Here is a 50,687-nt window from a genome sequence, read left to right on the forward strand (position 1 = left end):
CAGCATCGAGTTGTGCATGTACTACCCGATATATCCAGATGAACTAGATTGTTGGGCAGCACCACTGTGGAACAGCAGTTATTCATTCGGCATTATCAAACAGTTTTGATTTGGCAACATTCTTTTCAAAAAGGGAGGCGCAGTAGCTCACTGTTCTAATGGCAATGAATCACTGCAGGTCCAGATCCACATTAGGAAACAGATTCAGATTATGTAACTGTAAACAGCCCCATGCAGCCCTAATTACAGCAACTTCTTCCAGTTGGCCCATGTCAAGTCACCTCTGCAAAGCATTCTGGGTACCAGCCCCGCTCTCCACCAAAGTCTGATTGGCTGCTGAGAAACCTGCAGTCGGTGCATTTACACTCAAACACCTGCTGCCCAGCATGCGGCTCTGTGTAGCTCGCTCACAAGAGACGCATCATAGAACACGGGCAGTCATAATCATAAAGATATCGGCTCCTCAGTGAAGGAGTGCTTTTAATCTTTCGAAAGAGGAAAAGGAGGAACAGGGCTATGGAAGATGTATCCTCTCGAACAAGCCATCAGTGATATGGGCTGCTACAGCACCACAGTGCGCTCCCACCAGCAGGCGCCTGCCTGAAGGAAGACTCCCAGGGACCACAACACGCAACCTGCTGTCCTGCTCAGAAACCCAGAGGTCCAGTTTTTGACTCCGTCTTTATTGTTCCATTCTGGAGATTCAAAAGGTGTCACAGACTTCTCGAAGAAACGGTTTTGAGAAAGGCTTCAGAATCAGGAATTAAAGGAAAAAAAAAATCATTAAACCAAGAGGTGAAAACCTGAGAGCTGCTAGGCATGAAGTGGCGTTTTACAGGTGCCAGTCAGGCTGGTCCGTCGGTATCGTTCCCACACTCGCCACCTGACCGGGCCAGCTCACACTCGGCGTGAACAGAGGCGCGATTCTGTACATACACAAATATAAATAAACTACCTAATTTACTCCACAAAAACTTTTTTTTGGACAGACTAAAATGACTGAACTCCCTCTCCTCCCTCCCACCCCCAACAAGACCCCCCTATCCTTCTCCGCTCCACTCGGGACGAGGGGTACCCCGCCCTAACGTCACACCCCCTTCTCCAGGTAAAACTATTTGTTCTTGCACTACCTTAAAAATAGACAGAATAAGTACAGGGAAAAAAAAACAAACCAAAAGAGATCATTAAAGGCGGGAGGAAAAACAACAATCACTGGTAGCAGAAATCAGAAGTTTAAGGCTGCCGGGCGCGTCCCCGGCTCGGGGGGAGCTGTGGGGGTTACATGACCTCGTAGCCACTGCGGATGGACTTCATCAGCAGGCAGGCGAAGATGACGCCCAGGACCTGCAGGGAGAGAGAGAGACAGGGAGGGAAGAGTGGTTACTCCGTTTCCGGCACGCGAGCCGATGGGAACGCTGGGGTATTCCCGCCTGTCCAAGAGCCCTGCCAGAGGTGTGGCCACTGCCCGGCTCGAAGGGGGATGGGGACAAGCGTACGCCCCCCCACGCTCGGGAAGCTCAGGCTTGCGGTGGGGCTTGGAGGAAGACAGAACAACCGGGCAGACTGAAAATACGGCGGGAAGAGAAGGAGGAGAGGAAGAGAGACTTGGAAGAAAAACAGGGGGAGCAATACAGTAAAGTGCCATCAGCCAGGTGGAAACAGGAAGATGGCCAGAGAGACAGGAGGACACAGAGAACAGGTGGAGGAGAGGACCTGCAGAGCTCTCGCAGGGGGGGTGCCAACCCGTGAGAGGCTGTCAAGTTCCTCAACAAAACAGCACTCTTTTCCTCTTCCCCCAACCAAGGGACCATTCCCTCTTAAACGCTCCTTTCTTCTCTTTTAAAACATCAAGATCATAAGAGTATACAAACAAAACAAAACTTACAATAATCACAAAAATACACAATTCTCTCCATGTCTTTTAAATCTTTAAAACAATATCCAAAGAACACATGCAAAGACAACAGCTAGTCACGAGAACAACTAAACAATGTTTCTCTTCTAGAACCCCACCATTATAATTACTCATCTCAAGAGCAATCTATCCATCTAGCCCCCCGACTCCCCAACGGCCCAGCAACGCTATTGACCGCCGTCCGCTGGACAGCACTCCCCCGCTTGAACGCCGCCGCGCTCGGATCAGAGCGCAGACCTCGCGGCCGTGCGGCACAGCCGCCGCCCATCACGCCACCCGCGACACTTTCACAAGTTCAGCTTCCTGCGGCCCTCCCCCCGTCAAAGAGCTGGCCGACTACTCTGAAAAATAAAGCTGTCGAACGTTCGGCACTCCCTTAACCAAAGCACTGGAATAAAGCTCGCTCATATGCGTCGGTACCTGATCTGTATTTTAGAAGGGATGCCGAGGGGGTGTTGGAAAAGGGGTTTCCCCCAGGAGAAAAGACTGAGCACTCCTGCACATTAAAATGCCAGGGCCTGCAGTGGGCTGGGCAAAGCCACAGGGAGCTTTCCTCTTCATTTCGCTGGAAAGACCAGCACCCCAGGTAAGGCCAGCATTGACTGAGCACTCACTTATCACACAGCTGCACCGACGAGCTCTGCGTTATCTCACGGAGAGCTACTGATCTTCCCACGCGACCTGCCATCCGATGACACAAACCAGCCCAGCTTCTCCGGCACTGCACACGCAGAGACACGGCTCTTCCTGCTTCGCTGAAACTGGGATTCCAGCCGGACCATCGTTCCGCTGCTATGCCCGCCAATCGCTTCCCGCACTTCCGCCGCCAGGGGGTGTAAGCGCACCCACAGGTGACCCCTGCTGGGGTTCTGGGGGCTGCTCCCGGCCGGAGACCGATCTGCTGCGCCACGCTGTCACTCAGTCAAGAACAAATGATGGCGATGGACGCGAGCGACCACATTTTACTGCAAACCGCCACATCGTGAAGAGCAAACAGCAGAGTTTCTAATGGAAACTACATGGATGTTGGCGCTTCCTGCTTGAACAGATAGGGTGCGCTGGCGCCCTCCTGTCACCCGTCACTTTGCGCTCCCAGGACACAAATGAACAGGGCTCAATACCTCCTATCCTACCATATCTCCTTGCGTTACTTTCGAACAATCTGTAAATTGTATTGTAAATTGCAGTTGTATAATTTATTGTATCCTAATCTTAATCTAATCTCTATAAATTTCCCATTGGCCCTTATCCATCATGGCCTCCTAATAATCCCCATCTATGAACTGGCTTCATTACTCTGCTCTCCTCCCCACTATGGCTGCCGTCACATCGTCCAGGTGGGGGCTGCACACTGGTGGCGGTGGAGGGGAGTCCCCATTACCTGTAAAGCGCTTTGAGTGGAGTGTCCAGGAAAGCGCTATATAAGTGTAAGCAATTATTATTATTATAAACGTCTGTCCTTCTAGTCTTCTATCCCTCTTAACGAGCTCACGGATGAAGCATTTAATTGCTGGCAACACCACTGTATGCCATACTGTTCGTGCATCGATACACAGACAGGAAGAGAAGATTGGGGTCAGAGCGCAGGGTCAGTCATTGGAGCAGTTGGGGTTAAGGGCCTTGCTCAGGAGCCCAACAGAATAGGATTCCTCTACCGGCCGCGGGATATGAACCGGCAACCTTCCAGCCACAGGCGTAGATCCTTAGCCACAGAGTCACCACACCGTTAACTACTAACAGAGGGGCTGGACGAGCCAGATGACCTCCTCATAGTTAAACTATGTTCTGAAAAGTGCAGCAGTATGGTCTCCCCTGTACTGACTGCACAAGGGTTATTTTCTTTAAGGCGATTATGATACTCATGTTTCATCGGAGCAAGATAACTGGACGCTTCGCTTTTCATACATGCTCAGCCACATGAAACAAGGCGCCTGGCCCATGCTGGTCGCAAGCTGAGACACAGAGGTGGGCGGAGTGCGGTCCTACCTCAAAGAACGCGATGCCAAGAGCCACCCCAACCACGATCAGCAAATTCTTCTTGACCCACTTTTCAATGATGTTCACACAGCCCTAAAACAGAAACACACAAGATTCAACATGGGCAGGTGTGAGAGAGCAGCTAGGTAAGGCAAGATGGCCACCATGTCTGGACCACATTTCCCAGAAGCCCATGGGGAATGAGCTGCTGCTGCTGCTCAGTCACCTGACCAGCGCGAGAAGACCATTGGTCAGGCGAGTGTTTGAAAAGCTGGAAGCAAAGTTGCATTTGTGTCCGTTTCATTTGCTATCTGAAGGCCAGAAGGTAGATAGTGAATGTGAGCTCTTCACCAGGGGGGACCGTGGGACTGTGACCGTGGCCCTTGAAGAGCTTGCTGGCTTTTTGGAACCGAGGAATTTGTGAGTTTGTGGAAAGTCATGTGGTCTCAGACTAAAGGTTTGAAGAGTGGCATGCTTTTTCGAGGACAGTAAACATCTTAACTGCGTGGTATGATAGTTGGGAACTTGCAGTTCAGTCAGGAGCTCAAGAGTGGTTTTGTTTCAAGGCCTTGGCTTGTGGTGGCAGTTTTTCCCCTCCACTTGACGTAAAATGTGCAATTTTTAACCTTAAACTTTCCCACCTGTGTTGTCCTGGACCCATCTATATTTCACATCCTGTTAAGGCACTCCCAACGAGCTGTATTTACTACAGGCTATTCAGACTTCCTCCATGATCTCACTGGGGCTGACCATTTACCTTCTGGGGTTCCCCACGTTCATGCTGTTCCCTAATACACAGGAGCATGGGAGCCCTAGCGTGAACATCCCTGAGGAATGTTACCAGTTACCGCAGTGTCCCAGTATTCCCATGGTTCTGTGCGATAAAGCTCAAGCGCGTGAGGTGGCCATCCTCGACCCCCGTCTCCTGCTGGGAGCCGCGCGAGTGTGCAGCATGGTCAGCGAGTGAGGAGCCACTCCCTCACCGAGGGGGTCTGACCGGTAGAGGAGTCGGGGTACCGCAAGCGCAGGTAGGCACTCCCCCGTGCAGTACAGGGGTCACAGAGGCAACCGGGGATCAGTAACTGATTTCAAACTGGGACAAACAGAACATCGGAATGAAGAACTGGCCGCGTCACACTCACGTCCTTATAGATTCGGTCGGTGTTCAGGGCACCCTTCCCACAGCTCTTGGTCACGTTCTTGCAACAGGAGTCGGGCACGGAGCTGGCACCTGTGACACCGACCCAGTCAGTGGCATTCATAGCCCCACAGCACTTGAACTGCAGACAGACAGACAGACAGACAGGGCAGTGAGACACACAGACAGAAAGGCAGCAGGGAACATTCACAGCTTTGCTTGCAGGAGGTTTGGCTTATACTTGGGCGGCGATCTTCTGATCGCCATTTCTATCTCTGCTGCTCCCTCTCAACTGCCTCAGAATCCACTGTTTTACTTCCCACGACCCTCCATTCCCCCATTAGGAATACTAGTAGAGCCAGAGTACTTATGTGGAATGTTACATTAAAATTGTATAATGCACTAGTCAGGCCTCGTTTAGAACATTTCTGTCAGATCAGGGTGAGCGCCCCCTACTGGCCCCACTAACACCTCTTCCAGCAGCAGCCTTAGTTTTTCCCAGGAGGTCTCCCATCCAGGTCCTGACTTCAGTGGGTTGCCAGTTGTGAGTTGCAGAGTGATATGGCTGCTGGCCTTAAAAGAGATGTATTCACAAGCCTGCTTGTTTACAATGTAATAAGGACATTTAACGTCACTGGATGTCTTGTTGCCTCATTCTGAATCACAGAACATAGCGCTGGGCATACCTGGAAATCTCATCTATTTTGTGATGTAAACTGGAGTTTATAAATTACTGTGTAGATTTTACTTTCATTGTAGTTTGAGCTGCACTCAATGCCGATTCTCTTTAACCCTCAAAACTAAAACTAGCGCTGCAGTTGCCCTTTAAGGGACTGTCCTACACTTTATTCTTGATGAGAGAAGACTACCAGGGCACCTGAAACAACTGACTCAAAATTCCCCAAAGGCCCAAAATGTCCACCTAGCAGACTTAATCCGAATGAGCAGTGTAGCGTGAACCGCAGAGCACAAGGGCATGGTGGTGAGTTTATAACCCAGAACAGGAGGCATTCTTTACCCAAACAGTTTCAGGAGTTTCAAAGAAGCTACAGAGCCACGTGATTATAGCTAATACCCTGGTTTCTGTCAAGAAACAGCTGGGAGAGACTATTAGATCAGCTAACTCCTAACAAACGGGCTGGATGTGTCCATTGGCTTGCTCGTCTGTAAACGAACTGCAGCAGTGTGGTCTGTCGTGTACTGGGCACACGGCTCGCTTCTTTTTCTTTGAGGTGTTCTGTACGTGTATGTGTATTCAGAGTAAGGATATTAGACGCTCCTGCAGCGATACGAAACAAGGCCCATCGACCAGGGCCTGACGCAGGGCGCCGGGGCAGGTGGAGTTTCGACTTGCAGACAGACCTTAACTCTTCACGAGCCCGAGGTCAGGGCCGAGCGTCTGAAACGCGATCGCGCCCTTTCTTCAACTCGGATGAAACGGACGTTTCGCCCACAGACCTTGGGCCGATACAGCTCATGTTTGAGAAAAGACGGTCCACTGGCAGTAAGGCAGCAGAATCGTTTTCAGCCGTGTTCCATCACAGTCCGACGTCATGGCCAGCCTCTGCACTGGTCTCTCCCCAACGAGCACATCCTGCCTTTTCTTTTCTCTCTGAACACAGTGTTAAGCCCTCAGACTGCACCAGGAACACCCTCGCTTAACTGACTCACGTCTTCCTGGATCCCGTCCATGGCCTTCATCGCATCCTGAGAGATGTTGTACTTCTGGATCATATCCTGGAACCCATCAGTCAGGATGGTCTTGGCCTGCAGAAGACAAACGTGCCCAGTTAAGAGCAGCACTGTATCTGACCCACCTCTCTAAGGATCTCCTCTTCCACACTTCCCGTCAGCCATAGGTTTAAACATGGCAAGGTGAATGCAGAGTCCGTTCTACACCAACCATTATCACAAAGCCAGATCATCCACAGTGTTCAGTTCAGAGACACTGCTGAAACAATACTGGGACAACCCTTCAGTTCTCGACTGCAGCTTCTGCTGAACCGTGCAATTTGCTTTTCCTTTGCTTTCCAAAAGCAAAGGAAGCCTCAATATATATCTATATGCCATCTACCCAGGCCGCCCCAGTGATGACACTTTACACAGCGCTGTAGAGATGAGAGATGCACAGAGCAGGGGGCAGGACAGATGCACTAACTCACCTTGTCCTTGAAGACGTACCCAGCGATGGCTGCTGCAATCTCCACTATGATGATAAGGGTCAGCAGGACTGCAAACTGGTGGGGAGGAAGAGCGAGAGGAGCAAGCTGAGCAACCAATTTCCAGCCTCCCAAGAAACGGGCACTTTCTCTGAGGCCCTTACAGACACCAACCAGTGGTACAGGGGCTCAGCTCAGGCTGGACCTCTCCACAATAGACCGGACACGATGTTTTAAAATCTGGTTTGCATGATAAACATCCGAGCTTTGCAGGAAAGATTCAAACTGCAGTTTGGATGGGCCACATAGCCTCCCCTCAGCTGTAAACCACGTTGTTAAAAGGGCAGCAGTATGGTCTCTGTGTACTGACCACATACAGCTCCTTTCTTTTTCTTTAAGTTTGTTATGCTGATGCACATTTCCTGGACGCTCTTGCTTTTTGCATGAGCACAGCAATCTGAAATGAGGAAGTCCTACTGTAGGTCTCCAGCTCAACAAACTAACTTTTAAACCACAGCACTGTATATCATCAGATCTGGAAACTATATGTAGTCCGCACCACGTCCTGGGGTACCCCAGTGTCTGCCGGCTTCTATTCCACCTGAGCCCCGAGTTACATAGAGATAACTGAGCAATCTTCTTAAGATGCTTCTGAGGCTGCAAGTGCGCCATCTAAACCAAATCCTCCTTTACTTTAAAGTTATCAAATTTTATTACAGCGACGCCTGCATAAGCACCACAAAGAGGCGGTATATGACCCCAGTCTGCACAGCACCACCTGGAGATCTGCGTGGACCTCTGTGCACCAAGTCCAGCAAAACCTCCGGTGCTGCCAGTCACCCTTCTGCAGCATCAGGGGATGGGCGTTACCGTGGTGACCATGCAGTTGCTCTCTTTCCAGGCTCCGCAGCAGCCAAAGAACGCAATGAAGAAGATGACCACGCCCACGATGATGATGACAATGGGGGCGCCCAGGGCCGACGCGTCCTTGATGCGCAGGGTTTGGTGAAGCCCCACCTGGACCATGATGCCAATCACGATCAGGGCCAGACCACAGACCTGCAGGGAGAAAGGAGTTTAGCTTAGCCATTTCCAAGACACTTTTCTCCCCTATCCAAATGCGTCTGGATCACTCGGGAGACATGACAAACACAGCCCATAAAACCGTTGACATTAATCACGCCACACCTCCCAAACAAACCCTTGAAAATCCTGATCCAGTTAAGGATCACTGTTTTCAGAAGCGTTTCCTGGTTTAACAGCACAGGGCACTTCTTTAAGTTAAAGTGGCACTGCCCCTTAAGCACATCCACGCCTCCAGAAGACAATCCCCGTTCTGGTTACTGTACGTCTGTTAGCTTTCAGCGCCCTGGAAATGTTGTCCTACTACATCTTTTTTTTAAAAAAAAGTTTAACTTGCAAGCAGTGCGGTAGAGTAATGGTTTGAGTCTTGGGGATTTGTAACGGCAAGGTTGCGGGTTCAAATCCTAGGGGCACAGCTGTCATACCCACAGGGGAGACGCCTTGCTTGCATGGTGTGGGTAAACGCCCGGCTGCGACCGTGTGGAGGGCACGGCTACAGGCACCAGCCTCTGCTGCTGGGAGAGGCCAAGACCAGAGCCACTCTTTAGCACGAGATTCACACGCAGACCAAACAACCAGGCTGTAGCATTCAGAGTACTCTGGGGTGTTCAATGCATTGTAGAGGAGACTCCCTCTCCTGCAATAAGGCGTTCTTTAAAAAAAAAAAGTAGAATTGCATAACTGTTCCAGACAGTGCCAATTTTCCTATTTTGCTTTAAGCGTCTGTCTTTCCATTTTGCTGAATATTTGCCATTTTTTCCCCCCTGCTCATTGTTTGCGAAGGGTGTTCAAATAGTTCTCCGCCTCTCTCGCTCTCCAAGCATGCTGGCGTGCATTTGAGGCATTCACCTCAAACCCCAGGTCGGGGGGGGAATCAGTGATGGGCACGCTTCCCTTTGGCGCGAGGTCAGGGCGTAGTTCTGGTCAAATCGCACATCCCTTGTGGAAGACGACCGACATAAAAGCTGGAAAATTAGGTTGTTTCTAATTTTGTAGCCAAGGATTTTACCAGCAACAGGATCTGTAATCGCATTTAGGCCCGGCGTGAGTCACCGACGCCAGTCCAGACAAAAACAGCCGCCAAGGCCTGAAGAGAAACGAGACTCCCACTGCGGAGCAGCTTGATCCATGCCAGGTTTTACACTCCAGCGCTGCGTTTCAAGCTTGTCACCCTACTTCACATCAGAGAGACGTGTGGGGTTGAAGCAACATTAAAATCTGTCCCCCCCCACGAACAGTACAATAGCCTAAAAAACACACCCGCCCACTAACATGAAGTGTTCGGATTCCTAGGGGGCAGAAACACGATGGAAGAGCGTCGTATGGATTTTCCTGTGCAGTTAGCAGCCCCATTCTTCCAGCTTTACATCAAAGAGAAAATCATTTGTTTTCGAAACGGTCTCATTATTTACCAGGTGAATCAGCCTCTTCAAGTTCTACCCAGTGAGTGCTGAAAGAATTGAGCATCACTGTGCACCTGTTCCTCAGTTTGGAATAATTCTTCACCAGCTCCTGAGATGGTGCATGTCAAGAGGTTTTACCCAGTCAAACTTTGAAAAAACAAAGATTGGACATCTGAATTGTCATTTTGTGCAGCTAAGACAAATCAAACTGCTGCAAGTTGCAGATCTTCACATGCATCCATCTCTATATATATATATTAAGGAATTTAAATGTGCTATAACACCAGGTGTACGTTATACTCAGAGTTTACAACAACGCTCATTAATGTTCCTCGCTTTTCCTTCAAATAATCTCCCAGTTCTTTGTGAACAAAACTAAAAAAAAATAAGGAATGTTGAATCCCTGTTACAAAAATAGGTGCAGAAATGTAAAGTAGTAACACATGAACAAGGTGAACTATAGAAACTATAGAAAGTCAGATGTGCAATACACAAAAAAAAAAACAGATGCAGGAAAGGCAGCGAAGTTTCCAGCTCACGCCTTAAAATCAGGTGCAGACTACGCCTTCCCCAACCTCGGGACTGAAAGACCGAGCACAAACCATGCGGCTATTCTACACTCACTGTATGGACTGTTACAGTGCTGGTGTTCACAGTGCTGCACGTGCAGGGCGGGAAATAATTAGGTAGACTAAAACCAGGAACTCTTTCCACTTTCTGCAATATAGCAGGTCTCCGTCTTTCTCCAACTGCAAACAACCCCCATAGCAAAAAAAAAAACACAGAACAGAGGGAGGCCATGGTACATTTTGGAAGTAATCCACTGGGTCACACCAATGTCAATATTTGAGAGCAGGTAAGGTCTGCAGAACAGGTGAGCAGTAGCTGCACTGAGCAGATGGGAGATGTACGTTCTTTAAACCAAGCAGTCTCTCATCTACAGCGTTGGAGAAATTAAGAATCGTTGTGGACGACTCGACACGTTTTTCTTTGTTTTAGTCACACTTTCTTAGCAATTAATTTCTCATCTTGAGTTATTTTGGCTGCAGGCGCGTTTGGGATTATTGTGCAGTGCTCTGACAGGAGATTAGAGCACCAATACAGTTCTCCCCTCGAAATCTCTCTCGCCCGTCGTAAAATAAGACCGTGAACAATACAGTTTTCCCCCACATGAGAGGGATCAGCAAAACCACAAGCTGAATTCTCAAAGATCTCCCATACGTCTGCAGCCACAATACGGCTAGTCATCTGTCCAGCATTTATGTCACGTGTAAAAAAAAAGGTGCAATATTGACTATTTTTAATAAGCTTAATATTCAGCCTGCGGAAATTAAGAATCAAAAAGTGGGGTCAAATCTTTGCTTTCAGAATCACTGTCAGCGGTTCTTCAACAAGAGTGGAAAAGTTGCTCTGTCCCCTTCTAATGCTCGTGCCTCGAGGGCAAGAGAGCCACGTGAGTCGTCATGCTGCCAAGCTGGCGGGTGTATTGTTTTTATAATGGACTGCCGCCGAGATTTTTTCATCATCTCTCCTTGTGGTCTTGTGACTCAACGGCATCCTGAGGACTTTCCCTGCGGCGTCTCACATGATCGAGACGACCTCCTGCCCCTCCTGCCCCAATTCATCATCCCGTACGTCACACAGTCCCACACACAGGAGCCCCACTGCAACCGGAAGCTAGCGTGACGTCTCCGTGAAGCGACTGCCCCCCCAGTCCCAAAATATTGTCTGATCTCAGCGTGGAGAATGATAATTTAAGAGTATTGCGGGGGCCTGGAAATTTCACACTCTTTGTTTGGCAAATTCCATTATGCTTACCTGTAACTCAATTTTCAAGAACTTGTAATAAATACAGAGAATCACAAAATAGAAAACTTTACATGAATTATGCTGCAACTGTTGCCTTGTTGTGACCTTAACAAGATGCGTTCATATATACTGTTTTAGATGTATATATTACTTATATTAAGTATATATATATTACTTTTCAGGTGCATTACTTCACATCATTTTGAATCACTTCCAAAAAAGGACAAATACCATTTTTTTTCCTTTACATGACAACTATCCTAGGTTTTTGAGATTCAGTCCTATGCCCCGTTTTCCACTGATTTTCTGCTTCCTCCTTCCCCTCTCTCCACAAATCTCGGAGGTAACAGTTCTCTCTATTAACAGCCAAGGGAGCGGGTAGCCTGGCCCTGTCTGGAACCTCCATGCCCTGTTCCTGCTGCCTTCTGGGAAATACACGCCACACAGGGGCAATGAGGGCTATGTCTTAACAAGACTGCGGATATCTGATCTAGGGTGGTGAACTTAAATCTGTGTTTCTGGAGGCGAGTATTAATCTCCCTGTCTCCCTCATGACCCCCTGGGCTCTGTCATATGATGTGACATCACCCGTAAGCCTGGTCACAGGACGCATGTTTCATGACCTCTCACACACACTGCGCAGCGCTCGCCGACACCGTCTTGTAGAGATCCGGGGCTGAAGGGGGAAGGGCTGGTGTCGTACTCACACAAGCGACCTGCCCCCTTTTCTGGAACTGTTACATCACGCGGATTTCAGAGTCATCACACTCCCACCAGCGCTTCGTGGCCAACCTCCCTGCTAAACAGCAGCTTTCATTTAACAAGCTGAAAGTCTTTCCACAGAAATTAATCCCGTGACCCTGCAGCCAGCCTACAGGCCTAAAAGAACACTGCTCCTCACACTATGTGCCCTTGCACTCTGTTACTAACTTAACCAAAAGTTTATTTTGGACTTAAGGGGGCAATTGTTTCATAATTCTGCAAGACTTCAGTCGTAAGAGGAAAACTATGAGAGTTCAACCATGTGACCAAAGCTGAGAACAAAACGCTGGGTGGGGGGGGGGGGTCACTCCTCGTGTCACTCAGCCAAAGCACTTGAGCCGTGAGGTTTAACCTTTGACCTCAGACCCGATGTGAAGCTGAACTCAATGAGAGCAACATGCTGTTATTTACCCCCCGGAGGAGATCACCTGCAAATTTAAACGTCTCGCCAGCTATGTGGGCACAATGCTTCAGTCTTAAAAGTACTCACAACTGGCAGCCCCCTGAAGCTCAGCAGGTGTGAGCCTGGTCAGTACCTGGATGGGAGACTCCTGGGAAAAACTAAGGCTGCTGCTGGAAGAGGTGTTAAGTGGGGCCAGCAGGGGGCGCTCACCCTGCGGTCTATGTGGGTCCTAATGCTACAGTATAGCGACGGGGACACTGTACTGTAAACAGGCGCCGTCCATCGGATGAGATGTAAAACCGAGGTCCTGACTCTCTGTGGTCATTAAAAATCCCAGGGCATTTCTTGAAAAGAGTGTAACCCCGGCGTCCTGGCCAAATTTCCCATTGGCCCTTACCAATCATGGCCTCCTAATAATCCCCATCTATGAACTGGCTTCATCACTCTGCTCTCCTCCCCACTGAGAGCTGGTGTGTGGTGAGCGTTCTAGCGCACTATGGCTGCCGTCACATCATCTAGGTGGGGCTGCACACTGGGGGGTGGTGGAGGGGAGACCCCATTACCTGTAAAGCGCTTTGAGTGGAGTGTCCAGAAAAGAGCTGTATATGTGTAAGAAATTATTATTTTTAATTATTAAAAGTTGAGTCACAAAAACTGTGAAACAGATTCACAGGAGCCCCAAGAGCAGCCAAGTTTCGTTGGTTCATCGAGTCAACTACACACCATCGCCCACAGTTCAGGCTGACGGGCCTCTCTTTCAGGGGAAAGGCATCAGATAAACGGTTGCTGGTCACGCCACGAGGTTTTCCTGCCTCTTCCATCATTTGTTTAGTGTTCTTGATAGAGATCATGGAAATTAGGACATGTTGTGGCGAATCTTACATGGCCTGTTTTGACATCTGAATTCCGGTTTTGAAATGAAGCAACAAACTCTCTCCTAAACCCTCCTATACATGCTTGATGGCCTCTTTGTTTCTTTTTTTATGTTGTTTTGGGCCATTACTGAGTCAGTGAAAGCTAGATCTTCCACAAGCTGGAATTTCTCCCTTTTCAAAACTCCACAGCCCGGCGCGTCTTGGGATTAAAGAACCCTGAAAGCACCGGATCAGCTGGAGAGGGTGAGAAACCACCGAGACGGAGGCTCTCTAAAACAGCTCCGAGGCTCCACCAGCTGCAAAGATAAAGGTCCCCATCGGTGACAGGTCACACTGTCTCGGCAAAGGGCATCCTTGGGTTGGATAACAACAGCAAGGCGACCGAACTGGTATCCTAGGGAGAGGGAGAGAGTCTCGCCCTCTCGCTCCCTGCCAGTTCTCAGACTGGAGTGTATGGCTTGAACTGGAGGTTTAAAACTCCTCAAAGTCCCCAAAATAGGCTTTCTCCAGTCTGTTTCCAGGGAGAGCAGGCTCAGCAGGGAGTCACACATAACCCAGATGCAGGGGAGTGTGGAAATAACTGGTGGTGAAACGGGACGAGCACAGAACAGCACAGCCTCCTTCAACAAAACACACGCTACTGCTGCCCAGCCTGAATCCGCCCCTCTTTCCCAGGAAGGCAGTTTCCTGCTCCACAACCCTTCCCCGCACCAGCTGATCCCTCACAGGAGAGCCAATGGCCAGGGTGTGGCCAGCTTCCTTATCTGACAAGCCAAACAAGAGCAGCTGTTTACCTGGATGAACACCCTTCCACAATCTTCTCTCAGGGTAACTACACAAGGATTTCTGTTAGTTCTCCAACCCAACTGGGTTTGCAGCTCCCACCACTGCCACTAGCCCGGCTGTTGAGTGCTGCTCACTTCGAGAGAGGACGCCACAGTCATCCTTTGCATTTACAAAGCTGGGGGGGGCCTTACACAGATGATCAGACGCAGGGGGACGCAAGAAACCGTTTTCACCCCCTGATTTAAGTACAGATTAACAGTGGTCAGACTGAACAGACTGCTTAGTGTCATGTGTCCCATACAGCGCGAGGAGGAACTCTCGGGTTTCAGCGGTAAATGCACAGAGTCGCCTTATTTCAGCTTTAAAAACCAGTTGGCGCTTTGCACACCCGCAGTGCTAGCAGCTAGTCCCGTAACTCTGTACAAACGACCCCTGGCCTCATTAAAGAGGAAGAAGCAGGTTGATGACACGTGCTCTTTCTTGACCCGTGTAGCACTTTTCTGGATGACACTTATTTCACTCCGTCTTGTGGCGGGGCTCGTCAGGAGCTGCCGGAGGAAGAAGCTCAAGCTGTGCCGTGACACTGGGCCCCAGAGCAAACATGGTGCAACGCTGAAGCCATGCTGCAGTCTTGCCCGTTTCCTGTGCAGGAACAGGGGTCCCAGACACTGCAGGGTAAGAATCACACAACAGGGAGAGCACCACTATAGAGGATACAGAGGTATGCAGGCCCGTCTCCTAGCGTTTCGGGGCTAACTCAATCCTTATAAATATCCTGAAGTTACACGGGTCGCATCTGTAAAAGCAAAACGCACAGAAATCTTGGCTATGGCTTCTTCAGAGTACTCATGGAGCTTATTCGTAAGCTCATAATAATAAGCCTGGATTTGGTAAATGAGGTCACAGATTCTGAAAATACAGGGCTCGGGTTCCACTCGGGCTTTTGCATATACATTTATCACTCAATATTGTCACTTTAAAAAGGCAGGTTTGACTCAGGGTAAAGTGCGCAGGATCAGTCCATTTGTAAGTAAAGGAGATTGGAGATAAGTGTGTTTTTGAGCTGGAGGATAGTATTATCAGGTGTTTTCTATGACATTTTTAATATCACTAGTGATACTGTCAATGCAAATCTGCCCTGATCTTTTAAAATACAGCAGTACTCATTTGAATATTACTGAAGCCCTCTCAGGCTGTTCTTTCGGCCCCGATGGTGGTATTTACCAAGTTACAGAAGCTCTTATTTCCCAACGGCCAATGCTGCATGTTTGCAACAAGCTTTCTTCCCTTGAAAACCACAGGTTATTCCTAGAAGCATACATCTGAACAAACTTCTCTAGGCCCGATCTACACGAAGCAGCTCCTGTTTGATAACTTCTCCTCCGTTGTCCCACTTCGCTGTGCGTCCCAGCCATGCTTTCCAGCTTGAACCCGATGCTCGAAGCCCCCGCCAGCTCGGCAGCAATGATAAACTAGTGAGACTGACATCGCTGCTCAACTGATGCCGTTCAATGAGCAAGTTCCCCCCCCCAGCTCCAACAGGTTTGTTTTTGCCATTTAAATGAAGTCGGACCCCTTTGACATCCTAATCAGGGCTATCGGGTATTTGTTAATTGGTCGCGAGCACGACGCTAGTTCTTCCAGGTGTTTTGTTGTTGTACAGCTATAAGCTGTGTTGTCATCTATGGGACACGTTTGCCCGTTACTTGCATTATCCTGATTTAGGGGTGAATGGTCTGGCCTGCAGCCGAACTGACAGCCATGCACACAATTCTAGCAGATGCCCATGGGCTATAATCCATACCCTGATGTACCTTCCCCCAACCCTACACCTGGCCACACCGGTTCCCATCCCAACACAACCTTGTGAGTGGATGCTGCTGACCAATCAGGCCTCACAAACCTGGACTCTCACCCTCTTAATTCCTCTTTCAGGAAAAATAGGGCACTTCATTCCAGCTTGGGACTGGATCCGAGATGATCCGGGACTGATGAAAACGTTATTGCTTTTCTGGGATCACAAGTTCTGACAGGGGCTGGGCTGGTGCCTGTGATTTAGCATCAGATCAGCATTAAGGAGCCGTCCCAGTTCCAATTAAGGATAGGAGTTCATCCCAGCACCCACTAATGAACTTCGTCAGCGCGAGGCTTTTCCAGGTAGAGCACACGATGTGAACAGCCAAACAGCTGTGCAGAGCAGAGCCAAGCAGTCCATGTGAAAAACCCCACCCTTTTCTCTTCCAGCCACAAAGTCCGGGAGATCATTTAAAATCCTCCCCAACAGCCACATCCCAGTAAACAATCAATGGCAGATTAGAGCCAGACGGAGCTGCCCAGCGCTCCGGATCTTTTCTCCCGTCTCCAGGAATTGCATCCTGTTGCTCCCTCCCACCCCTGATAGGAAAGATGAGCAAGTCTGCTGCCTGGAATCGAAACCACGTGGAGCAGCGAGCGGCCCGAGAGCAGAGCAGCCCAGCAGCCACATGATTCAGTGCTCAGCTGCACTGCAGTTGCTCAATTTCCAGCGCACTGTCCCAGTGAGGGGCTGGGTTAGTACAGGGCCTGGGGGCTTATGCAAAGCCCTGGGGTGACTCACCGCGACCTCTGAGGAACACTGCTGCCCCTGCAAATCAGCAGAGAGGTCCCTCGCTTCCCTTCTCCGACTGCGATAGCAGGAAGCACCTTTGCTAATTGCACCTGCTGAAGCCCAGGATAGAGGCAGCAGAAGGACTGGAGATAAACTAGATGGAGAAAAAAAGAAGCCTATAAAGCAGAACTGAGGCCAAACTGCGAAGCTCTGTGAAGCCGAGGAGGAAAATAACGATCGCCGAGCAAAAGTGCAGACTGCTGTGTCGCTGTAGACTGACAGCTGTGCAGATGAAAAAGATAAAAGCAAAGCCTGGTCATATCTCACACTCTCCTTGTTGCCATCTAACAATCATTTCCGGAGCGAAAGAGAACAAGAAGCTCAAGCTGCACATGAAGTGTGAAAAAAAACAAACAAGTCAGCACAGCTTGGCAGAACCTGACGCACGCTTGCACAGTACAGGTACCCGAGCTGATCTCTTTTTTTTTGTGCACGTGCATTAGGAAGTGCCGGTCTTTTTTTTCTTGTCTGAGCGCAGATCCGACCACAAGCAAGCAATCACTAACAGTCATGCACAGCGCAGGTCCCTTGAAAGCCCCTGACTTGGGCTGCCCATCGGAGGCCTGCTGCTGAAAATGACTGCAAAATCAGGTTCTCCCCAACAATGATCCCAGGCAAGGCTGGCTCACCAGGTGTCCTGCCAGCCCCCACATCAAGCGGGACGTTCTGAACCACACCTAGGAGCATCCTGGCCCCGGACCCAGAGCAGACCCACAGGTCTCTGGACCACAGGGCCAGCAGTCTCGGCCTCATTCCAGCTGCGCTCTTAAATACTCAAGAACTGAGCCCCTTGCTGCACTCGCTCATTGTGTTCGTTGCTGCTAAGCTTCCAGTACACAAAGCTCCATGCGTTCTCCCCTGCACTTGCTCATTATATGGCTTCTTTCTCATTTCTGCGTCAGCAGCTCTTAATAGGTGACCAATTCAGGGTTCGACGGGGCTTTTAATCAACTGGAAAGAAAGCAGAGAGCCGCAGGAGTGGGAGCTGCTGTTGCAGAGTGAAAAACGGCTGCTTGCCGACTCCGGCCAGTATCCGACCACAGTCCGCCGAACAGGCACCCTCGCGCGTCCACTTGCTTTCAAGTGAAACGCGACCCGCCCTCGGAGAAAGATTCTCTCCGCCGCAAGAACCAGGAAGAGACCAGAGCTTTGGCAGCCCAAGATCGAGGAGCATCTTTCCGATGAGTGCTCTCAAGAACAACCGTAACCTTAACGCGATTTCATTAAGATGTGCACCTTTTGCATTCGAATAGATGGTTAAATCCAGTGGCCCCGTTTTCTTACCATTTAAATTCCCAGTTAACAACAGAAGTGTTTCTAGCTTTCAGCAGGTGGAGCACGAAAATCATCAGGGGCTCGAATTATGAGGTTTAAGCGCTTTACAAAATAACTGGCTTTGCATTAGGCTGTGGCGACTTAGCACAAACGAGGAAAAGGAGGCAGGCCTACTCTTAAAAGCTGCTGCGAAGAAGACAAGTTTAGCAACAGGATATGGTGTCAGTGTGCCGCAGGCCTAGCTGAAGACTCTGTGGCTGGAAACTCGTTAGCTGCTCCTTGGACAAACGCTACACAAAACAGAGGGGCGCTTGGGGTCCAACATTACACTGCCAAAACGCAGCTTCTTGCCTCAAAAGAGCTTCTTTACTACAGAACCCCCCCCCCCCCCCAAGTCCTGGCGGTACGAAACCCACCGGCAATGCCGCCTTCAGGTCCGGACCGCAGCTGCCCGACCGGAACCACGCTCTTCACAAGAGCGGCTTCAAGCTGAAGATGCCCCAGTCTCTGCCGGGCCCTTTACTGAAACGCGCGCGCTCCAGCCAGGCCAAGGTCAGCGAGCTCCGGCTATTTGCTTTTCCATCGCTCCAGACTCATTCCGGCGCTGGTTTACACTGCTCTGCACACAGAGCGCGACGGAAAAGGCCTCAGATACTACCGCTCGGCACACGGTCCTGGCCCGATTTTACTGGCTACGGAAATATCTGGGAAACCGTTAGGACATGTAGTTCAAGGTACAGCATTTGAAAAAGGGGGCATTACGTTAAAATTGAGAGTATTAGGAAGTCATTCTGAATATTGTGTAAAATTTTGGTCGCCTCACATAAAAGGTACAAAAAAAACCTGCTGTTCTGGAGTCAGTCTAGGAGACATGTCTCTCTCTCTCTCTTTCTCAGTAGAGAAGAGCAGTCAGACTTCTCCTCGGTTTAAAAGCCTTTACAAGCTAAAGGAACATGGGCAGACCCAGTCGATGAGTACCTCAGCCAGGTCACCTTGTAGTACTCTCTGTTCAAGACTAAAAAGAACAGACTACACAATGCCCTGATGGAGGTATTCATTGACTGAGTCATCCTAGTGGACAAATGAAAACTACAAGAAAGGGCATTTAAAAGCTGAGAACAGGACGCACTTCTTAACCCAAAATGCTGAAGGAGTCTGGAACAAGCTAGCCATCCATGTTATAGAAGACAATATCCTGTCACCTTTCAGGAAATGGCTACACGAAATATTTCAACTCGTACACTTCTGTGCACGGCTCTCTTTCTGATCTGACTTGGTTTCATATCAGTTGACTGTGCAAAGAATTGTCTGCTAGTTTTGTATATACACACATGCAACACCCCCAAAAAAATCACAGATGATGTAATATGTTTGCATACCACAGTGTACAGTACGCCGCTACAGACATTAATTCTGGCACCTCTTAAATGAGCTGCTTCATGAGACCGTCAGAACTGCCTTTTGCCAGGGTGAGCAAGAAATTTAAGATGGACTAATTTACAAAACAAGCAGTTTGGTTTAATGAAACCAGCAAATCTTGTTTGCAATGCAGGGGCCAACACTTGCATGTGCTGCTGTATACCAGCTCAGGATCTGGCGGCACGATGATGAATTACATCCCCTGCTCGATCGTTTTACAAGCTTCTTGGAAATAAACCTGAAGGCGGGGATGATAAGCAAAGGCTGACATGGGACCACGTGACGGATCCTGACGGACTGGTCAAACGAGCCCGGGCTGCATGAAGACGGTTTACTTGAGCAGCTGTAACCCCGCTGGCGAGCAGGACCTCTGGAGAGGACCGCTGGAATACTGGGGGCCTCCGCCGAGAGAGCACTGACTCACCCAGAAGATGAAGTTGAAAAAGAAGAGCAGGAACTTCACGCACTTCATCCCTCCTTCCACAGCCATGGTGCTTGATTGAGGTTCCCTGGAATACAAGACGACATGTTGAGGGGCTCGCTTTTCACCACAGGGGGACTCTTGTGTGCGGAGCCCCCTCGGAAACAGCCGAGGCAGAAGTCCAGGAGAGAAGCCCCCTCACACACAAGACACACAAGACACACAGACGCTTCTGAAGGAAATGAAATCCTGGCACGTCTTCTGAACTGGAACCAAAAATAACACTGGGGCTTTCTCCGTCTCCCTCTCGCGTACAAAGACACACGGAGAGATGCAAATGTGACTGCCACGGGGGAAAAAAAAAAAGACAACAGCAAACGCGCACGCACCGCAATCCAGCCACTGGCAGCGACCTGCGCTCCCACGGCCACAGCTCGGAAAACTGGAGCCGAGCCAAACTGCTACGCAGCAGGACTCCTGTCCATCCCTCACACGGAGGAGACAGCCAGGCTAGCGTCGCAGCTCACAATCTACCCCATTTACACCGAGAAACAAAACTGTTTCCCAGTCCCTCTGGGAAGAGGAGAATCTACCGGTGACGGCACTACATCCAGATGTGATCTGTGCATCTGCGAGCTGGTAACAAGCCCCCGCAACTTCATAAGGATTCCTTACACTTATACAGCGCTTTTCTGGACACTCCACGCAAAGCGCTTTACAGGTGATGGGGACTCCCCTCCACCACCACCAGTGTGCAGCCCCACCTGGATGATGTTCCAGTCCGCTCAACACACAGCAGCTCTCAGTGGGGAGGAGAACAGAGTGATGAAGCCAGTTCAGAGATGGGGATTATTAGGAGGCCATGACTGGTAAGGGTCAATGGGAAATTTGGCCAGGACACCAGGATAAGACCCCTACTCTTTTCAAGAAACACCCTGGGATTTTAAATGACCAGAGAGAGTCAGGACCTCAGTTTTACATCTCATCCGAATTTCAGCGCCTTTTTTTACCGTGTAGTGTCCCCGTCACTATACTGGGGCGTTAGGACCCACATAGACCACAGGGTGAGCGCCTCCTACTGGTCCCAATAACACCTCTTCCAGCAGCAACCTTAGCTTTCCCAAGACGTCTCCTCTCTAGGAACCGACCAGGCTCGCACCTGTAGAGCTTCAGAGGACAGCCAGATGCCAGCTGCAGGGCGATATAACTGCTGACCTTCCCCTGTAATACACAACATCCCTGCCTCAGAGTCCAGAGGGGTCCTTCTCCCAGGCCACAGTCTGACCGCTCCAGAGAGGCGCAGGAGCAGTCCAGCGGGGCTGAGCCACCCTGGCAGTCCCCCCCAGTGAATACTTATGGGGGACCTTTGGCACTGGAGTCGGTTAACTCATTAATGGTTAACGAAGTACAAGAAGCACTAAACAGAGGCGCTGCAACGGCACAGAGCAGGCTGCCTTCCCCGCGACGTAGACACCAGGATGAGAGACAGGCAGTCTGGGCTCTCGCGGAGCGGAGTCTCCGAGGAGCGCGACAGCTCTGTACCGCACTCGAGTCCCAGGAGCGAAACCCGTTGGAAATGGCAGACAGAGCTTGTTTTCCAGGAAGGGCAGGGTGCCCACCCCTCCGTGCGTGACGTGCGATGGGCCGCTGGCCAGCAGCTGAAGACTATGGGGGTGGGGAGTCAGGATTTGACATGAACACTCTCCTGATTACGGACATAATCTTGTTTGTTCTGTTTAGCCATAAATCGAAAATTAAACTGATAAGATATACTTTCCTGGCACTTACTGCCACAAGTGCATCTTTCACCCTTCCTGGAAAGACACAGGGCCTTTGTTCCCTCCCCGACTGCTGGCTCTCAACCGAATCAATTATTGGCTTAATGAGTCCAGACACTGAGCCGTGGACAGAGATCGCAGAACGAACTAGCACCCTGCTGGCAGTGTTAAACGAGCTAGGCAACACCCAGGGGTGCTCTGGCAGGGACTGGACCTAATGCACTGAAGAGCTCTCAGAACGGGACTTGGACTCAAGCCCCAGTGTCCTCCAGACCACCGGCCCGAGTGAGCACTGGCACGCGCGTCATGACAAACAGCCTCTGCCACACTCAAGATCTCACATCGCTGGAGCAGAAGTTTCGCAGGGAGAGGTCACCTGACTGTACAGGGAACTGCTTTAGTGCAAACATCAGCTGTTAAAAAAAAAAAGGCTTTAGAGGACTTTAGAGAGTTCGCGGACACAGCCCTGGCCGCCCGCTCTCCTCTGCGATGCCCGACTGTGGGCACAGCGGCATGAACGTGTCCAGCCGGCCCACTGGTGTTAGACCGAGGTGCGAGGAGAACCCAGCAGCTCGTTTCACACACCAGCCGGGCGGGAGCTTGAAAGGAGAGATGGAAAGATTAGGACAGGAGTTCCTGGCTTCTCCTGGTACCAGTGTGAATCAAGCTGCAAATATTTAAGGTCTCAACAGGCACACACTGCCTCTGTTCTCTAGAGCAGGACCTTTTGTTTAGAACGCGCCTAAAAGAAATTGCTTATCAAAAACAGTGAGGAAAGTGAGAAAACACCCAGTACGTAGAATTTTGTGCAACTAGAATGGTCTTACTAGTATCATAGAAGTGTCAAGCTTCCCATTTAGTACTTCTGCATTTATTACATCAGCTCGGCTCGACATGAAACCGGTCTGTCTCCATGTATTCCTGACAATCACGGCAGTCATCTGTCGGAAACCCTACATCGGGAGTGGGGGGGGAGCTCTACAGCCCCCAGCTCACAGGATGGGGTACAGGCCACAGGGAGATGAAGGGCGGGTCCCCTTCCACAACCGCCTGATCGACGGTGGGTTTAAAGAGCGGACGGCTCCTCTTATGGATTCTGTGCAAGGGCCCCTTCTCTCAAAACCAGCGCCGGCCTGTCCAGCAGTCTGCACCAACTGGGAATGGAAGAAGGAGGTGGGCACGAGGAGACCTGCGTATCACTGGGCTGCTGAAACGAAGAGATCCGCATCTCCCCCCCAACGCAGGGACGATGTCCTTCGATCGGTTATTTACTAGCACCCAAAAGAACTAGATGGGCAAAGTTTGTAACAGAGGAATGTTACCAAGAAGAGGAGGCCATTCAGCTCATCCAGCAGTCAGCAGTTAATTGATCCCAGGAGTTCATCCAGCTTTTTCTTGAAAGAATCCAGGATATCTACTTGGAACAGTAGCTGGTCCACACGCCCACAACCCTTCCGTTGTACATATAATACCACTAACGAAGCTCAGCAGTGTCATGACACCATCCCACCCAACATGACACACTGCCAACACCTGGTCCTCCGCACAGCGCACAATCTGGACTGGAATTTGGACAGTTAACATATTCCACATAAGGGCTGACATACGCCCCTCTCGGATCCCCTAAAGCGCTCTGGATCTTTACAACCCGCATGCCGAAATCAGTCTTTACCAAACAGAAGATCTCCGCCATGCTCCAAACCAAAAAAAGAACATTATCGTTTTACATATGGCTCCAGCCCCAACAGCACCAAGAAGGCAGCCTACTGTCTCCGCCATAAATCTGTAAATCACAGCTGAACCCAATTATGTATGTGGCTTGCAAAGAAACTGAATGATTGATGCTGCTGTTTCAACCACAAAGAATGTTAAATGGTACGTTAAAGCTTCATTTACAGGCTGTTGGCTTCTGTAGGGTCCTGGGCAAACTCACAGGCATTAGAAACACCGGATGAAAGGGCCTGGCGAATCTCAGTGAAATATGAGCAATTACAGCTTTACTTCCCAATCTTTAATAATGGGACTGCTTTCACGGATGTCATGTGTCATCCTTGACCCTTGCTGTATTGTACTGCACTGAAAAAAAAATCCATTTTGAAAAACCTGTTCTGAACAAACGAATGCGTCTGAGCCCGTTTACACACGTGATCGAATTCCTGTCCCAACAAGACCACGAGTTGCACGTTGGAGTAAAAACGGTCCTGGCTGTAGAGACGAGGCGAGTACGATTTAGCAACTGCTGGACAGGAGGTGGGCCGTATACGAACTGGCAAAACAGACGCAAATCCCAGCAGGCGCTGCTACAGCTCTGGGTTGGAGGGGAGGCTGAAAGAGCAGGTAACATCAGACCTCACGTTACTTCGGGGTTCACTGCAGCACGTTCCGAAAGGCGCTTCTTTACACAAGGAGTTGTGGGAGTCTGGAACAAACTACCCAACATTGTCGCTGGAGCCGATCCACTCTTCTTCACCGACGTCAGGATTTGAGACAGACTAGCTATTTGTTACCAAACGGGATAGTTGGGCCACAATCTTCTTTGGTTTACAGCTGCGGGACTTTTCGATTCTCGATACCGGACACTGTGCTGGGTGTCTCTGTGCCAACAAAAGAATTAACTGCCTGCTGCATTCGATAAAATCACTTTACAGACGCTTCTGGTGAGGCCTGAAGAACGATTTCGAGATCCGCTGGAGTTCAGTCATGTGAAACCGGCCTTAGACTAAGTTCTGATTGTGACAACCCACAAGTGCCCACCCCGGTCGTGACTCAGAAACCGGATTGCCAGAAGCGCATTCCAAGATAGTTTCTTTTACGAGTACAGAACCACAGCACCCATCAACGAAAAAAAAAGTTAGGTTTTCGCAGTTTCACGTTCTCCACCTATTCAAAGATTTCCGGCGTGTACGGTTTTAGGTTGAGCTGCGTGAACTGCAAAAAAAAACAAACTTAAACCACTACGCGGGCTATTTTAAATAGCACACCGGACACGGGCAGTGCTCGGAAAACTTCGAAAGCCCCAACAGTATTTCACCAATATTAACCGTCAGCGTCACCTTTTATACCTTTATTAAAGTGTGACGTCGAAAAAGTCCGAGTAACTCGAAATATATAATTGAAAACACAAGGGATGTTACAACTCTGTATCTTTAAACTCAACGGGAGTTACTTGAGATTAACGGGGATTTTGAAATTATGCTTAGAACGTGGCCCGCATCTCGATATCGATAAACACAAACATTATTCAAGCAAGCCACGTCCCGCATTGTAGCGTGCTGGACACTAATTCTCCTTTTGAGACTTTTGTTTCCCCAATATCTATGCGTCGACAGACATGTTTTCGGAGGCTGCGAGTCGCTTCGCAACCGCCCCCCCAAAAAAAAGTTTCCCCGAAGTATTACTTATTGCCCAATTCCCCCGTCACAAAAAACAGTAACGGTCCTCGATTTTGTAGTCGTTTTAATTCGGAATACAGCTGTTCCCCCATTAAACCGAGAGCCGCGACAAGGCGATTCGACGGGCCCCAGGGAAAATAAAAACACGATATAATTTTCGAAACAGGCAGCAGTAAATAATCTGCCATGTCGCTCAGTACAGCTTAAACACGATCACAGCAACGCAGTGCAGACACCGCTCCGCTTCTACCACCTAAACAGGACTTAAGCCAAGAAGCCGTCTTCCTCGTCGCAGTTTACGGCGTCCTCTACAATTCACTGCCGATAAACACAAAATACCCCCCCATTTTCCTTCTCGACCGCAAACTTTTTTGTCCCGAGTCGAGCAGCCGAAGTACCAACAAGTCGGTTTCCAAGAAAGTAAAAAAAAAAAAGGGAGAGAGATCCTTAAAACGCACCGAAACAAAGGGCTATGTTCGAACTATAGACGCGTCTCACCTTTTTCAGCAGTCAAAAATCCAAGCGAGTCGACAAAACGATTACCGTCTGCAGATGGAGAAAGTTTCAGCTTCCAGATCAGCAAGCGGAAAAAAAAACCCCGAAGCTGACGTCACTTAACCAGTGTGCTTTCCTAGTCCCTCTCCTCCCTCAATTGGATTTGCCCCCCCCCCAAAAAAAAAGCATCACTTCCCGTCTTCTGGTTTTGCATTGGACACAGGTGCGTGCGCACAGCTCGAAAACACCGCGATTTATTTAGAGCAGCCGAGCCTTTGATATAAACAAAACTTTTTTTCTTGTGGCAGCGGTATCAGTTTGGCTCCAAATCTTGAACGGCAACACCACTCCACGTGTGTTTACAGTTGATGCCATAGGTGCAAACTGATTTCAGGCGACACATACTTTAAAACAAGTGCGTTGTAGTTGAATTATTTTATTTTAACCGTTGGATGGGTAGTAATACTTCTCGAAACTGGGACGAGTGTCTATTCTTTCATAAAGAAAAGTAGAAAAGACAGATAAGTTCTTGTTTAGTAATACTTAGTAGGTCACTACGGAGTTTTGCCTTTTATGCTAAAGGAGTGTGCAGTTTTGTTATTTCTCAATTCTGCTGACCACTTGGAAGGCTCCGGAATCGTCCTTTCAAGCGCAAATCGCCGGGTTTGGCTTTGCGCGGTTCTGAAGGGAAGTGAGTTTTCCTGTCCTCGTGGTTATGTAACTGTAAGTCCCGAAAGCGCTCCACCAGATCATCGTGCTGTGGAAACTACCTGAGACGGAGACGGGCCCGTCAGTCACGTGGATCTGCGGGGTGGGGCTGATATCTGACACCAGCAGGCCGGCTGTCCAGTTCGAGTCTCTGGAGAAAATCTGCAAGAGACAGACGTTTGTGAAGGAGCCACATCCATCCCACGTCGCTCATTTGGCTTTTAGTAGCGAATTGACCTCAAGGACTCATCCAGCCAAAACGTGCGTAGTTTGTAAGCACCTTGTAGGGCTGAAGCAAACACAACACACACGTGAAGCCAGCAAGATTTTTTTTCCTAATTTTTCCTGTTATGGCAAACATAATGTTAGAATACATATTTATAAACATAGAACGTACCACAGGGCACAAGGGGAGACTGTGTGAAAGTGTATTTAATCCTGAGAACAGGTCTTTACCCAAAGGGTGGTGGGAGTGTGAAACAGGTTGCCTAGCCATGCTGTCGAAGCCACTACCCTGGTTTGGTTCACGTAACAGCTGCATGAGATCTTTGGATTGATTAGCTAACTGCTGAACCCAGCTACAGGGGGCTGACTGGACTCCTGTTTGTCATTGCCCTTGTGACTAGTGGGTGAGGCATATCTGCAGATTACTCCTTTTAACAGCTGTTCACTACTGCTGGTAGTAACTTACAAATTGCACCACATGTTAAACCCTTCCTGCTGGTTGTGGAGATTGCTGCTTTAGATTGGCATGAAAATGAACAATGGGTTTGAATATTTTTTCTACTGACTGTGACAGTATGTTAATAGTGCTGTTAAGATTGATACTCAGTTATTTCGTCTGTTGAGCTCTATTGCAAAGTGCTAAAAGCATGTTGTGAGGGTTTTCACCATGAAGAACCTTCTCTATGAACCACACACTGCCTGAACTCAAAGCGGTGTCCAGTCTTTCTTCAAAGACCTCTGTTCTTGAGACGCAGCTTTCTGAACCTTTGAGCCCAAGTCTGTGAATGGTTACGCACCTACAGTGTTCCTCTTCGACAGTCATTAGCAGGAAGGGGCATGCCCCAGATCACAAAAAGAGAACTAAGTTAGTCACAGGAGGTGACTTCTCTCAAACGGTCATGTAAGTGGAAACGGGCCACTGGTTTCAGGGATGTGATGTAACTGATCCTTTGCTCACTCACAAGCCCATGCTTGCTGACCCCGTGCCCCTGCTCTGGAGTGAGGGATCACCTCTGCCCAGACCTACACTGACCAGCCCTTGTTGTCACACATTTTTCTTGCCAGCAACCATATCACCCTGCAACTCACAACTGGCAGCCCTCTGAAGCTCAGCAGGCGTGAGCCTGGTCAGTACCTGGATGGGAGGCCACCTGGGAAAAACTAAGATTGCTGCTGGATGAGATGTTAGTGGGACCTGAAGGGGGCGCTCACCCTGCGGTCCATATGGGTCCTAATGCCCCAGTATAGTGACGGGGACACTATACTGTAAACAGGCGCTGTCCTTCGGATGAGACGTAAAACCGAGGTCCTGACTCTCTGTGGTCATTAAAAATCCCAGGGCGTTTCTCAAAAAGAGTAGGGGTGTAACCTCTGTACCCTGGCCAAATTTCCCATTGAACCCTTACCAATCATGGCCTCCGAATAATCCCCGTCTATGAATTGGCTTCATCACTCTGTTCTCCTCCCCACTGAGAGCTGTTGTGTGGGGAGGTACTGGTTCACTCTGACTGCTGTCGCATCATGGGGCTGCACACTGGTGGTGGTGGAGGGGAGTCCCCATTACCTGTAAAGCGCTTTGAGTGGAGTGTCCAGAGAAGTGCTATATAACTGTAAGCAATTATTATTATTATTATTTTTAGAGGATTTAGTTGTTTCTACCTTGGAGTAAACTTGGAGTGAGTGAATATTATTACCTCTTTTGGCAGGCTAGTTGATCCCCGTTTCGGACTTGGGTGTTGGCGTTTCAGCACAGTGGGAAGCGTTCTGCTCTTTCCCTGGGACGCCAGGGACCCCTGGTTATAACAAAGCTTTAGAATTGCATTCATGAGCATAATGGCCACAGCCAGCAGTGAATGAATGAACACCCTCCCTCCCTTAGGCTCAGTTGCTCGATATTCCCAGGAATAAATCTCCGGCTCTGAGGACAGTGCTTTTTTGTCTCTGCTCCATCGGAGCTCCACGGAATTCCCTTCCTCTGACTCTTGAAATCTAAACTCAAAACTCACCTTTTTACTCGGGCCGATGTCTGATCAGTCAACATTATAACCTGTATGTTCTTGTTTCATTTTTTCTTTCACTTTTATTGTGCTTTTTGTTTTTTTCTTTATTACTATGTACTACAACCTTGGGTTTGGAAAGGCGCTTTATAAATAAAAGTTGTCATTATTATTATTAGTTATAATAAAATAATACAATAGGGAAAGAAAGCACACTACTTAGACTCCTTACCTGCGCTTTTCCCCTCACATCTTAATATTTGCTTTCACCAGTGCTACTCCCTCACACCTTTTCCCAAAAAGCCAGTTGTCTTACTGTACCAGTATGCCTTTGGACTGTGAGAGGAAACAGGAACACCCAGAGGAAGCCCTGGTTCACTGGCTTCAGTTTTGCACTTCATGCAGGTTTTACAACTTGCTTTCAAAAGCTGCAGAGATATCAACCCTGTACCAGTTTCTGAGTTTCTGAACTGCCGTCACGCAGCTGTGAAAGTTGAAATGTGACCAACTGGACCTCTGCAGAAGGACAAAGCCAACACACCCACGTCCTTCAATATACCGTCGCTATGTCTGTCCACCATAAATCAACCCCTTGTTATTACTTGTCAAAAAAGAGAAGAAACTCTTAGTATAGAAGCTGAGGGTAGATTGCATTATAGATTAATGTGATAGATTGATATGATCGATTGATTGATACGACAGATTGCATGATAGATTCATATGATCGTTTGCAGCTCTGTGTGAAGTCGCTGCAGCCATGCACTTGAAGGAAGAGTTCAGAGTCTGCGCAAGGAAGTAGATCAGTTAAAGCCATCACTTAATAACCTGTCATCACCAGCTCAGCTGGAACGAAAGTCAGCAGACAGTCCCCTGGTTCAAAACATTTTAGATTGCTTGTTTCCTTAAGTCGCGCCTCAAGTGTTTGTCTGGAGCCACTGGAAAGCTGAAGCCTTACCTCCCTCTTGTGGCACAGCCAGTACATTACATTTTTCCTTCAGCCACCTCTGTCTCCTCACTCTTAAACAAGCAACATCTCTGCATCTGCATAATCTTTATTATTTTTAAAGTTATTCTGAACTGTCTCTAAGGTGATCACTGAGAATGTACAGAACCGTTTCCTTCTAATGAGACCTCTTAAATGTTCTTCAAACAATTTTGCCTCTCTCCTACTATTAAAAATCGTTTCTCATCTCCAAGTATAATATGCAGACCAACAGTAAATGTTTATCCTGAGGTATGACAGGCTATGCATCTTTTAAATTTTCAATAAGCACATTTATTAGAACAACCCACTGCCTCTGTAGCTGAGTTATTGTGGATGTGCAATTAAATGCCCGTAACTGGAAATTTCGATTGGGTTGTTTTATTGATGACATACGGCAAGTGCAATACATTAAAAATGCAAACAGTAACGCAGGGCTCCAGTCAGAGGACACACATGGCTTTCTAACTCGGCAGTGTCGGTCGTCGTTAGAAAAACTGCGACCCTCCTCCTGGTGGAGATCTCGAGGGCGCAGTGGACCCCCAAGCTCAGATCCAGTCAAATACACAGAGTGAATTCTGTTCTCAAATGAACTGGCCTGTCCAAACATTTCATTTCTGTACTAAAGGCCAACCCACAGGAAGACCGAGGAAAATGCCTCTGGAGTTTTACAGCACCAAATTATTATCTTTTCAGGAAAGGGGAATCGGGAGCCAGTGGTTTGGATAGAAGCTCACAGGGTCAGACCTCCAGTGTGATCACTGCTGCGGAGTCCACACTTCTCACGGTGCCTCTCCGCTTTGTGCTGGCCTGCTTTGAGAAGGACCCTGCAGCAGAAAAAGATGCTGTGTGAACCAGTACATGATCACTCAGGCCTTGGTTGTTGAGCAACGTGGAAGAAGTACTTTAAGCCTGAGAACGGGAGGTGTGCCTTTACATGAAGGGGGGTGGGAGAGTGCAACAAGCTACCCAGCCATGTTGTTAAAGCCAGCACCCTGACTTCGTTCAGCTAATGGCTGGATGAGTTCATTAGAGAAAATAGCTAAAACAAGGAAGGTGGGCCAATTGGCTTCCTCTTGTTTGTAGCCTTTGTTATGGTCGCATGTTAGATTGCTGATGTTCAACCAGCATAATAAACTTGAGCAATGTGACATGAATGCTTAGGCCGAGGCTAAGATAGTTCAACAGTGTTGTCTGTTCTTCCCACTACACATCCATGCCCCTGCTGTGTAAATATGGCCATTCTGCACAAGCACCTGTGTGGTATATTTTTTAAATGTATAGTAGAATGCATTGTTCATCTGTGTACTGCTGTGTTTGAGTCTGGTCCTGTTTGTGCTTGGTGCTGTGCCACACAAATACCATTTACTCCCTCCTTCACCTGGCATCCCTCAGTATGAGCAAGGCACTTCAGCGCAGGAGCAGGCGTGCAGCAAAGCTTTCTGTGATGAACAAGGGACTTATAAGGAAAAAGTGTACAGTGTGAGTCAGACTGAGTCATGCATTCTGTGAATGTTACAGCTGCTGTGTGGCTGTGAAATCAAACACTGAGACAGGTATTTAAAAAATAGAGCTCCCCACTTCGCTGCTTCTCATTAAAGCCCTGAAAACATAAAAGACATAAAACCATGTGTTAAAGCTATAGAAGCAACGAGCGTATGGAGACACTGCAGTCTGAGAAAACCTCGGTGTGATGTGTGTATCTGGTATGAAATTTCGTGGCACTTGTCTTTGCACGCTGCACAGGCTGGAGAGTGCCGACAGCACAGCTGAGCCTTCAGGAGAGGACTAATGGAGTCTCTGGCCGCTTAAAGCAAGGCACAGGGGGCGCAGGGGTGCGGTCTGCCTTTGAAGCGCCTGGATATCTTCGCCCCCAGACAACCCACATGACAATGCACCAGTCTTGTGCTCCATCTGAAAGTGCTCACAGAACATCTGCACGGAGAATCAGTACACCCAGGGTTCTGCACAGACAGGAGGGTAGAGAGTAGGGTAAAGTAATAATAGTAATAATAATAATTGCTTACAATTATATAGCGCTTTTCTGGACACTCCACTCAAAGTGCTTTACAGGTCATGGGGACTCCCCTCCACCAACACCAGTGTGCAGCCCCACCTGGATGATGCTCCAGCACTCTCACCACACACCAGCTCTCAGTGGGGAGCAGAACAGAGTGATGAAGCCAGTTCGTAGATGGGGATTATTAAGAGGCCATGATTGGTAAAGGCCAATAGGAAATTCAGTCAGGATGACAGGGTAACACCCCTACTCTTTTAGAGAAACACCCTGGGATTTTTAATGACCACAGTCAGGACCTTGGTTTTACATCTCATCCGAAGGACAGCGCCTTTTTACAATATAGTGTCCCCGTCACTATATAAGCTTTAGGCTTTAGGACACAGACCACAGGATGAGCGCCCCCTGTTGGCCTTCTGAGCTTCTGTGGGCTACCAGTTGTGAGTTGCAGGGTGATATGGCTGCTAGTATAAAAGTAGTATTGTGGTGCATGAAAGGAATAGTTTTTATACTTGCCTCTTTTTGCAAAGAGCAAAAAGAGGTAAGCATAAGCATGAGCATCTTTTTGTGTAGGGATTTCTCCTGACAACATTCTGAAATGAGAGTCCACTTGTGGGAAGCCAAGCCAAGAGACCCTGGGCAGTCAAAGCCAGACAGGTGGTAAAGCACAGAAGTGCATGCAGCCAGAAAAAAAAAGATCCTAAAGAGACGGTTAGAAGTTAATTAATTAATCAATCAATCAATCAATTAATCAATTTGTTTATTTATTATTTTTAGGCTACTGAGCCAACTAAGCTTTTCACCCAATTCAAGGTCTCAGGGGAGCCGGAGCCTATCCCAGCGAGCGACAGGTGCAAGGTAGGATACGCCCTGGACGGGATACCAGCCCATCTCAAAGCACACACAGACACACACCCTCACACACACATATACACTCACACTAGGGCCAGTTTTCCCAAAAAGCCAATATGCCTTTGGCCTGTGAGAGGAAACAGGAGCACCCAGAGGAAGCCCACACAAACACAGGGAAGACATGCAAACTCCACACAGACAGCACCCCAGGTCCCGAATTCATCCCAGGACCACAGTGTTGTGAAGCGGCAATGCTGACCACTGCGCCACTGTGACAACCCTCATTCATTTATAAATTGTTTAGATTTAATTCAATTTATTTAATCTGATTTATATCTAATTGGATTTACGTCAAGCTTCCTCTGTCTCTTGGGTCAGCTCCCTGCGCCAGACCCGATCAGGCCTGAGAACATCTGTGCGTTCATATTTCTCATCCCTTCTCTTCCTCCACCTCACACCCCCCCCCCCCCGTCTCTCTTCCTCCTCTCGCCCTCCCTGCGCACCTTGTACTGGCCAGCTGGGTGCTGCCTGTCCATCTTTCTGTCTTGCCCTGGGTGCCTGTCCGTTGTTCTCTCTGCGTGTGCCCTGAGAGCAGCACGGGCACCTTCTCTGTGCTCACCTGCTGCCACTGCGCCCGTGGGTCCCCCCGATCTCCCTCATGGGCTTGCTCAACTCGGAGAACCACAGGACCCTGGGGAATCGAGCTGGGGATTTCTTCATCCTAATAAAGACAGGAGGACAGGGGTGGCCAGCGGCTCGCCTTTTCGCTCGCTTTTCTAAGGAGAGCAACAGGCTTGAGCACAATTTTCATGCAAAACATGCACTGATTTATTTATTGTTCAGTAGCAGTGTGTCACCATATAAGGTGTAAGCAAGGTCAGAGATTTAGGTCAGCCTCGTGCAATTAGCCAAGATCCCTAATTAGCTAAGACGCCTGTTCCCTTTCATGTTGCTTACCAAGCGTAGGATACATGAGTTACACCTCCACTCCAGAGACCTTGAAGAAACATAGGCCAGATGGGAATGCACGGAACTGTAAAACAGCTCTCCAGGGCCTGGCTGTTAACTCCTAATGGGCATAGGGCCCTTCAAACTGCAATCACCAGCATGGCACCACCTGACCCCACCCGCTGCCGAAGATCGGACCTCCTGCAGCCCTTCTTGACATCTGTCTGTTCCACCACTGTGCAGGTGTCATCCTGCTGCTTGCTAAACCAGGCTGCCCGCACCTCATCTTGCACAAGTACATATGGCAAATGGACTCCTCTCTCTCTCTCTCTCCCTCGCCTGGTTTCTTAACTGATTACATTGCGATCCTGCTGTGCAAGCTGTGTTATACTCGATCAGTGCGCGGCTCTTTATACGTACCCGCCGGCTCAGAATGTACATTATAAATATGATATAGCTGGATGATGTCATGCAAGGTTATAATTTGGTGTGAGTCAGTGTGGATGAAAGCCTCAGCCAGGTTAATAAATAATGAATGACAACACAGCCTGTCTTTCCTGAGCTCTGAATTAGCTGGATTGAAGAGTGAGTGCACACACTCTCTCCCCTCTGATGTCTGCACAGGCTGCCCTGCTGGGCTTCTATATTTAGTGCCCCGGGCCCTGCGCAGTGGCAGGAGGGTTTGGACGGCCTCGGGCAGGGTGCTGCAGTGACATCAGCAGCCTGGGTGACTCACGGTGACTCAGAGGGACGAGCCTTGCGCAGCGCCAGGCGCCGTGGATGGAGCTCACTTCCTGCAGCTCCGGGCTGCACGCAACAGCACGAACAACAAACTCCGCAGGTTGCAAGATCCTTAAAAGGGGAAGAGCGTGAAAGAGCCAGCCGGCAGGGACCCGTGAGTTCACTGGGCTGTTTTGTCAGTTGAGCTGGGTGGGAGTCAGCCATCCACCTTCTAAGCTTTTTATCCAGTACAGGGGCGCGGGGGAGCCGGAGCCTATCCCAGCAGGCAATGGGCACAAGACAGGATACACTCCAGATGGGACTCTGGTCCGTTGAAGGGCACACACTCACACCAGGCCAAACCCCACTGTAACCTAAAGAAAAGTAATGAATGGGTAACATTTTGAGGATGTGCTTTTTAAGACAAGATCACTTTATTAGCCATATACAATTTCTTGCATTTGGAATTAATCTTTTCACATACCCCAGCTTGCTCTCCACAAGACACACAGACAGGAGAGAAGCTTGGGGTCAAAGTACAAGGTCAGCTATTTATATAGCACCCCCAGAGCAGCTGGGGTTAAGGGCCTTGCTCAGGGGCCCAACAGAGTAGGATTCCTCTGCCGGCCATGGGATTTGAACCAGCAACCTTCCAGCCATAGGGACAGATCCTTAGCCACAGTGCCACCACTCCACACTGATAAAAGTGGCCAATGCTTAGACTGTGAGAAAGGGCTTATCATTGTGACTGACTGATTTCACTTCAAACCTAAGCACGTACTGTAGGTGTGCAAAGGGAGAGACAGGGAAGCAAATTTCTTTTATGGCTTTATAGTGGCAAAAGACAGTGTGTGACTCTATTTGCTGTCCCTTCTCTCTTCCCTGGCAGTGAGACTGACCAGTCGAGGATTAGCAGAGACTGACTTGGCTTCACAGCTGAGGAACACAGAACTTTTACAGGGTTGTACAAAAAAAAGGAAGACATTTTCCACGCTGACCTTTGTGAATTTGTTTCAATCTGTGGGTGAGGAGAGGAGGTCTGCAGGGGTGTAAGAGTCAATTTAAAAAAATGGGATCGACTTCAAAACCAAGACCTTATTCTGTCAGTTGATCGGGACCCTGAGATCGACAAGAAAGAAGGAAAGAATACGCAGAAAGAGCACGCTGACCTTGTAAACCATAAAATAAATTTTTATTGAAAATTAACAAAATAAATAATCTACTGTACAACATAATAAAATCAAGAGGTTGTCTAATGCTCTCGAGCCAGAGGATCTAGGCAACTAAAGGTGTAATGGCAGGTTTAGCCACCCAGGGGGCGCTCTTCCTTTGCATTCCTGTAACCCAGGGGTATCAAGCTCCAGTCTGGTCAGATCTTCCTATTTGTTCTGCAGCCACACTCTTGGCTACTTAACCAAATCAATTATTTGCCTCAGTAGCTGCACCCCTGTCCCACCCTGCCCTTTGGGTTTCCTTGTTGGCGGGGGCAGCCCCTTGTCTGCGTCTGTGAGTGCTGTACTGTGAATGTAGTGCCATGACATTCCCTCCTGGTTCCAGGGCGCGGCCCTCTCTCAGCACTGCCGGGTGATGGGGAGTGTCCTGAGGACTGGAGCAGTCGCAGTTACAGTGCAGGCCTGAAGAGTTTGCTTGGAGGTATTGTGCAAGAGACTCTCAGACCCCCTCGTGCCTCCCCAGCACCAGGACAATCAGTAGTGTAGTGTATTGGTACATCACTGACTCGGTGGGAGACCCATCTGGCTAAGGAAGCCAGGATCTCATTTCGAGAGCTGTGAGCTTGGGCAGCTGCTTAGAGACACCAGTCCGTGACCTGCGCACAGACCATTGCTGAATGTCAGTGCAGACAAGGCTACTGAGTGTCCACACCACTTCACCACTTTACTCTCCCTTACAGGCCCAGCTGCCCGACAGGAGTGTTTGATTCATCACGTTTATGCATTGATTATTGACACTTAACTATGCATCTTACTTGACCACACCTCTCTGTGCCTTCTCATGGTTACCAGTGGTATGACTGTGCTGTGCTACAGCTGAGTTAACCAGAGTATTGCAGTAGCATACAGGGGTGGCAGCCTGGAAGTGTGTTAAAGAATGATTTCAGCTAGTCTGATGTGCTTACTACCAGTGAAGCTGTTTTGGATGATCAGATGTTCCAACTGTGTCTCTTTGATGATGGCTTTCTGCAGCAGGGGAGCTTGCTATAAACCAGCGTCTTGCTTGTACTCCGAAATCAAGGGGCTGTATTTGGGCCTGGAAGTGCCAAAATGAGCTGGTTTGTCGAGCTGACCCGGGCCTAAGTCTTAATAAACTAGACAGACAAGAGTTTGGCTGGAGCAAATCCTGAAGACTCTGACTCTTCATGGGACCAGAATGTGCCTGTTTGGCAAATCTTCCTTGGTGAGCAAAGGACTTGTACCAGCCCTGTGGGCTAAAGTTACTGCCAACAGCTCAGACACAAAATAGGTTGCATAATTTCTACTATAAACAGCAACAACAACAAACCCCGAAAAAAAATAGATGTACTGTGGAAAAACACCCAGAGAAACGAGAGGAGGAGCTCTGATCTACCCAAGCCGAAGAGCGAGCCATTGAAAGCACGGAGGGATGACGGCGTGCTGTTGGTTCGCCGGCGTGTGCCCGAGCCCGAATCCCAGCCGCGTTTCGCCAGTCCCATCAGCTGGCGTGCAGGGGGCTGCTGGGACACGGAGGCCCAAGCGTCAGTCAGAGCCGAGACAGCCAGTCAGCGCCCGGTAACCCCCAGCCAGACAGCAGGAGCACTCACACAGTGGCAGGACAACCTGATGGTCGGTGACCCGGGCTTGACCCGGCCTTGAGGGGGGGTCACATGGGCTTCAGCGGGCGTGATCCCTTGCCAACAGGAGGAGTCGGCTCAGACGAGGTCGTCATCGCTACCTCTGTCGCCTGCCTCTGTCCCACAACACTGTCCTGTGATTTCAGAATCAGATGAGCAGGCAGCGCCTCCGATCTGAGACTTTACCAAAGTGTGTTTTCATTGTAATGTACGCCTTTAGCACAGTTTTTTCTGTACACAGTACATTGTAGTCACTAATTGCCCTGGGTTTCCACTGGCTTATAGGTCTTTTCTCCCCCTCGGTGCACTGCTGTGCTTCACTAGTATAATTATCACGGTAACAACCGCTCTCCTCGCTCATCGCCCCTGGCTTCCAGTTTCTCGCCAACATGTCCTCTCGCCTCAGCTCGATCCAGCTCTTTTCAGACTCTGAAACATGTCGCCCTTCCCACACCGGGCTCCGGCGGTTTCCCCCACTCAGCTCGCGCGCTCCAGATCGCTCTGGGCAGGGCGCTGCGTCTTCCTGACACTCCCAGGCGCTGCGGCTGCCGTTTGCCATTCCCACGGGCTCACGCCAGGGCCACGGGAACACAAGTTGAACCACACGAAAAAAAAGAGATAATAGCACCAGAAAAAAAAAAATCTCTAAAGGAAGGTTTGAGGCAGACCCTCTGCTGCCCCCCTCAGGCCGGTCCATGTTACTGCAGCTCGTGTTGCACTGCAGAGGGGTCCGGACAGGTTTTGGCAGAAGAGAAGGAAATTATTGCTGGATAGAGGATGGCTGGGGGTAGGGGTACGAATTGTGGGGAGGGGGAAAGTGGGGTAGGTAGGTGGTGGTGGGGAAGGTGGGGGGCTCTCACTTTCCGCTGTGATCCGAATCGTCTTTGGTACTGCAGGAGCTGCTCCTTCTCCGGTGCTGGGACAGGCGCCTCTCGCTGGCTCTGTCTTCCTGCTCTGCAAAGAAACGGGCCGTGCAGATGATCAGTCTGGGCACACCCTCTTGCGCATGGTCTTTTACAGTGTTGTCAATCCTTGACCCAACGTTAGTCGCCTCGGGACAAGTAAAGGTTTATTCCCTGCTGAAAAGAGAAACACAACGTTTCGGCTGTGGAGCCTTCTTAGGGCGTGAATCACAGCCAAAACATTGTGTTTCTTTTCTTCTCTTTACAGCAGGGAATAAACCTTTACTTGTTCCTTCACAGCCTACGCATGCTGACGCAGCTCCCTGCTTGAACTACGTTAGTCACCTTGGCTTATCTGGAGCAGATGCCATTGTGAAACCCCTTCTCCGCACTGTCCAGTCTTTTTAGTTCCACCAGTAAACTGTCCAGTCTCTACCAGTAAGCCTAAAAATGTGCAAACAGCCGAGCGTGCTGTTGAACAGCAGACTGACAGAGATCGGCGCACTGTGGGCCTGCAGCAGAGCAGCGCTTTGCAGTTAAAGGCCCATGATAACCTTAATGAGGACGAGTGGAGGACTGAAACCCTGTGGCACCCGCAGCCTTGTGGGTCAGAGCATGCTGGACCCTCACTGACCATCCTCATCATTGTCCATGAGAGTGTGCCCCTTTCTGCGTGCATACCAAATTTTACTGCTCTTTGACAATCAATTTTCCTGACAACTTTATTTCAGGATGCTGCTTTTCTTTAGAGGCACCCTATAAGAACAGCTCTCATGCTAGATGTGTACGTGTCTGACCCTGTAGTATCCCCACACAGTAATACGCACTCAACACAAGCACAGATCTCAGCAGGAACTAATACAGCTGTCTCTGGTGTGGGTCAGCCTTGTGCTCAGATGCGTGTGTGTTTACCAGGACTATACCAGGAATTGAGGGATAGCTGGATGGGCCTGGTGTGTTTTGTGCTCCTTTTAAATATGGGAGGGCTCTGACTTGATACAGAGACTTTCCAAAGAGCAGAACACAAATGCCCAAAATATTGCAGCTGGGGGAATTGGAACATCTTAATCATAATGCCTTAATCTGTCTGAGCAGCTGCGTGCAGCTCTTTGAAACGAACCCCTTCAGCATGCATGGAAGGTGCCTTTCAGCGCTGCTTTCCGAATCAGGGAGCACATAATATCAGGAAAGAGAGCGAGACAGGAGGGGGAGAGAGGGGAAAGGCTGATGAGCAGAAAGACGTCATATTCAAATAAAATAATTCTCCTGCTTTTTCTAAAAAAAAAAAGAAGAATCTGAGATGGCAACCAGCTCCCTGCCCACAGCTTTTTTTATTTTTACACCACTGTGACATGCGAAAGCAGCTCTCAGTTACTCCCCTCCCACCGCTACCCACCCACACACATCCCCCCCTCCCCTCCAGCTCCCTGCAAACCCCCGCCCACAGACACACGTCTGTCTCCCTCTGCTCTGACGTCAGGGGGGGTTTCCAATTCAACACCCCCCCCCACCACCACCACCTCTCCGCCTCCCCCTCACTCCGCCGCCCTCCCCCCCCCCCCCAGCTGAGGCTAGAATTAGCTCAGGCTGAAACACACTGAAGGAGACTCTCTGCACAGCCAGAGAAAAGGCAATTAAGAAGAAGAATCTGGCTCAGAAGGAAAAAAGAAAGAAAAACAGAGGCCACTTGACAGAGGAGTACAGCTCTTGAGCCGTCCTGAATGAACTGTTCACCGGTACCAGCGTGAGGTCTGTCCTGCAGGGAGGAGCAGTGTCTGTCAGCACCAGTGCATAACAAACCCTCTCCTCTCGCTAGAAGGCCCAGCAAGATCTACAGCCAAGAACATTTACACCCGCAGGGCAGGACACTGACAGGCACCCATTCGCAGCAGACAGTGCAGGAAACCTCAAAACAACTCACCGGAGTCACCCCTCCTTTCCTGTGGTTTCCCTTAGCTTGAGCCACCAGACACCGAAAGAGAGGTTTCTAAGGAAAGTCTTCTATTATAGTGCACCTGGGCCACTGACGCTAGGGTGAATTCACTAGGAACAACAGCACCCAGGAATTAAGTGTACTGAAAGGTTTTATGGAGTGTTTCATCAGAATTCGGCTTAACCAAAAAGGGCTGAGGGCTATTCTCCTGGCCACAGGAGGAGCAGGCTTGGACCACCATGCAGAGTGAGGGGTGACCAAGGGGCAGCTGCAGAGCTGAAGGTCAAATGCAAACAGAGATGCGAAGTAAATAAGGGAATCGCGGACAGTATCTATAGTGTTTCAGGAGAGGAAATGATGTCAGAAGTGGTTGCGATTTTGTGACTGCTCAGTCTGATTGAACTTGGTTGCTGTCACCCCTTCTGAACTTTCATTATAAACTCCATTGAATAGGAAGTGAAAACAAGGTGCTAAAACACAATAATTGCACGTGGGGAGTCCTCATTACAGAGATGTGGCCCTCCCTGTCTGTGAATTCCTGGCATGCAAGAAAAAAAAGCAACAGGCTCTGGGGGTATCAGTATGATCAGTAACAATAACTCCCAGAATTCATTTCTCACATCAGTATCACCTTTGACCCCCCCCCTTCCCCAACTCACCCGCAGCTTGGACCACCACGGTCATTCCTGGGCTGACCCGGCCCACGTTGTCATGTGACACCAGCCTGGCCAGTCGCAGCCCCTCGTCCATGAGAGTCTGCTGCATGAGGTGCCGGCTCCAGGCGGGGGGAGCAGCCGCAGTGGCGGGGGGGTCAGCGGGGGGGCAGGGGGACGAGGAGTGGCTGGACTGGGATCCCACACCTGAGGGGTCGGGCAGACAGACAGGGTCACTAGTTGTGTTGTGGACCCTGGAGGGGTGCTGTTACATTCTGTGAGATGACAGCCAGTCAGAACCTCCCTGCATGACTGCTGGAGAATTTATACTGATGTATACTACACTGATGTAGAAACGAGTGTACACGCTAACATAACAGGTCTTAATTCACAAAACTCTAATTACAGGATGAAAGGCAGAAGATGGGGACTTGAACACACCTTATTTGGCTGTTTTGCTCTGTGCCTGAAGTTTGCAGAACCTCACTGTTGTGACAAATACACAGGAAAATATAAAAGTCACACTTTTCATACCTCTTAGGTAGCTGGTACAATTTTCCATATTTGAAATTCAAGGCTTTTTAGTTGCATAGCTTAACATCAAGCAGGAAATCAAAATGATTAGGTCATATTTTTCCAGCTAAGCTATTTTTATCTAGTTTGTTTTGACTTTGGCTTTGCTTCGTGATTTAAAAATTCAAATAGCTTCATTAAACAGCATTCCTTTGCCAACCAGAAAACCACAGGCAGTGTTATGTACAGCTTTGCCATATTAAAAAATATAGCCTCCAGAAGACAGCAACATCACTGATGTGTGCATCTGCATCAGGCCCTGCCTAATTCTCTTGGTCAAGCTTCCAGATATTCTCTTGGCCAAGCTTCCAGTGTTTGAGTAACCTCCATTTTCTGACTGGTGTTTTGCCTTTTTTTCCCAAAGCAGGAGTAACTGGTAGGTTAAGTCGTTCACATGGTTTAAAGTGCCAGAGATTAACCCTGTTTGTGCAGCATCAAGAGCACTGAGAGCATGAGAATAACACCCACAAAATTACAGTCCATCACAGCAAAACTGCTAGTGAGTACTGTTGGAGCAGATATGTTCAGATGGAGTGACTGGATTAATCTATGCAAAATATCGCACTCAAAAACACAACAGCAATCTCCCCAGTGAGCACTCGAACCAACAACCCTCTGGTAACGGGTCCCAAGCAATAACCACTGCCCCTGAAAGCAGCCATCATCTCAGAGCGACCGGAAGCCGTCACTGATAAGACCGGAGAGGGTGCAGACTGTGAAGCCGTGGCCAAAGCTGGAGATACGTGCCCTACCCTGTGCGTGCCCATCCAGGCTCTCTCCAGACAGGCTGTCTTCGTCCGCGCCGTGTCTCAGCACCCCCTGGTGGTAGCTCTCCGAGCCGGTGGGCTGCCCCTCCGCCACATCGTGAGAGGAGGAGACGCACTCTGATATCACCACCTGCAACACAGCGCAGGGCAGCCAAGCCACCCAGTCAGACTCCTGCGGGCCAGGGGGCTTGAGCTGTCAGGGTGGTCCGGCAGCACGCGGGTGACTTGGAATTTCTGCATGTAGGCAGCGTTTGAGTCCTGTCAGTCCAGGAGTGGACGTGCGGTCACTCAGCCACTGTCTCGGGCGTGTGCCTTCATCCGCGCTGTCAAACCCATTCCAGGCCTCCAGGGCCACGGGTTCCAGGGTCTCCATTACTGGGTCTCACTAATCTTTTGTTTGCAAAGTCAAATCACCTGCATTCAAAGGTCTTAATCACTGGCCAGTTGAAGGACATTTGCCAATCCTGCAGGACTCTGGCCCTCCAGGATACATTACAGACAATGAGTCATTTCACATGCATTTAACACATAGCAGCGGCCTCTCTGGCTCTCTCTCTGCAATAATGGAAGGGGTCTTGCCTCTGTGTCACAACAGGTAATTAACCCGCAAGCATTTATCCCAGAAACATTCACTGGGAAAAAATCAGGACAGCTGGACAAGGAGCACTGAACACGATGGTACCGAAACTCAGTGCCTTTAGGGCTGGGAACGAATTGTGCCTCTTTACGCAGAGGGTGGCAGGTGCCTGGAACGCGCTCCCCAGCCACGTTGGCAAAGCACGCTTCCCAGAGCCCTCCAATAAATCTGGGCCAGATAACAAAGATCGGCAAGATAACTAGAGACCAGAGAAGCAGGATGGGCTCCCTCTTCTGTGAAGCGTTTATTTCCTTTTCCGTATTTGCTTGCCTGACAAACTCCCAAGTCATCTGAGAGCACTACTGTGTGTCTGTGGACAGGATATATGCATGACATACAGTACACGTTTCTCAACTGCAATAAAAGCCCGTAATGTAATTATAATAACACTCCGTGACTCATAAATGAAGACTGACTCCACTGACCTTTTACTTCTCTCCCCCAAAGTGCTAACCCACGCTCCCCTCTCTGCTGACCAATTCCGCTTTCGGAACGCGTCTCAGCACGTCAGCGCAGACCCCCACGTACCTCCTGTTTGATCTTCTTCTGGGCCGGTAGGGGGCAGTCCTCCATGCTCGTCCTGCAGGGGGAGGGATGGAGAGGGGGTGTGAGTGACTGCTAGCCTGGCTCAGAGAATCCTCAGGGCCGAGGTGTGGCAACGACACGAGTGAGCCGCATAGCCTGCACGGCGTCAGGGCAGAGGTGGGCACCCCACTGGTCACAACGGTGTGTAAGTGTTAAGGAAGGCTACTGAATGGAGTACAGAAATAATTTTGCACATTTTGAACATTCATGTCTCTGTCAAACACCCCTCTGCTCTTCCCCTTACAAGATGCTTCTCCTTGAGCAGATAGATACTGTATTATTCTCTTTGAGAAAAGGAGGGTGACATTATGTCTGAGAAGCCCATTCCCCCAGACAAAAACTCCTTACAGACCCTCCCCCCCTTCCCCCAGACGGGCAGCGATTTGACAGGGATGCCTTTACCCCAGCTCAGATCAGGGGTTCGAGACTAAATAGTTTCTGAGCCACTCTTCTGGTCTTTTTAAATCAGGCCAGGCAAAGAAAAGCAACGATGTCTTAATAATAAAGCGAATAACAGTAATCTGTACGTCCAGCGTCTTTCTTTCTTCAGGTTATTTTGAAGTGCTGTACGATAAAAACTCAGGAAACAGAACCATAGAAGAATCAATCTACAATTGAGCAGGGGGTTTTAAGGAAGAGATTCCCCAAGAGGGGCGAGGTGATTCCCCCTGTGTCCTTAAAGGCCAGGAGCAATGTGTTACAGTCTGTAAGAAACGCCAGGGTAGCGAACAGTATGAGTGCTGCTGGCGACAGTCAGGTGCTTGCAGCCAATGCTGAACCTTGTGAAAGTCAGCACAGAGAGGTTCAGTGAAGCACTCAGGTTAATGTATGACACCAGCACAATAAGCCTCAGAAATACCAAAGCCTTTCATATGAACGATGAGCACAAGCAACGGTACAAGCAGTATCTCTGCTTACCAGCTGGTGATTTAGCTTCGCAACGTGATCTTGATGGAGCCTTGCACATGGCAGCTGGGATACAAACCAGAGCACGCAGCGGGCTAGTTTAACTTGGCGTGCTGCGTGTGACAGCAACTCACAGACGTGCAGGTGGAGACAAAGCTTGGGCCCCACAATGCATGCTGGCCGAACGCACAGAGGGGGGACAGAGACGGCGTCGGCAGGCGGGCGGGCTGCGGGCGGGGGCGGCCACCGACCTGGCGTTCTTCAGCGTGGAGGTGTAGGCGCACTCCCGCGCCACCTGCCGGGCCAGCGAGAAGAGCTCCACGCGGCGCAGGAGCAAGGCGTTGTCGCGGATGCAGAACTGGGCGGCGGCCTCGTTGATGATCATCTGCAGAGAGACGCAGGAAGCTCACGCCCGGGTCTGGCACGCACAGGTGAGGACCTTCGCCCCCTCCTCCCACAGGCCGGACAGGCCGCCTCACCAGTTATATCACACCACACACCTGCATTCCAGCCACTCCTTCATACTCTTTCATACTGTCTGCGATGTAGCTCGAAAGGCTAGTTAAGAAAAGTCAATTAATCAGCCAATGGATAGATTGATTGATCGATCGATCCATTGATTGTAAGGCTTTTTGGCTTGAAGTTCGGCAATGGGAAAGGTTCGAGTTATAGGAGAGGAAGGCAGAACACAGTTGCTTCCGTTTTACAGTGTAATGGGCTGTTAAAAAAATTCAATACCATCACTTAGGTCGCTATCTCATTCCGTGCGGCGCGTGAGCTTTAACTTAAAATGGAAATCAGCTCGATCAGGAGGATCGGGAAGAACACAAATGAGCCAATCTGTTGTGCAATTCCAGCAGCACCCTGCCAGAGCGTGTTCAGTCCTGCTACAGCGCCATGTTACTCATACGGCTCAGAGCGCAGGTCCCCACGCCCGGCCACTGTGCATCTTGATCAATCCTTCACACCTGCGCCTCAGAGTGTGGGGAAGAGCTGCAGACGCAGCTGCTGACATGAATTTTGAAAACGCCTGGTAGAGATGTCGCTGACCAAGTGATGCACCCGATACAAACAGGACTTATGTCACAGGGAACGCTGGAATTGCAGATACTGGTTCCTGAAGCGCAGCTCTGCAGCTGTGTGTAAAGGAGACGTGCTGTTAGACAGCCTTCAGAGTGCATCCCTGCCCCACTGTACAGCAGCTGTCCGACTCACAGCGAGTGTGGGGGTCTGCGCAATGACAGCAGGAGATCGCAGTCGCATGCTCTGCTGTTCTGCACGTCATACTGTATTTCGAATCTTCCCAGCTTCCCTTGGCTTCACCCAAGAACTTATTTGTTTCTGCTACAGCCTCCCCCCCCCCCCCCGTCCCTCCCCCCAGCTAGTGCCGTGGTTTGCAGCAGCTCTCCGCTGCACCACGCTGTGTCTGCCTGCTCTCCGATTGGACCATATCCCACCCCGGTGATGGAAACCCGAGGACGGGGAGCTGTGATGACTCAGGGCTGCGAAGCCTGAACAAGCAGGAGGCACAGGGCACCCCAGCAGGCTGAGCCCCGTGCGTCCCGACGGCGAGCCGCACCTCGTGGTGAGTCAGCTGCTTGCCCTCCCGCCGCTTGGAGTCGAAGCGCCCGTAGATCAGGCTGTACTTGCGGATCTCCTCCTCCTTGGCCGGGTCGCCGGGCTCCAGCCCGAAGATGTGCCCCACCGTCTTGGCCAGCTTCTTGTTCAGCTTGAGCAGGGCCTTCACCTCCCCGGGCTCGGCCCGCGGCACCGTCCGCAGCAGGCGCGCCACGCTCTCCGCCACCGCCCGCGCCGTCTCGGGCTCCAGCCGGCCGCCGGGCCAGGCGGCGGACGGGAGGCCGGCAGAGGAGGAGGAGGAGGAGGAGGAGGAGGGGGCCAAGGGCAGGGGGGGGGTGCAGGAGGCGGGAGGGGGAGGGAGCGGGGGGCTGGGCTGCTCCTCGTCGGCGCCCGACCCCCCGGCGCCGTTCCCGTCCGGGTCGGGGCTGAGCCACTGCGGGTCCATGGGCGACAGCTTGTCTCGGTAGAGGATGCCCTCGGGCTGGGGCGAGGCCTGGGAGCAGGGGCTCTTGGGACTGGTGCTGCGCATAGGAGTCAGGGAGGCCCGCTCCTGGCTGCCCTCCCTGTCCACCCCCGGCGATCCCGGCTGTCCGTTGCTGAGGGACTTCCGCGCCCCCGCCGCCCCGGCCGTGGCGTCGATCTTGAAGAGCGGGATGCTGTTGAGGGGCACGCTGGCGAGGGGCTGGTTGAACAGGGCCGGGTTGGCGGCCCAGTCGCGCAGGGCCTTCTGCAGGCGGCGCACGTGCAGGGGCTTGGTGGCCATGCCAACCAGCGCCATGATCTCCAGGAACTCCTCCTCCCCGGCCTCGCACAGCTGCTGCACGTCGTCGCCGCCCTGCTGGATGAAGGTGTCGTAGTAGGCCAGCAGGTTGGCGCGCTGCAACACCCGGTACAGCTGCAGCTCCCCCAGAGTCCGCGGCAGAGACATGACCTGCGGGGGCGCAGAGCACAGGAGAGACGCTGGATGACTCACCGGCCCCCGTGGCCCCCAGCCGCACCTTCCAGCCCAGCCACGGCTGTATCTGGGACGGCCCTCCGCTTACTTCATCGTCCGCTGGGAGCCGGGGCGCGTCAGCAACAAAAAAGAAAGCCTTGCGCTTTTCTAAACCCCGAAATCGACTGTGATTGGAACCTGTAAGATCGCCGAAGGTCCGGCGGTGCTCTTTCTAACAGCAGAGGTGTGGCCCCCGGTGTCCTGGTTCGAATCCACTCTGGGACGGCACAATCTGGGCTCGTTAGAGTGCACCCCTAATTCAACTGCTGAGGCCAGTTCTCGCATCTCCCCCCGAGCTGCCGTGTCACCCAGGTGGGGCTGCACTGCAGCGGTGGAAGAAGTTGGCCCCTTTCCACAGGCACTTTTATGGCCACTTGAGGTGAAAGGCGCTATATAAATGGCTTGGACACAGTGTTTCGAGTGCGTATGTGAAAATCGGCATAATAATTATGACTGAAGAACGCCATTAATAACAAGTGATTATTACATTATTATTATTATTATTATTTATTATTATTATTATTATTTGGGGGTGGATTTTAACTGAAGTAGCTTTCTGCCTCACCTGAGACTGTGAGGCTCCCAGAACGAGTCGGGAGGAGAGACGGATGTTGGGGCAAGAGGCCAGGAAAACAAATCGCTGGTCCGTGAGCAAGCCCAACTCGTGCAAGCCACCTAGAACTGCACCATCACTGATCGAGCACTGTCTTTGTTCTGACTGCACCGTGTGCATGTCGAGGCAATCACAACCGAAAGTCGATATTAGTACCACTATTGCTGTTATCGGTGTTGCTGCCACTATGTTTATTACTCAGAGAAACACTAGACTCTCACTGCACATCACTTTGATCCATTTCGGATTTTGCCAGCAGCTGGTCTAAACTGACTCGGGGTGCGGCGTGTATTTATCCCAGTAAACAGATCGGGTAAAGTGCGTGGAGCTAAATCCCATTAACCACGGCGTCTTTGTGCTCCGCCGACTCCACTGCCAGAGCCCGCTTGTTTTCCTAAGCTGCTGTCACAGTAGCAGACAGTAGTGAAAACAATCAGAAAAGCGAAACGCAGAGAACCTCACTTCTCCGCAAACTAAAAACTGAACACGCCAGCAGAGCAATCTGAGAATATAAAAGGCAGCAGCGGTTGAGGGGCAACTCTTCAAAAACACCTCGATATCCTGATATCAAACACAGTGCATGCTTGCGTTTCCCACGTTTTTAAGAATGCTGATAAGACACAGCCACGTCCGACACAGAAAGACCAGGCAGACAGAAAAGATGACATTTGGCGCCTCTAGCAGATACAGGTTTTATCGGGGTCACTGTCTGGCGAGACGTCGGGTGAGTTCCGGACCGAGCTCGGTCTATTGGCTAGGAGAATAGACGCTTTCTCGAGAGAAGGTGCGCCGTGCCCACGGTGGCCGGCAGTACCTCGCCACGGAGCAATAGAACAACCCAACCGATCCGCTATCAGGATATTCCTAATCACCGAGCCCCCTGGCTGTGATGCGCCTATAGGGCTTCTTACTTGCGACAGTAACCTCGTCCTCTCGACAATACATCGTTGCGTACTGCGTGCGCACTCTTCGGGGGACAACGGGCTTAGACAGAAAAATACCAAAGGTACCGTATGACGTGGAGCACAGCTCGCAATTTCTGATTTCTATATCCCCCGAAAGTACAGGATTCTGTTTTCTGCAGCTGTTGACGGAAAACAGCGGTCAGCAAAAGTTTGATTTACAAGGGTCTGAATACAAAAGCGACTTATCTGGAGGAGCGGCGAAGCACGGGACTTGGGAAACAACACGATCAGGATAGTATCTTCAGAAACACAACCTGCTCGCTGGGGGGGAGGGAGGCGGTCAGAATGGTTGCCTACAGCGGCTGAAACACCGGCGACTAGCAAACGTCGCGATTCCGCGGATCTGCGAACGGGCGGACAGCTGCAAACGTAATAATAAGCGCACAAGCTGGGGGGGAAGATCATGTAAGTGCTGAACGGCATCTGTGAAGAGGGGTTTACGCCGGTGTGCCTTGCTCTAGCCCTGACGCAGAACGTTTACCAGTAGTTACAGTTTCAGAAGTTGCCACCCGCGGCCGTACGGGATCACTCGCACCCCAAAATTGCACGAACGCAGCCGGCTGTGGCACCCGCTCCTTCCGAGGTCACCGGGTAAGCAAAGGCGATCGCCCTACCTCTCTGGGATCCGCCCGGCCGGCTGCGATCACGTCGAGACGGTGCCCCGCGGGCGCGCTCCTCGGCTCGGCTCCCGGCGGGAACGCCCAGCCAGCAGCCCGGCTCGCCTCGCTACGGAGCGCGGCTGTCCCGCTCACGCTTTCGCGCTCGTCGCTGCTCCGACGCTGAATTGCAAAAGGCAAAAAGACAAAACAAAACACCGCGCAGGGAGAGGAGCGTGTGTAGGGGGAAATAAGTGAGAGAAAACAGAGTTTCCCCCCGTTGCCCTCCCCTGCTCTCCCTTAAGTCCCGATGGGTGAGTTGTGCTCCGTCTTCTGCCTCGGCTTTGGTCTGTTCCCTGTTCACCCCTCAACCGCCCCGGCGCAGACAGGAATCGAAACGTTTAGGCAGAACTTCTAGAAACTTTGGTCCAACATGCCCGCCTGTGATGTAGCCCTGGTTTTTGTGCCCTCTATTTTCCCTGTTTCTTATCTTAAAATAATATTGTTGTTGTTCGCCCCTTAATTTCTGCTCTTGCCGATACTTTGTTGTCCTGCGGGCTGCCTGTTTTCTCTGGCTACTGTCCTCTCTCGGCGGACCGCATTGTTAAAGACAGTGTTTTGCAGGGTGTGTGGGTGAGAGAGACCCGGGGGCGGACTGCAGCGCGCCATCTGACCGAAAAAGAGCTTTCCTCTCCCGGGTAGAGAGGCGGCTTTCAAGGTGGGGGTGTGGAAGTTGGGGGGGATAGGGTGGTGGGGGGATTCACATGCTAGCTTTTATCATTTTAACCCTTTCTTCAAAAAAAAAAACACACAACAACACGCAACTGCGGCGAGAGAGGTCCCGGCCACCTACAAACTTCCTTTCGGTCTGGTGTGCGTCTAACTCTACGGTGCGGGTTTCTTCTCCTGAAGAGAGCTGAACGACCAGTCACACCCCCTGTGTCGAGGCCATTCCAAACCGTGCAAGCGCTCAAAGACTGCTGCGAATCACGCAGTAAGGCGCTGAGATCTGTCGACAAATCCCATCACGCCGCTGCCGTCGATTTCAACACCTCCCCAGCGCTACAGAGCGGCGTTACCGCTGGCGGGCTCAGGCGTGCACGCACAAGCGCGCTGCCGCGACTTCGACACAGAGCCACAGCCACAGCGACAGCCTCTGCCCGCATCGCCCTCAACGCAGCCAGTCCGCCTGCACTGCGCCCGGGTCACCTCGGCAGTAGCAGTAACACGGTACCAAGCCTCTGGTTGAAAAAAAGTTCTGAAAAAATGACGCAACTTAAAAGCAAGAGAAGCAAATTAAACATCAGCAATGCAATTAATATTACCACCATCACCAATAATAATAATAATAATAATAATAATAATAATAATAATAATAATAACCCACCATCCGTTCCCGGAGCCGAAAAGGCTCCAGTCCTGTAGATTTATGGGAGGAAAACACATCTATTGCTTCTTGCGACTTGGGTTGTGCATCTGGAGTCTGTGTAATTCGGGGTATAAAAAGAGCTTCGCTCCTTGTCACCAGAAGGGCTACGTCTCGCTGTCTCCACTTCACACTGCATAGCGCTTAGGAGTGAAGAACTACGTAATCACTGTGTTTCGAGTGCGTTTGTGAAAATCTGTATTAATATTGTTGTTATTATTATTATTATTATTATTATTATTATTGGGTGAGAATAATTCAACAAACACCTTGGCAAACTGGTAAAACAAGGTACATGATAGATGTGTGTCTTGTTTTATGACGAACAGCAGAAAAACTCCATTAAAAGCAGCGCGGCTCTGTGAGAGCGGGCTGTGTGTGAGCGTGCCAGCGTGTGGCTGTCCGGGGGAGGCGCGTGGGCCACTTCCGACTGGGTTCGACGGATCCGAAGCGTGACGCAGTTGAGAAGGGGGGATTCCCCAGTGATGTAATTCTCAGCTCACATAAAACCGTTCGAAAACTCTCCGCTCGGCTGCAGCCGGT

General features: G+C 50.2%; 2 protein-coding genes across 3 annotated transcripts; both read right to left on the reverse strand.

The window, feature by feature from the left end:
* Positions 1-667: 667 nt before the first annotated feature.
* On the reverse strand, positions 668-25,875 carry cd63 (CD63 molecule). The gene is made up of 8 exons (XM_088916251.1): positions 25,741-25,875; positions 20,076-20,160; positions 8,060-8,248; positions 7,193-7,267; positions 6,702-6,797; positions 5,035-5,172; positions 3,902-3,985; positions 668-1,344 (listed from the first exon to the last, which is right to left on the reverse strand). Exons 2-8 carry the CDS (start codon positions 20,139-20,141, stop codon positions 1,279-1,281), a joined length of 714 nt encoding a protein of 237 aa, XP_088772377.1. The 5' UTR covers positions 20,142-20,160; positions 25,741-25,875; the 3' UTR covers positions 668-1,278.
* A 9,484-nt stretch (positions 25,876-35,359) lies between these two features.
* nab2 (NGFI-A binding protein 2 (EGR1 binding protein 2)) lies at positions 35,360-50,190 on the reverse strand. Of its 2 annotated transcripts, none has more exons than XM_088916269.1 (7): positions 48,737-50,190; positions 45,552-46,481; positions 44,224-44,357; positions 43,010-43,061; positions 41,830-41,974; positions 40,511-40,711; positions 35,360-37,970 (listed from the first exon to the last, which is right to left on the reverse strand). In XM_088916269.1, the coding sequence occupies exons 2-7, from the start codon at positions 46,476-46,478 to the stop codon at positions 37,873-37,875; spliced, it is 1,557 nt and encodes a 518-aa protein (XP_088772395.1). In that variant the 5' UTR covers positions 46,479-46,481; positions 48,737-50,190; the 3' UTR covers positions 35,360-37,872. The 2 variants fall into 2 exon arrangements, with proteins under 2 accessions (XP_088772395.1, XP_088772389.1); XM_088916263.1 differs by having other exon boundaries at positions 36,048-37,965.
* Positions 50,191-50,687: the final 497 nt, after the last annotated feature.

The sequence above is a fragment of the Atractosteus spatula genome, chromosome 1 (genome assembly GCF_055471065.1).
Source record: "Atractosteus spatula isolate fAtrSpa1 chromosome 1, fAtrSpa1.hap1, whole genome shotgun sequence".
Lineage (NCBI taxonomy): Eukaryota > Metazoa > Chordata > Actinopteri > Semionotiformes > Lepisosteidae > Atractosteus > Atractosteus spatula.

Bases quoted from the DNA above. Each gene is read 5' to 3' on its own strand.
- cd63 (XM_088916251.1), bottom strand. From the start codon at position 20,141: ATGGCTGTGGAAGGAGGGATGAAGTGCGTGAAGTTCCTGCTCTTCTTT. The intron at 5,173-6,701 runs GTGAGTCAGTTA...GTCTGTCTGCAG, and splicing joins TGGACGGGATCCAGGAAGAC to TTCAAGTGCTGTGGGGCTAT. The intron at 1,345-3,901 runs GTAGGACCGCAC...CTCTCCCTGCAG, and splicing joins TTGGCATCGCGTTCTTTGAG to GTCCTGGGCGTCATCTTCGC.
- nab2 (XM_088916263.1), bottom strand. From the start codon at position 46,478: ATGTCTCTGCCGCGGACTCTGGGGGAGCTGCAGCTGTACCGGGTGTTG. The intron at 44,358-45,551 runs GTGCGGCTCGCC...GTCTCTCTGCAG, and splicing joins AGCAGCTGACTCACCACGAG to ATGATCATCAACGAGGCCGC. The intron at 41,975-43,009 runs GTACGTGGGGGT...GCTGTGTTGCAG, and splicing joins AGAAGAAGATCAAACAGGAG to GTGGTGATATCAGAGTGCGT.